At 44.1% G+C, this 52758-nt stretch overlaps 1 protein-coding gene across 7 annotated transcripts; it reads right to left on the bottom strand.

Annotated features, from left to right (window-relative positions):
• Positions 1–1009: 1009 nt before the first annotated feature.
• Positions 1010–30139, bottom strand: FOXN2 (forkhead box N2). Of its 7 annotated transcripts, XM_085218835.1 has the most exons (9): positions 30009–30063; positions 29045–29093; positions 28455–28665; positions 18096–18646; positions 14752–14876; positions 10865–10929; positions 6018–6086; positions 5056–5572; positions 1010–4541 (listed from the first exon to the last, which is right to left on the bottom strand). In XM_085218835.1, exons 4-9 carry the CDS (start codon positions 18630–18632, stop codon positions 4514–4516), a joined length of 1341 nt encoding a protein of 446 aa, XP_085074961.1. In that variant the 5' UTR covers positions 18633–18646; positions 28455–28665; positions 29045–29093; positions 30009–30063; the 3' UTR covers positions 1010–4513. The 7 variants fall into 7 exon arrangements, with proteins under 7 accessions (XP_085074961.1, XP_085074962.1, XP_085074965.1 ...); XM_085218836.1 differs by lacking the exon at positions 28455–28665 and having other exon boundaries at positions 30009–30092; XM_085218839.1 differs by lacking the exons at positions 28455–28665; positions 29045–29093 and having other exon boundaries at positions 10865–10926; positions 30009–30139.
• Positions 30140–52758: the final 22619 nt, after the last annotated feature.

Consider the following 52758-nt stretch of genomic DNA (forward strand, 5'->3'; position numbering starts at 1 on the left):
GAGGAAAATGCTTTCTGACATTTAACAACAGTACTGTGAATAAAAATTGGATGTCATTAATACGTGATTCTTAGCTGCGATTTTGTCCAAGAAAAGTAATTTCTCTATGAACTACACTGAAGTGAATAATTACACAGTTCTTCTCCCACCTCCTGATTGCTCTGCTTCCCAGGCACTGGGAGGAGTTCATGCACATGTGCTCATCCAAGCAGCAGATCTGTCCCACTGGCAGGGTGCAAGCTGAGACAGGTGGAAGAGGGATGGGAGCATTTTGCTCCTGCTGCTGGAGGAGGGTGCTGCCACTGGTATGCCTTCCATAAGGCCTTATGGATAAAGATGTAACAGGCCCTGTCGATCACGGCTTAAGGAAATACTGAAAGAGCATGAAGTGAGAGCTATGAAGCTTTATCCAGGGATATGCTCTTACAATTATCCATCCTATTCTGAGTTGCTGATCTCTGAGTGCTATACAAGCAGCTTAACAGCAGCAATACAGATAAAGAACAAAATAATCATAGATAATCATCAGAAAAATCAACTGAGTTTTTTTTTTTTATCCAAAAAGCAAAATAGCAAGGTGAGATGTCTCACACGAGGACAGAAGGTGTGCAGTAGTATTCCAGCAGTTTCCAAGATGTCAGAACATTCCTTGAGTTTCATTAATTCCAGCATTAATAGGATATACTTCAAATATTACAGCCAGTTATGGATGAACTTGCCTGAAAACAAATCCTGCTATGTGTTACCATACAGATCACTTCCACGTGCATGCAACATTCTTAACCAAGCAGATACCTACAGCCAATTACATTTGCTTTTGTTTTTCCAAACAAACCCACTCTTGTGGAGCAGATTTAAAGGAAAGCAGGGGGCTCTCCGAGCACCCTTTGGGACTGATACCACCATCTGTAGATAAAGAGAGAACGCAGCACTTTGTTTGCAATGCCATTTATTTTATAAAAGCCCCTTTGATCACCTGAATGAAAAATGTGGGCAGAAAAGTCACAAATGTTATAAAACAAAGTTTATTCTGCAATATTTTGTCATAATGAATTGCATCTCTTTGGTAAAAATAAACTTTATAAACATTTTAATTAACAGAGATTAGCATACAAAAAACTAAACTTCTGTAAATATTCTTTAAAACGGGTAAAGGACTAAAGTGGAGGAAAAAGGGTTAGAATTGGTCACCTACAGGCAAAATTATCCTAACCAAACCCAAGGACGCTGCTTATGCTACATCAGAAACAAGCTAGAGGGAACATTTTAAAAACAACTCTGGTTCATTTGATCAGAAAGCATTCTTACAATTCACTTTTAAATAAATAATAGTTACAATGAATTGGCAATTATAAAATGTTTTATATCACTATATGGCAGCAACATAATACTTTTAATTATGCACTTTTTAGTTTGAAGAAACGTACATTTATAAAACAGACTTGGTAATGGCACTGGCAGTTAGTTGTGAAGAATGTGCTTTAACATAGAATGGCAGGTGCAACATTTAAAATATTCTATGTCTTCTTTCCAATAAATATTTTGACTACACTGTTATTAACACGTGTGAGTGTAGTTTGCTTTAACCAAAGCTTTTCCTTTTCAGCCTAATGAGAAGCTGCAAACTAGGCAACCTCCAGTTTAAAATTGGATTTTAAAATGTTTGAGGCAACTTTCAGAAAAGCAATTTAGTATCTGGGTCTGAAAAACCAGCACAGGTTTGTACAGTATCCACATCACAATTTACCCAAAGCAGAGCAGCCTCCCTTCCACACCAGTCCTGTGCACTTCTCCACTGTGTCTAAAGAAATGAAGGTGGTTCATTTATACTTTTGTTGCCTTTTAACTGCTGTTAAAGTATATTTGAGTCAACCATTGGCATGAACATTTTACATATGTCACTAAAGAAAACCAACCCACCAACAGTCAAAATAACTTTTAATTATACTCCATTTATACTATATACACCAGGGTCTTTAACTCAGGTGGCAAACAAACCCAAACCCCATTCTAGCTATGGAAGCGAAAGGAACCGCAACTATTCTGACCTTCAGTTCTCTCCTGCTGAAAGCTGTGAGGATGCAGCTTTCACTGTTAGCTGCTCACCAGCATAGGTTTATTGCTTGTTGCATATGTTCATTAAATGCACTGATAGCTTCCCAGTCCCACACCTTCAGTAACACGATCACCTGCTTCAGGGTTAGCCATGGCACAGCCACACTCCTAGTAAGTATTAACCTCCTCAGGTTTTATCCAAGGCCAAAAGAAGCTCAGAATCAAACCTAGCTATGAAGCTGATATTGGCACGGTTTCCCAAGTGACTGGACATTGATCCAGCTTTCCTTGGAAGCCAGAGAAGAGTTGCAACCAACTCCAGCACGAGCCATATGGCACCCTTCTTCAACAGCAGCCCACTGAAGTCATGGCACCGAGCAAAACTCCTGACTGCTAACAGCACCTCTCTGTAGGTGAATCCTCATTTTCTGCATTGATGCAGACTCTGCCTTTGCAGTATTCAGTCAAAACGCAAAAGCAAACTATGAGCAAAAAGTAGTTCCGCTGAGCATTCACATCTGCACTTACAAAAAAATCCTAAGAACCACTGCATTTATCTGTAACTTTCTTTCAAATAGTGAGTTTTTCCCTACTATTCATCAGTAACATCTAATACCAGATCTCATTGGCTAATGCACCACTTGTGATATCCAGAAGACATACACACCTGTACAAACATTGTCCTGTTACAGGTGTAGACTAATGGTGTTAACATGAAGTAGGAATGCAGCAGAGTTCTTCCCTTTCAAGAAATAAAACAATTCATTCTTAAAACTGAAGTGTTTGGGGAAAAAAAAAAAATGGAAAAAAAGGAAAAGACATTTTCTAGTGTTTGTGCTTTAAAAAGAAAATTGGCTTTGTATTCCAAAACATGCTACAAAAGAACCTCAGATATTTCAGGCTTGATCCTACAGCCATGAAATCAGTGGGAGCACCACTATTGTCTTCAAGAGGCACTGAACCAGGCCCTTAGAGCAACAGACCCTCAGCAGCACGGCTGTACTCATATTTAAAGTAGATGTTTATGGCAGTACTCATGAAAAGATTGACAAATAAGAAAAAACACTGATCTCTAAAAGGCCTCCAAAGAGCCAGAAAAACATTCCGCTAGGGAAGGTTACTTTTTGGCTGAACCCAGCACTGTCTTCAACAACCAAAGCAGTGGATGCTGGTTTCCTACTTCTAATTCTTACTCAGCTTTGCCCAAGAACTGCTGGAAACAACAGCTCAACGTGTTAGCTAAAAACTTTATGGCACATTGCACTGCCCTTCAGAAACAGGAAAGATGACCACTTATATTGTCTAAGATTCTGAAACATACTTAAGGCATCCTTATTGTTACAGCACAGTTAAAACCCACTCTAACAGCACTGAGTACCCATTTTTGAACAGAAAACCTTTTTTCTTTAAAAAAAAAAAAAAACAATAAAAGATCAGAAACCACCACTTAGATAAACTAAAGAGGAAAAAACTCACCATACCACTAATTATTTTTTCTTTTTGGCCAAAAGATGTGTGGGAACTCTAGAGATTCTTTTATTGCAAAAATGAATTGTGAAGGAATTCCTTCCCAAAACAGACATCCAAGGGGCAAAGGCTTGCCTTTCTTGTTAGATGCACTGTATGTGGCAGGCCTAAAGGATTCACAGAACAGAAGGCACGCTGATCTGGGAAACAGAGAGTATGGACAGCCAAAAAACACAAATTGCTTTTCTGTGTTCAGTAATTCAAAAGGAAGCTATTTGGCTTTGTTTCAGGTTGGGGATGAAATTTCTCTTTTCAGCGGTCATTCATGACCTAACCACCTAAAACCTCTACCTTACTTCCAATTTAACAGCATGAGCTGCTGTTCTTTATTCTCTGAGTCTCTCTCTTCCACTGGGGAGCAAGGCAGCAGATGTGGCAGTGGGACAGCAGCAGAACTTCTGCTAATGCTCTCAGACACGTGGTCTGATTATCGGGTGGTGGTACGTGGAGCCTGGAGTTGGACTCAGTGATCCCTATTTTTCCCTTCCATCTCAAGATATTCCACAGTTATACGATTCCACTACATATTCAACAGTGGCAGTGATGAGAGGACATCAAGCTTGGCAAATGGCAGCGTTCACTGTTGGCTACACCCAAGATGTGTGCACAAAGATGTGTAACAAAGCGACCCCTATCCTCTGCCCCCCAAGACATTATGTCTTAAGATGGAAAAAACAACAACAACAACACAACAACCAACAGGTTCAGGAACCTGACCTGCAGATAGCAGGTTGGCAGTGGGAGTATAAGCAGGAAAGAAAAATAAAGCAGAGGGTGGCACCCACCTCAGCTACCCCTTGTCCACTCTGCCTGGGAGGGCTGTACTCCTTCCCTCTGCCCAGAGTACTTACAGCTTGCTGAGAGCACCTCCTGCAGTGGTGCAATTTTCAGACGCTGTACTGGATGGGCTGAAAACTGCAGCCACTGGGAGCTACCTCTGCAGCATTTCCACTGAAGAGCTGTTAGAAGAGCAGAGAGAGAGCACATGGGAGGAGGTAATTCAGGCCAGAAGATTTCTTTTTTTTTTTTTCCTTCTTTCCTTTTCTTTTTTCTCCTCCTTTTTAAATCTTTACATGGAAGTCAGAGCCCTTAGACAGGGCAAAATTCACCTCTGCAGATGGGGCCAGCAGGTGTCAACATGAACCATAACATGCATCTGAGCAAATATAACTCTGGAAAAAAAAAAAAACCCTATTTAAAAGAAAAAAAAAGAAAAGGAAAAAAGTGATCATTAAGAAGTATGCTTTCAGGTTTTCACAAGTCATGCATCTCTTCTAATCTGAGAAGTTTATTTTTTTTTTTTTCTTTTTAGGCAGTGATTTAAAAATAAATGGCTAAATTACAGTTAGTGCCAAAAATAAAAAAGCAATGAGTCCTTTTATGGCTTTGATCTCCCTTGTGAAGGGTAAAAGTAGAAGAGTATTGCCACAATTAAAAAAAATATATGTATATATTCAACATTGACAAACATACTATTTTTTCCTTTGCTTGTGACTGTGGGTCTTTGCAGTACTTATTAAGGAACCCAAGCACGTTTGGATGCCAGCAAGATGGAGCAGAGACCCCGCTGCTTCTTTCAGCTCCTCATCAATTTCTTGACACAACTCCTTCAGTGCTCTGTTGCTAGGCTGACTTTTCTCAGAGGTATCTACACAAGGTTGTGATGCATAGCCACTGTCTCCAAGAGGATCGTCTTCATAGTCAACGTCTGTATCCACTTCACTGTGAAATCCTTCACTGCCATCACTTCCAGCATGGCTGTTCTTGGAGATAAATTCATACACCTCATCAACAGAGGACAAGGAAGACACACTGGACCTAGATGCACAACGCTGCGAACCCATGCTGCTAGCACTGTAATTATGATCCTCCTTCGGATCAATATTGGTGGCTGCAGAATCATTTTCTTGCAAATTTATGGAACTGGAAGGATTAAATGCACTGCCATAACTCCTCTTCTTAGGTGTCTTCAGAGACTGAGGTTTCTCACCTATTAAAAATGAATTCCATCAATAAGCATATACTCAATGAGATCACTTTCGAAAAAACCCACGCTTTGGCTGCTGACTGCAAAGAATAAGCTGGAAGCTAGCACTAGCACTTAAGAGCTAGAATTTCTTGTGCACATTTCCTGCCATCCACAGAAGACAATCGTCTTCAACTAATCACAGATAAAAGATGGAGACACAGAGAAGTAGCTAAGAATCTTTTTAGCATCTAGCACAGAAAGGGCAAGGGAAGAACTTTGCACACAAAAAAAAAAAAAAAGGAGAAAAGAGAAAGTGGTTCTATAAAACTGATGCTAGCAGAAAGAATGATCAAAACAGATTTGCTTCTTGACTCCTCTTACTACTGGTGAGATCCACCACTGCAACTTTAAAGAAAACATTTAGCTGCAGGGTAAAGGAAAAACCAGTAAAATGGCTTATGCTTACAGTCTAGCATCCCTTGTTCAATTGAAGTATTCAACAGCATCATCGCAGTAGCAGCATCAATATCAGATTCTGCAAAGGAAAAGCAGCAAAATGTTACAACTTGGGTAAGACTGACAAAATTAGGTCTCTAGAACACACGAAGAATATATATATCTGCAGACATTAGTCTACTATGAAGAACAGCAGAAAAATGTGTAAGGATTCAGATCCAGCATGATTCTAATACGGTAAAAAAAATTAAGGCATAAATGATCCAAAGTGGCACTGTATGAGTCACGTGGCTACAGAATGGCCATGTATCTCAAGAACAATAACCCTACTAATGCTAAACTCTTGCTGAATTCTTACTTAACTGAATTCATATAACCACATCTGAAGCCAAGAAACAGCAACTTTAATCAGATGCTCATGATGATGATATTACAAATAAAAGCCACTTGTTGATAAAGAAAGATAACACATAAGGCAAAACAAGGCACCTAGTCAGCTTCATACTCTCATCCTATGAATGAACGCACAAGACTGAAGAGTGCTGTTAAACACAACACTAATTCAGCATGCATTTTCTGTTTCCTATTACCTCAGCACAAAGTGCCCTCTTTGCAGGATTTTTCACATTACAAACATGTAAAATGGAGCAAATAGAGAAGACAAAAGGGGAAAAAGAACAGAACTGCTCCATCTGGAAGGTATAGAGATATGCATAAGAAATAGGCAATTGAGAAAGATTCAGATGAACAGCAGTGATTTAGTTATGGTGACAAACTACTTGTAAAATGCTGTCCTTTGCTGCACTGAGTGGATTAGAAGCAGAGAAATGGGGCTGGAAGACAAGTGCTGGAAAATGCCAGCATTAAGTGGAATGGTCTCTGCATCCTGCTCAGCTACTGCTGAGAAAGGAGCAGCTGAAGTGAAACATCAGCAATCCCATTTGCAGTCCATCTCCCACTTCACTACATGCATTAGCTGTGTTACCGAACTTCAGTGGGACTGAATATTGGGAGGGAGACTGCAGAATTGCCAATTTGATTTCCTTACCTTACACAGCTTTTGATAGCCTCACTCCAGTCAATGGGAAATTTGAATAGCACCACGTTGGCGTTTATCAACATGGGAAGTGAATGAGCTGCTGCCTCCAAAACAGGTTGTAAGACGTACACCTTTCCCATTATTTTCTAGCATTTTTAAATCAATATACTTAAAGGCCTTGTTCCACTGCACTTGCAAGATGTTTTCATTCTCTGCTTTAGCAGTAACAGAGCAACTGAACTGACAAGTCATAATTCGCCATTTACAGCACAACTGACAAAAAGAAATAAAACCTTCAACAGTTAGTTTCTTTCACTTTCCATAATCAGCAAGTGAAATAGTCTGACTCCTTACTTGCCATAGACTCCTTCTAACAAACAGTGCTAGTACAGAAACACCACCCTGATACACTGACAAGTAACGGGAGGAACTAATGAAACACTACAACCTCCCTGGTCATGCTGACCACACTATACATTCTGCATGCTAGCACCCCCAAAGAAAAAGGAAGGAGTTGTGCAGCAACTTCATTTATCTTGAAGAATTACCAGTGCTTCTCGTCACCATTATTATGTTCTGGCTTCCCTGGCAATTGCTCTCCTTGAGCAATTATTTCCCAAATCTGTCTTAGGACTCACCAGCAAAATCACTGAGAGAGATCTCTTATACACTGTGTAGAGCCCTGAGCACCCTGGGTCTGCTCAAGAAAAAAAAATTCCTCCTTCAGTACTGCATGAAAGCAAGCAGGGGACATCCACCAGCTCTCTGCAACAGAAAAGGGTGCTTCCTTACCACCACAGCACAGCCAGAACCCCTACATCAACGTGTGGTCACTGTCACTGTGGGACAGGCTCTGCCTTTAAAGCCTTGGCTCTGCTGCCCAAGCAGTGCTTCTGGTTTATGGCTGAAGACTAAAAGCGGCCTCTCACCTCAACAGGGCTGGGTGTCCTGCTGCTGCAGCCCTGCTTTGCTGATGGCATTATCCTTCTGAAAGAGCTCTAACAACACCACAACAACAAATTAACCAATGCACACTTTTTCTTGGAATCAGCTGTTTAACATTTGAGCATGATTCACCTCCCAGCACTTTATTTTTGATGAGGACAAACCATCAGCAGATTAATCTTTATTACTGAGGTACAAGACCTGCTTCTAAAGAAATGTGGTGATATCCCAGTATGCTGCCTAGCTCCTTTCTGGTACGAAGGCCCAATGCAATGCTGTAAAACAAGGAAAACTGTACAAGCACATATGGGAAAATGAAGTAATCATCTTCTGCTCAGCAGCTGTTGCTACTTCTATTTGCATTTGTCTACCAATGAAAAACAGATTTCCATCTTAAATTCACCCCTTTTTTTTTTTTTTTTTTAAATCTGATTCTGGTGTGCTGTTTTTTCTCATGGAAAGTGAAAGCGGGAGAAAAGCATGGCCAAGTCCTCAAAGCCTTTAAAATCTGTAAGAGTAGGTAGATACCAGTGGGCTGGGGAAGTGGATACCAGGAAGACAGCAACACTGCATTCAGCAAGAATTCCCTGAAAATAAACAGTAAAACAACCCAAGGGATGCAGAGGTGAGCACAGCAGCTAGTTACAGATGTAAGTTACACACAGCCCTGAGTTCTGCTTCAAACCATATTTCAGCAGGAAGCTGCTCCTCCTAGAGCTTCAGCAAGGCACCTTCACCTGCAGGTGTCCACACTAAAAGACAACTCGTTCCTTCTTAGGAGCAGCTTCCCTTTGGTTTTCTCTGTGCTGCAGAAGTGGCTACATGGATATCCCCTACTTAGCTTGTATCTTGCTGCTGGTGTGGCTGTGACAAAGGGTGCAATTCTGCAGCTGCCAAGAATGACTGTACTGAACAATGCTACATCAGGTCTCAGTGCTGCCTACTGCACAGGCAACCAAGAGAGGTGGGCATGTTGTGGAACATCCTTCAGACATCTGCAGTCACGTGCACTTAATGTGGTAGACAGGGAAATGGATTGTACATGGAGTTCTAGCTATGGCCAGAAGAGATCATAGAATCATCATAGGATCTGTTTAGCTTGGAGAAAGTCTTCAAAAATCACCAAGCCCAACCATCAGCCTAACCTACTGAGTCCCATCACTAAACTATGTCCCTTTATGCCGTGTCCTCACATCTATTAAACACCTCCACAGACAGACTCCTGCACTTTACTTGGGCAGCCTGTTCCAATACTCGACTATCCTTTAGGTAAAAACTATCCTTTAGGTAAAGAAATTATTTCTAACGTTCAACCTAAACCTCCCCTGGCACAGCTTGAGGCCATTGCCTCAATCCTATCACTTGCCACTTGAGAGAAGAGACTGATCCCCACCTTGCCATAACCTCCTTTCAGGCAGCTGTAGAGAGCAATGAGGCCTCCCCTCAACCTTCTCTTCTCCAGACTAAACTGCTCCAATTCCCTCAGCCACTCCTACACGTTTTGTTTTCCAGTTCCCTCACCAGCTTGGTTGCTTTTTTCTGAATGTGCAACCCAGTGTCTTGAACTGAGAGGCCCAAACTGAACACAGTACTCTAAGGTGGGGCCTCACCAATTAAGTACAGAGCAAAGGTCACTTCCCTCATCCTGCTGGCCATAGTATTCCTGATGCAGGCCAGGAACCACTGGCCTTCTTGCCCACCTGGGCACACTGCTGGCTCATGTTCAGTCAGCCACTAACCAGCATCCCCAGGTCCCTTTCTGTTTGCCAGGGTGCTCTTCTTTGAGCCTACACTCAATCCCCTCAACCAAATTGCTGATAAAAATATTAAACAAAACTAGCTCTAAGCCAGAGCCCTGGGGAATGCTGGTGGTGACTAGCCACCAAACGGGCTGAGTTCCATTCAGCATGATTCTGCTGAGCCCAGCCATCCAGACAGATCGCTCCTCCACAGTCATATCCCCAGCACAACTCAGTCCAATCCAATCTTCCTTTCCCAAGCTTTGGTGACAGTGGCTAAAATAATAACTAGACAATGTAAACTCTTTCAGTTGTGAATGCAACTGAAAGTTTTTTCTTATACCTACTGCATGACTTGTGCAGTTGCAAACACACAGGGATAAACTTGGTTACAGAGTACCACAGATACTGTGAACTACATGTCAAGTCAGTTTGTTAAACCCATCCTGTTCTTTTCTTCTGAGGGCTAAAGGGAACATTTTGTATTTTTTAACGTGATGCCTTAACTAAACAGATATCATAAATCTATTCTGTTCACCAGCAAATTTAGATATTTCTACACAGCTACACTGGCAACAATATCAACTTGTGCTTAACTTTTTTTAGCAAATGGGTGAAGTGCCGTCTGTGCAGCACTCTTCTGACTCGTTCCTCATTCCCTTCTAATTACTGCCCAGCCACCTATTCCAAACACCCAACTTTTAGGCACTACTGTGGCTACATACCACATACAACAAAAATTTGCTGCCTTTCTGTCTCAGTTTGTGGTAACCAATAAAAACCTCAAACTGACTAGACAGTCCCCAGTGTAGAGATGCAGAGCTTTCAAACTGGTTTTCTACAGAACTACTCAGTCTTAAAGTAGGTCATATTTGATGTGTCTGCTAAATGCTTTGCTGGAAAATAACAAGACTTCTTTTATAATTTGAAACCAATCTTATAGATTTATGCTTAATACACACGTCACTAATATAATAAGCATGCATTCTACTAAATGTTTTGTGTTTTTTTTGTAACCTAGCAGACCCTCCAGAAAAGGCCTATGTAAAAAATAAATCAAAATCACCTGAGGTTTAGAATATGGTTGTGACTAGCAAAACTAGCACAGCAGAAGGAAAGAAAACTCATAGTTACCTTTGAGAGATCGGCCATTATTCTGCTTAAGTACTGAAGATAAGTAGTGAGGAGAAGATGACCTACTGGAAAGAAATTCAACAAGTCAAACAAAACCTCAATTAACCAAATAATGCATACAAAGTGTATTAGACATAATATTATTATCATAGAACAATTAGAACACCCAAAAGACACCACAGTTTGACTAATAAACCAAACAGCAGCAATTTCTATTGCCTCAGTGGAGTACTGGACACATTGATTATTGCACATTGTTTATATAACACAGTGAACCATCAGCAGCATTTGGGAAACACCACACACAGAGGAGAAGCCTCGCTGGCAATGCAGACTTCACTTACTAAAATAGATGTATCTTTGCTTGATCCTACATCTGAGCAAAATAGTAGCTGATGCAGAGACACTTGGAATCTGGGAGAAGCAGCACTGGTAAGAACCAGTTGTGTTTGTTTCTTTTTCAAATGGTGGAAGATTAGCAAAAATAAAAGATGCTTTGTGCAAAAAGCTGGGGAAGGACAAGAGCTATCTGCTGATTTCCAAGTCATCTGAGGCTGGGCTGCTCCATGGATGACATCTGCATTTTGCATTATCTTAGCAGCTTCCATCTGGCAAAGTACCAGTTAATACACTGCAGAATGCAAGTTGTGCTATACACCCAGCCCTGATTATTCTGTTCATTATAAGTGCACTGTCAAACAAATAAATATAACAGTAACAATGTACAACTTTTAAAAAGGCATGAACCACAGCAATAAACATTTTTAAAATTCTTTTACCTGTACAGTAATTGGGCAATAAAGAGATGAGTCCAATCTGGAAAAGCTACCTCACAAGATTAATAGAATAATTTTATCATTAAAGTATGTTTACATTTCATACTTATCTTTGCTAGGCAGCTTTATTTTTTAAAATTAGCCAGATATCTCCTCCTCTCCACTTCCCCTCCCCCCAACACAAAGCTGCTAAGTATTTAATCGTATAGATTTTTAATTATTGGTCTAGATCATTAAATAAAACCAAACCAACTGCACCAATTATTCAAATATCCTTTTCAAACTAGAATATTCCTTCTTTAAGCTGAATTGTGCTGCACCACCCTGCAGTCAGCTGCTATGGGGGATGCCCCTTAGTGCTGCCACTGCCCAGATTTGTCATCACCACCGTGCCCAATCTCAGTTTGTCAGTGGTGATGGCTCCAAAGGTTGGTGCAGTGCAGACTGCTAATGACAAGGAGAAAGTGCACAAACTGAAAGCAAGGTGACTTGAAACACATCATCTGAGCCAAATAAGCAGTTCTTGCTGCGCTGCAGCTTGCCTGGCACTGGAAACCAAAGTTCCTGAAAAGGACAGCAATATTTAGCATCTCCCAGTGAAGTAGCCACAGGAAGAAAGATTCAGCATAGCCGAGTGCAAACACACACAAAAGCCAAGTTCGCTGTCTGATACGTTTTCTTGTGGGGGTGACGGAGTGCAAAGGGAACAGATCCAAAAACAGAATAAAAAAAAAAAAACACAGGGTGAGCAGTGGACTCAGCCTTAACATGGGTCACTCCACAGTCTGCAGGTAAAGTGCACAAATAGATGCTAAACTTCTTCATCCTTTCATTCAAGCCCAGATCCTTCAAGATGCACTTAGGTCTTTCCCATAGTAAATGAATGCTTAGTATTAAGATAACCTATGCACATGCACAAGGCATTCGTGAGATGATGGCTGTGGAGACTGCTAGAAACAGGTGCTAGGAACAGAATGCAGCCAGGCAACCTGCACCAACCTGCTGAACAACCTGCACAGAAATAAAACGCGTCACTGAAGCTTGCATTGTAGTAGGTGATGAGCATCAGTTTGCTAGACACAAATTACAGCTTTGGAAAGCTTCTGATCAAAGCGACACTTTAAACTGTATTTTAAAATGCTGTTGAATTATAGGTGTATTCCCCATGAACACAGTAAAAAAAAAAAAAATTACAAACAGAAGCTCTCCCACTGAGAAATTCAGGTATTGCCCTGGAGTTAAGTTTGGATGGTTCACTCCAGCTCTGCCCAGCAGTACCTCTGGGCTTCCTCTTTCCCTTTACACACAAGGCAGTGCCTTGTGGCCCTTCCTCAGAATTAAGCCACAGTTTAAATCTCAATTTAAGAATTTTTAAGCATGGAAGGGAGAAGAAAAATACATATATTTTTCTGCCTATGAGTGAAAGTCTTAGAAATGTATTTTTAGTAGTAATTTTTAAAAAAGCTATAATTAGGGAGAAGTTGAGCATCTTAAACTGCTGTTCCTATCTTACTATTCTTATACATACAAGCACTATAGAACTCTTCATATTTTGAAGTCAGTGGGAGTTTTGCCACGTGCCTGTATTTCCTTGTAATTGCAACTGTCGGCAAGTGTGACTAATCCTTCAGTGAAGGCAACCAGTTACCAAAACCAGCAGCTTCAAACTGAAGTCTTGGTCCTGCAGGCACTTCAGAATACTTCCCTACACTGAACTTGACTGCACTGTATTTATACAAACGAAATTAATCATGTTAAGGCTTGTATCATCAGACTTACTTGAAGAACTTGGAGACACTGAAAACGTAACTGGACAAGGCTCTGAAGAACCTGCCCTGGCCTGGGTCTGACTCCTTCCCCTGCCCCTTTGGCTGGGCAGACAACACCCTGAGGTCCCGTCCCAACTGCACCACTCCTACAGCTACAGCTTGCACAGGGTGTGAGATCCCAAGGTCAATGCCCTGTGAGACTCTTAGAAAGTTCTGCTAAATATTCAGTATCGGTTTCACAGACTGTGTCTGCAATCCCAGTTCCTCCTGGTTGTTAAGGAAACTCCTTGCAGTAAGACAAGGCATAGGGCAACGTACAGACATCATAATTACCTCTTATCTCACCCCAATTGTTTGCCAATCTAGGTAATCCAGCCACATGCCTACCTAACTCCTGATCCCATCAGCAGCTGTGCATTCCTAGCTACTTTCCATCCTCCTACTCTCTGTGCCACCTCTAAGTGCTCACTCTGACTGATGTTCCTCTTCCTATACCAGGAACACACTGTGATGTTTACTTGAAACTCTCCAAAATGTATTGCCTAATCTTAAAATGTATCAGAAGAGGAAGCCTCATTGAGCGTCCTTTGAGGTGGAATCTGCTAATAGGAAAGACTGTTCTTCTCATCCCCACCACAAAATGTATCTAACAGCCTCAGAGAAAAATGCTTCTCTCTTAGACCAGCTTTTCCAGGCACTTCAGACCATAGAGAAGTTGACTGTTCTTAACAGCAGCATATGATATATACATTTTATATCCAAATGCAGTGATTTACGAGAGAACGCATGCTCCCTTTCCAGCAAGCATCACCAGATACATCCCAGATGGTCCTGGTGACCTGTGCTCAAAGCAGGATTTTGCTGCAGTTAGGGCCACTGCCTGCTCTCCAAAGAAATGGCACTCATGAGCACCCCATCAGTCCAGACTCACGTCACCTCTTAGAAACCAGTGAGAAAAGCAGTGGCTGTTTGCAAAGCCCCAAAACAAAGGCAGCATAAGCCTCAGCACTAATTTTCGCCTGGGTTATTCCAGCCAGGACCCCTAACAAGACACAATAAGAAGGGGAAAAAAAAGAAAGAGGTAGAAGAAAGAAGAGAGAATATTTAAGAGAAAGCACTTCTTCAGATCATTACACTGACCCCAGATCTACTATCTGGGAAGCCTGAGCTTGTGACCTCTCTGATCCTGTCCAGCCAGTCTTCCTGGCCTGTCTACACAGCTCAAAGTCCACTCAAATTCTTTTGCTAATGGACGTCAGTCACCAACAACTGCTCAGGTATTTCCTGTGGTAGGTAGGTGAACATAACTGCATGTTGCACTCGTATGAGAAGATTCACCTACCTTGGTGGTGATGCCGGTGGAGTGTAGAATGCAAGTGCTGAAGGAAATGGCTGCTTTTTCAGTGCTTGAACGAGATTAGGCTTATATTCTGGATCGACACACCACAAGGAACCTTTTCCATTCACCTGCAAAAAAGAAGTACAAAAAAGATGCTACAGAATTGGTAATGCACATGGCAGAAGGGAGGGGTAGCTCAGCGCCTGGATAGGACTATAGTTCTATGGGATTGAGAGATGTGTACCTACTCTGTTATCCTCCACTCTTGCAGTACCCCAGGGCTAGTGGCACACACAAGAAAACAATGTGCTCCAACTAAAATGTGTGAAACTATTAAAAGATAGAAGTGGTCCTGTCCAGCCACAGAGAAAAGTCTCAAAGCAAACCTCAAAGTTCGGTGGAACACCTCCTGCAAGCCCACAGAGGCCACCAGGCCATCTTCAGCCAGTGATGAGGTGGAATACAATTTTACAGATGGATACTCCATGACTTCAAAAGACCCATAAGGCATACAAGTTTGAGGTCCTACATTAGTCACTGGACTTCTCAGAAAGAGTGGAAATATTTTGCTACTAATGGTGAAAGGAAATCAAATCAGGGAGAGTTTCTGCTTGAAAAATAAAGAGAGATACTGCTCTGTAATTTTAGTTGAAGCCACTGTTCTTCGATGTCTCACAGCACCTCTCAGTTATTTATTTTTTTAGCCTGAAACTTCCTTACATCAATTTCTTTGTGCTAAAAATGAGCACAGCCTGAAAAGCGCAAGATAGGTATCAACAAGCCTACCCTTAATGAAGCAGCTAACCCCTGCTCCATGGCAGCTGACGGGAGGCTGTAGCTGGCTGGGCACTAACAGCGGGATCCTCTCAGCTGGCTCCATTCATCTCTTCTGCGCCAGACTAATGCTCTCATCAATTCCTGCATCTCTCCTGGAGCTCAGCACTTGCCCTGGCCAGCACGGAGGCTCACTGGTTGTCCCCCATAAGAGGCCCAAACCCAGCTTTTGTTTCCTTTCAGAGCTTTGAGGCTCTTTCATTCACAAAGTTCTGGGAACTCCCCCCACCCACAAACCACTGCTCCACACTCTTTTATCTATTACCTTAGGCGAGCACTTCTACTTCTGGGTTAGTATGAAAACATATAGCTGTGCACCATTATCTACCCTCAAAGTTGTCAGAAGGCCAGCGATGCTTGGTGAGGATGCAGCTCCTGCTTCCTCACAACTTGACCCCCTCTGGTGGCAATTAATAAAAAATAAATATTGAAAATCCCAAAACCCACAACCACGTAATAGTTTAGCAAAGAGCAGTTGCCTGACACATCTCATAGCAGCTACTTGCCCTTCATCACTCTTCACCTCACTAAATTATATAACTGCCAGCATGCAAAAGCACACAACTTTTCAAATAAGTGTCAGTAAGGGCAGAGGAAGAAATTTTCATCCCCTCCTTCTACAAAGCCCAAAGCCATATGTACTGCCACTGCTCCAAATTAGAGGGCTCACAGGGGAACAGAAACACGCCCCTGGTTAACCAAACAGGCTGCAACCTAGGGCCCCACATCCCTTGCTTGCTGCCCTTTAACAACACAACTTTCCATATTGACTCTACCACTTTCCCTGTTAGGAGGGGGGAAAAAAAAAAAAAAACAGAAAAATAACAACAAAAAACAGAATACATTTACATGAATGTAACCTTTGACTTCCCTTCACCTACTCAGAACCCAGTAGATTCGCTAAGGAAGGAAAGGAGTGGGCAGTTCCTGTTGCCCTGATGCCAAAACATTTGGTGCAAATCCTATGCTCTCCATGAGGCTTCCAGATCTGGAGCAGATGAGCTGTAATACGCAGATCCACAAAGCAGCAAGCTGTAGACCAGTTTCCAAGACTTCTCTTCCCTACCCTCACTCTTCTTCTGAGCTTCACATCTCTTCTCCCAGACAAGGGTGCCCACTCATTTAAAGTAGGCATATTGAGAACCAGCATCCAGCCCTGCAGTACAACCCAGCCCTTCCTGACATCTGCTGAGCTCCAGGCTGTGCATCAAGGACCTCCATCTCCATTGAAATGTCAGACATGCACTACGTACACTTCTGATAACAAGCCTGCTACCACTTGTGCTGAAGTCCAACCACGTGGTTTCAGGTTTTGTTTACTGACTTTGGGGTGAGAGCAAGTGTTGTTTCACTTTGTTTTGGAAGCCAGAGCAGACTCTTTGAGAAACACGATGGGAAATGAGAGAAGGAGGATGGAAGTAAGCAGTAAAATCATTTGAGCCAGTAAGCCATCTATACAGAAGTATCCTAGACTTTAAGAAGTGGATCTTTACACGCAGCTTGCCTCGAGAAGGCTTTTTCAGAGAGACATGCAGAGTTATAACAATACTGTTATTGCAGAGGTTAAAACACTAATGCAAGAATTAAGAAGGTTTTTTGAATGCTAGAGCTGTGCTAAGAGACCACAAGTGAAAAGTCAGTTTCATATTCAAGGCAACTTTCAGTTAGTTTGACCCATTTTTTTTCCTGATAAGATTCCCTACCACTGTGATGCCCCACGTTCTACAGCAGGTATGTCTCCCAGTTACTTTTGTTCCTGCTGGCAGAGCCCGTGTGCATCTTCACAAAGGTGTGGAGGTGGGAAGGGGACAATAAGTATCCTCAGGCTCCCCCAGCTTGGCACCTCACACCAACAGCAACATCATCTCTACTGCCATGCACACAGCAATACACTCACTGTAGGTACAAACTGCAGTGTCACCTGCCAGGCTGGTAGCCCTGCCAAACTCACAGGGAGGGGCAGAGCTCCAACAACAGTCATCTGTAACAGGTTCCCTAATGATATATCCTTCCTAGCCATGAGGGTGCCCTTTGCCAATTCCAAACCCCACATGTGACACTTCCAAAAATTAGCATTGGCAAGAACTTAAATAATTGCCCTCAAACAAATTAGTTCCTTTAGAGGAAGAAAGAGAAAAAAAAAAATACCAGAAAACAAAGAATCACACCACAAGACACCCTGAAATAGATGTCTAATATCTTTGGCTGAGTACTATAGCCTAGCAAAATCCTAAGTGGAAACAAAGCCCTTTACAATTGGTTCGTAAAGAATGTATTGCAGGTGGCTCTAACCAGCTCAGTACTACACACAAACACAGGATCAATTAAGGCACTTAGACACTTGTCAGAAGTGCCATTTCCAAAATATCAACAGTTGTGAATAACGTGTTAAAGGACTTCAAAACACAACTGCTTCACACGTGGTGAGGGGAAGAAGCCCTTGAGAACAACAGGGTCTTCTTAACTCCCTTGTGAATTACAAACTTTATTCAACTCCCTCCCCAAGGCCTCACCTTGCCATGGCTTCTCTCCACCTTCCGGAAACATTTATTCAAGGAGAGGTTGTGTCGGACAGAGTTCTTCCATCCTGTTGGTGCTGTGGCAAAATAGGGGAAGCGTTCCAGGATCCAGCTGTAGATTTCTTTGACTGGGAGGCTCTTGTTGGGAGAATGCTCAATAGCCATATAGATGAGGAGGCTGAAAGAATAAGGAGGCTTGGAAGTAGAAGATTTTTTTTCTGGATTCTGGTAGCAGGAGGGTGAGAAGGATGGCACGCTGTCACCCTCAATGTCATATAAAGGGCTAACAATTGGAAGACCCTCACTTCCAAGGCTGAAGTTTGTTAGAAGATTAGTGCTTTCATGCAGCCAGTTCAAGTTTGTGAGCTCATCGTCTGCTGAATCGCTGTCCACTACAGTGGCCTTAGGTCTCCCAGCATCTCCTGCATCGGGTAGGCTTCCCATCCTGTGTGACTGTCTTAGCCCCGCAGCTTTTTCCGCTCCTGGAGTTTTAGCTTTCTTATCCGGAGTCATTCCAGTGACTGGACCCATTTAGTTTGATTGGTCTGCAACAAAGGAGACAAATCAATGCAAAACTTCAAAATCATGTTGAGTGGCAGCATGCCAAGCCAAAAAAGCTCCAGGGACCATGACACCGTATCATCCTTGTACTGTGGTCACTGAGGAGAGCTGGGCCCAGCACAGCTCCTCCAGTAACCTCATAATGGCCTTTTAACTTCCCCATGGCTACAGCACACAGTAAACAAGTGGAAATTGCTCTACTTCTCTTGAAAAGTCAATTGAGATACGGAAATAATAGAGATGACATCAACATCTGAAAAAGACTTCATCAGGTAGGACCTAAAGCATACTCTTCTCACATTAAGTCTTTAATGATACTCATTATATCGTAAATTAATCCTATTTGGAAGTGCTTGCTTTTGGTTCCTAAAGAGGAAAAAATAAGTCACAAAACTTAAGTAGCGTAAAGTGAATTCATGATCTTGGTGCAAATGGAGTCTTTACAACCCCCTGCAAGTCACAAGCACTCCCTCCCACTAGGGAGGTTGAAACAGGCCAGCCAGCAAACTGTTAGCTTAACAGCTGCTTTTTCTGCTGATGTAGTCACGTTAGAGCCTTGCTGCACCTAAACTTCGGCCAACATAGCTGTGTCAGAAGCACAGCCCAACAAAACCACTTTACAGATGTAGCCTGCTATAAATGCAAGGCTATCCACTCCAGATGCAAGTCCACCAGAAAAGCTGATGATCACATGAACTGTAAGAAGTAAAATACATAAAAATCTGATTGACTTCCCTGTCCCTGTACACGAGCTATCATTCTGGCTTCATGTTCTAACTCCTACTACAATGGCTCAGTTGTAAACCAGACAGCAGATGAGGACGGTTATCTCATCAGACAGTGTAATACAATTTACTGGATGGCTTTTTTTGGAGCAGTTTTTGTAGTATTTGCTATAAACACATGGCTTCGTGCACTCGTGCCTTGGCAGAGACAGCAGAGACAAGGACCTGCTCCACCTTTGTATAAGGGCAAACCATTTAAATTAAGTCTACTGCAACTAAGATTTTAGACAGAAATTATCAGGTAACACAGAATTCACTCCTTCCCCAGAGAACGCATCAAGCAATTTCTTCTCTTCATCTGCTTGTACTTTTTCTTGTCAACTATTGCAAAGCTCCCCTTGTAAATCCCAGGCCCCTCTTCTCAAAGGATTGTGCAGCCTGGAGCAGCTGAAGACCCCGACTCACACAGGCAATCTGCCCAGCACACAGTGGACCAGTTTCTCCACCTTCTCCAGCAAACAAAAGCAGTTACTTACCTGCACCAGTACTGGAAATCATCCCCAAATTTTCAATCTATGTGCAAGGACAGGCATGATTAACTATTGGCTCAGCCATTAACTAAATTAAAGGAAAGCAAACCGCTCGTATAGCTGGTCAAAAGTAATTCTGCTCTGCCTACAAATTACTTCTCCCCCAAAACTATCAGAGCAGATTTACATTGGCAGTTGATGAATGTTGGCTTTAAAACAGAGCCATTTATATTGTTGATAATTAATATTCTACATATAATCCTTTGCAAACAATATATTTAGAGTATATTAACATATATTATTTAATGTTAATGTATATAATAACATATAAATATAAAAATGATGATATGCCATGTTTTTCTTAGTAGATGCATTACAGAAAGTGCGTTATATTATCTCCAAAGTGCTTGTTTACCACCTTATACATCTTCTACACAAACACATCAGCAGATGTTACATACTTTTTAGAAGGTTATAAAGGCCATTATTAGACTATTATGGTCTGATCAATATTGGTGGAGAGGAAAATCAGTTCCCTAACTACTGCAGTCTTAAAGGTGGCCTCAAATGTAAGGATTGTATGACTGCTGCTGGGAGCAGGAAGAGCTCTGGGGACAGGATCGACCCTGGGGGAGTATCACAGGACAGCAGTCCAGCAAAGAGCATGGAAGAAGCCCTGCAGAGCAGATGCTGTAACAGAACTGTATACAATTGGACCTCAGTGTTTTCCCTCACGTTTCTCTCTGCTGTCAGCTAGGAAGCAAACAAGGTCAGAGGCAGCCAGTAGGACTTGCTCTCCACCATGCTCCCACCCAAGCTGAATTAGCAGTACCAATATAAAACAGGAGAGGCCACTTACCAGCCTCTCCAGTTGGCAAACCAAATACTCAGAAACTCGCTGCTATTCCCATGGTGACAGCCCCAGCCCTGCCAGGGCTAGAACCTCCAGCCTTCCAAATGCAGGAATAGCACTTCGATTGCATCTCTGAAAACATGAAGCAGTGCACACTGACTGTGCTTCACAGTAATATAACATGCTGCCATTAACATCAGCACTTGCAACAGAATTCAGAAATACTAATGGCATCACATATCCAAATCCCAACCAACTCAAGCATCTATCTCCAATGAGCACCTCAAAAACCAAGTACTGCAATGGAGAAGGCTGTAGATGTATTCACGTAGGACAGAAGCTCCAACGTACCAGGAAGACATTCAGTGTCACGAGACACTGCTCATAGTGCTGTTGCTGCTGAATAAACCACTTCACACCACTCAATAATCACCAGTTCATCAGAAACCAATGAGTTGCTAGCTGATGTGAGATCATATTATGTACAAATATTATGAGACAAAATTTTAGCCATGCACATACAGATTGAGTGCTTGTAGCAAATCTGGAGGCTGAGCACTGGCACCTGCAGCCTCTAACCACCACTGCAGGTCGCACACAGAACAAGCAGGGAGGTTGCCCATTTCTTTTTGAGCAATGTATTCAGCTGGAAAATCCTCAGCAAGCCCAATGCCAAGTTCAATCCGTCTCTTCTAAACACAGAGAACATCTCTCTGCATGGCTCAGCACTCCCTGTGTGTCATTCATGGTGTTCATTCTCCACATCAGACCTGGATTCTGCTTCCACCTGGAAGCACAGCATCACCTGGTTTGAGATTGCTGCTATTCTGGAGAGACAGGACATACATTTCTTATTTATCATAAGAGACAAGAAAAAAATAAAAACAAATATCAACATTTCTCTCTCTATAAAAAAAAAATGGTGGCTTTTGCAGTCTTCTTTTGAACTCACTAAAGAACTCAGTTTGTGAAAGGCTTTGGGGGCTGAAAGATACTCAGTGTAGCAGATTACTCTGTGGTTATGCCAGGTTTGTACGTCTCCATACATATACATATTCCAGCTATTACTTCATTTTGATGAAAAACACTGAGCCCTGCTATGTTCTCTACCACAGAAATTAATACTTGTGAACGTTATAAGAACAAAAGTTCTTCAATTTCTGGCATACAGCATGTGCATGTACTCATACAAGCAGCAAACCACAACACGTTATGGCCATAAGCAAAGTCACAGCATTTATTGTGTGATCCCCAGGCAAGCTGACACCACTCAATTCCTCTTTCCTCCTGTTCCCCTTTCCTCTCCCATTCTTGTGTCCAAGCATAAGATCCTGCCCCATGACACCTCCAACATGCCAGAGCTTCACCGAGCAGGTGAGACAGAGAAAATCTTCCAAATACACCCCTTAGGACAGTTTTCTGCTCTTTTACCAAGTGCCTAACACAAGGCACAGTTTTGCTGGCAGTCTCAGATTCAGCTGCCCTATGTGACATGGACCCTTCCTGAACCAGCAGTGTTGCAGGTAACAATGCACAGTCATTGTTTTAACTCTGTAACCACCACAGACAATGCATGGCCCGACTTCCAACACGAGAAAAAGCATCCACTCTTTTGTTAAACAAACCAACCAACCAACCTTTTCTGCATAGCATTGTGTGCACAGGGCTGCTACTTAACTCTTCTTCACTTTCCAGCTAATGTACAGCAGCCTGAGATGAAAGCTGCCATACAGCACCCTTGTTTCTGCAGGACCTGCCAAGCAACTGAGTGACCTCAATAGCTATTTGGGAAGACCTGGAACCTGCTAACAGCGTAGTAATTTCTCTCAAAAGTTAAAAATAGACCATGCACTGTCTAAGGGGCAGTGCATGGCTTTAATCCAGGAGGTTTTTAATGGTATCGCACTGCCATCACATGAGGGCAGCTCTGTCACCAATATTCTCAGGGTGTGCAGCCTTAGTTACAGCAGTGGAGTATTTGTGCAGTCAGCACACACGTCTGTACCCACGTACACAGGCTCTGGGACAGTATTTAAAACATCCATATGTACTTCTGCATACCAGCAGCTATACTGGTATCAAACTGTTCTATTGATTTTTTTTTTTGGTATTTCCTTGCATTTATGGGAGATGCATCTACACCAGGGACTGTCCTGACTTAAACATCAATGTGTATACTCTGTCATTAAAACAGGACAAGTAGCACATGCATGGCTGCCACCACTCACTCAAGTTTGCAATAAGCTTTCAAACCAGCACACACACAGCAAAGGACCAATGGCAAGTGTTTTGTGCATCAAAGGGAGAAGTAACAGAGCTTCTCTCACAGCTGGTGAAAACCCATTGAGAAAAAGCTGGAAGTGCTGAAGGTACAACACCCACATGGCTGCAAGCATCCAGAGCCCAGCACTGGACCGCTTTCCCTGCACTGAACCTTCTCTGCTCTCCTTTGTCTCAGGCTGCCCCCACAACACCATCCACAGGCTGCACAGGCTGGGGCTCAGATTCAAATCCCCACAGCACTGCAAACGGCCTATATTTGATTACGAGGCCGCGTGATGTCACGTATCCAAGACAACTAAAGCACCACAGTCTCCTGAGGACAAAACCACCTCTTGGTCACAGATCTGAGCAACCTGGCAGGCAACCGATCCCTTGTCTCCAGACCAGGCTGCCATGCTCACCAGCAACACGGGGCACAAGCACCCCCTGCCTCGCAAACCATGACAGAGGAATAATTGTTCAAAGTGGTTATCAGCTTAAAGCCAGCCTGCCACACAGAGAGCCAGGGAGCTTCAGCATTTCTTCGTCATCCTGCTCAAAGGAAATGGGGTTTCCAGGAGTAATATTTCCAAGCTTCTCCCCTTTTAATGTCAATATTCTCCCACAGCATTTCACCTAATTAGGCAGAGAAAAACAAAAACAAAACAAACACAAAACAAACAAAACCTTGATTTTCCAATATCAGGAAGAGCTACAAAAAATACTCTGCACAATTTAAGAACGGAAGGGAAATAAAACATTATCATAGCCCAGGGAAGGGAAGGAAAAAGGGGAAGAGATTTCATCTGACATCTAACAGAGTGATGGAATGGCTTGGGTTGGAAGGGACCCTGAAGATCATTTACTTCCAACTCCAAATTGTGTGGAAAAAAAAGTCAGTTAACCAAACAGACGTACATACACACACGGGAGCGAGTATAAGTGCTTTTAATAAAAATGACATATAAACTGAGACAGGCCCAGGTAGCTGGGCCCTGTAGGCCTCGCTGGGCCCAGAGCCATTGGGTCACGTCCTTAAGTACTGCCAGCAGTGGGCTGGGAATCGCAGGGCTGCCCCAAAGGCTGCAGCCAGCCTGGGACCTGGCTCCTTGCGCCTCAAGTTTAACACGTGCACATGAAAACAGTCTAACAGGGAAACTGGGAAGTGGAAAACAGAAATAAGAGGGAAATCTACACCATTTTAGAAAGCCATGGTGTCAATGAAGGAGAAAAAACATTGGTTTTGATTAAGAAAAACTCTTCGCAGTTAACAGCAAATGGCTTATCTTGCAAAAACAAAAGGTACCAGCCATGTACCAAATTCTGTACATTGTTGAATGAACTGAAAATGCAAATAAAGAAGCGAGCCATTCACAAATGAGTCATTTGAACAAATGCCTGGTGAAGACTGCCTGATGCTAATTTCCTTTCCAGGATAACTGTTACACATGTTTCTCTACCATCCCCTTGAAACAGAAGCGAATATCCTTATAGCTACATTTCAGCTGGTGTCAGTAACAATTTCCCAACACTTGAAACATAATACTCCATTTTCCATGCAGCTTGTTAGCCTTCTTCAGCCTTAAAGCACCAGAACATCTACTTTCCAACTGAAAACCACCAATTGAAACCTTACCTGAAGCAACTCTTATGTAAAATTTAATTTAAAGGCAACATCAGCTCCTAACACAAAGCAGCCTCCACGTTACAGCTTAGCTATTGCCAAGCTTTCACTAATTGCTGTTTTCCAGTTACTGCTTCCCAAGTTCAAGTTTTCCTCTTACCATTTAAGGTCTGGCTAAACTCTGAGAGGGCTTTTCAGGAATTCTTGCTGCCCAGCAAGGACAGGAACTACTGCACCAATGCTTCATTTTCTTTTAAGCCATATCCTGAAAGCTCCATAAGCAGGAAACTACTAAAAAGGCAACAAAACTCAGCAGTCACTAGCATTGATATACCTTGAGACATGCCAAAGGGATGAATAACACCTGCCTCCATCCTCAGAAACACTCAGGCACTGCTCACAATGCTCCTGTCATCCCCAAGCAGACACAGAGAACCCAAGGCAAAGCAGAGGACAGTTATCCTGTCCTCACACTGCCCATCTCCCCAGCTATTCCAGTAACAATAACACAACATCCACCAAACATGCTACTGGCCATCTCTCTCTGAACTTAGCTGTTTCATTTGTTTTAAAATTATGCCAGAATAACCCCTCTGCTCACGACAGTTGTGGCACAGAATTATTTTTTCTTCCATATGACAACCACACACTGGAACAACTGGGCCAACCATTTCTCTTCTATAGAAAAGTCATCCACTCTATCACACAGAACCCTGCATGCTGGGGTGATGGCACACCTCCAGTGAAATGCTATGGATGATGTAAGCTTCTTTGTTCGTAATGGAAAGGCACCTGTGGTAATAAGGCGAGGCTATGGAAACACTAGGTGACATTAAACACTTCTCACATAGCACGGTCAAAAGTCCAAAAGCAAACTGGCTCGTACTTTGACTAGTCAACATCCCCCAAACAAACCATGTTTTCTGATAGCTGGATAGGTCAGTTTGTCTTATCAGCATGTGGATGAGGGCTGCTGCCTCGTCACAAGCCTCCCAGCTTGCAGCGGGGGTCTGTGCAAGTTTCCCAGTCAATGGGCAATCTTCGTGGACAGTAATTATCCTTTAAGCAACCACATGCTTGCCCCAGATATAAGCACAATGCAGAGGAGCAACAGATTGCTTGAAAAAAAGGAAGCAAACAATCACATTAACAGAGAAACTAAAAGTAGCTACAAAGTGCAAGACTGGAATGCGCTAAAAATGATTTGATAAAAGAAACAAAGCCTGAGCATGATATCAAGACATGCTGCTCCTGGAGACAGCCTTGGGAATACACTGAATAACATCTTGCAAAGTTCACAAAACAAAGAGAAAGAAAAGCAACTGCAATTGACATGATATACACAGGTGGGATGCTCAGACGGTGGAAAAGAAACCAAATAATACAAAGACAGTAGAAGTGCCTGAGTGCCTCCAATCCAGCCCTTAATGGATGGAAAACAGCCACTCCAGTAGAGTTAAAGCTGCCCAGAGATGCTGCTGAGAGGCACATCGAGCTGTGCCAGTTGGTAGCTCTGGTGTGGACAGCTCGGTTCAATGCCAATAAAGAGATGGAGCGCATTGCTTTTCCCCTGCCTACTACAAAGGGCATGGTGGGAAAGGGGTGATTTCTGCAGCAGCAGCTGAATGAGTAAATGAGTTCCGAAGGTGCCCTAACCTCTGAAGAGAAAGAAGATAAGTTGAACTTATGAACATATCAGAAAGAAGCAGAAATCCACATCACTGAGTTTTTGTACGTACTACCTTACACACACAAAAATTGCAAAAGCTTTTCTTAAAATGAATCTGGCACCAAGTAATATCCTGTAACAGAGACATTTCCCCCTAAACACAGCAGCCAGCCCTTCCAGCCACCTCCAGGCCCTCAGCAGCTCTTTTCCAGAGCATGCTCCAAGGCTTATGCTTTGGAGGCCATAACATTTTACAGGAAGAAGACAAAGCAACAGAGGTCATAAGGATACTATCCAGCATCAGGCAGTGCTTCCTCAAGTAATTTATTACTAAGGCACAGGCAAGCTGACTTGAACTGTCTTTTGCAAGTGCCCTGGAGTATCGCTATGTGCTTTTACACAGCACAGTAAGAGAAAGTTGGTTTATCACTGCTCAGTGTGCATGTGGAACAGCACAATATAACAGGGAATGAATAAGTAAATGTGTATGAAAAGGTCCATCCAGAGACAGCAGAGCATCACCTCAGACATTTCTTGTTTTACTTGTGGCTGTCTCCTCTGGAGTCAAGAAAGCTGCCAGAGCTGGAAAAAGACACATACATAGCGCACATGAAGCCTAAGACAGAAATCAGTCCTTTAATCTATTATAGAGGGAGCTGGATGAGGTGTGCAGTTTGCAAGTGCACACTTGTTGAAAGACAAAGCAGCATGTTTCCATGAGTCACGGAAGCACCACTGACAGCAGGATTTCTGCACAGGAAGTTGCACAACACCATCTAATTGTCTACAGACACACGAGGTAGACTCAACAACTGCCCCAGCCCCTACCTACTTCCTTCCATAAAATAAAAGGGTTACAACTAGCACTGTGACATCTCATGCACAAGCATATGCAGAATGCATCTGCATGGAGAGAAACAACCAAAAGAAAACTCAAGGAGCCAAATGGAATAAAACTGGTAGAATCTACACCTTTGCCAGAAGGTAAATGGAGGCGTGTCCTGCTCCATCCTTGCAGCTGACAGACTCTACTCAGGAGACAAAAAGGCCTAAGGACTACTCATCACTGAGAAACAGCCTGGGAAGGATGGCTGTATTGACACAGCTCGTTTTACACCTTGGTGTTGCAGTACAAATATCTCCATGAAGAACACAGCATAAAAGATGCACAGTGGCACACTGTCACCTCTTCCAACACCTGGTTCTGTCACCTCACAGGTTGTGATCCAGTTGGGGGAAACCCTATGACAACAGCATAACAACTGCTGATGTTTTTATGGGAATCAACATTCCATGCAAGAACTGCTTCACTTTCTAATCAGTTTGAACTAAATCCCTTGCACTCCTTCTTCTACTGTGCTAGTGCACTTTCCTGTACCTGTTAAGTTGCTTACCGGGCTGGCACATTCCTACACTGGCAGCTGCTGGCAATGCTGGCACCTTTTGTCCCATACTCCCAGAGGCAATGGGAAGGCTGTTCAAGAAGAAAACTCCTGGCAGATGGAGCTCTTGAATCAGCACTCTACTTAGTTGGTGTCTTTTTTGGGATAAAATAGCTTTTGGGCTGAGCAATCCCTACAGAGCTTTGTCAGTACAGCCTAGCCTGCAGCACATAAGGGGGTTCCAATTTCATTCTCTGGTCTAGATCCTGGCAACAAAGACATCAGCCAGGCTTTGTCCTGAGTACAGGGAGCCACACATCTCCAGTTCTAAATTGCTCTGCTCTCAAATGCAGCACTGCAGCTGGAAGGAACGCAGCATCCTCACCATACTCTGCAAGCAGAAAGGTGATGGACAGCATCAGAGCTCAAGCAAATCAACAAAACCAATCCAAACTAATAAAAAAATTAAGATCTAAAGAGCACAGAAAAGTCCTATATATCTTTTAGGTAAGTCAAACATTTGGTGTGAGAATTACCTCTGCCCTTCTTGTACAAAAGCCAAGACACAGCTCAATAGCTGCCAAAAAGGACTTGGGGGATGCTGGTGGACGGCAATATGGACATGAGCCAGCAATGAGCCCTCACAGCCCAGAAAGCCAACTGGATCCTGGGCTCCATCAAAAGCAGCGCAGCCAGCAGAGTGAGGGAGGTGATCTTGACCCTCTGCTCTGTGCTGTGAGACCTCACCTGGAGTGTCAAACCCAGATGTGGATTTGTGGAGTCCTCAGTATAGGAGAGATGCGGACCTGATGGAATATGTCCAGAAGAGGGCCACAAAAATGATCCATGGGACGGAACGCCTCCCCTACGAAGACAGGCTGAGAGCTGGGGCTGTGCAGCCTGGAGAAGAGAAGGCTGCAAGGTGACCTGTGAGCGGCCTTCCAGTACCTAGAGGGGGCTATAAGAAAGAAGGGGACAAACTCCTTAGCAGGGTCTGTTGTGAGAGGACAAGGGGAATGGTTTCAAACTAAAAGAGGGGGAGGATTTAGGCAAGATATAAAGAAGATCTTTTTCACTAAGAGTAGTGAGACACTGGCACAGGTTGCCCGGAGAGGTGGTGGATGCCCATCCTTGGAGACATTCAAGGTCAGGCTGGATGGGGCTCTGAACATCTGATCTAACTGGAGGTGTCCCTGTTCATTGCAGAGCAGTTGGACTAGATGGCCTTTAAGGGTCCTGTTCAACTCCCATGGTGCTGTGGCACACTGCTACTCAGCTACGCACATCAACTGAAACTCTGTGCCACTCATTGCTACTGCACATCTTTCAGCCCCAACCTGCCGCGTCCAGCTGTCTGCCACAGAGGTGGGAAAGGTCAGAGGGCACCTGCAAAAAAAAAACAACTAAATAAACACAACACAAAGCAGAAAAACAGAAACAAACCAAAGCAATACGTAAAACTACCACAACTCTATTCCAAACTTGGTGGCATAAGGCCACAGCAGCTTCATTTATTTCTAACAGATTCATCTTCACACTCAACTCCTAGGAGGAAGCAAGAGCCCAAACCAAACAAACGACCAGAAGTTGACTTCAGTGAGTCACACGGCGGTACATGACAGCCCAACCGCTCCTCAAGTCCATTCAAACACGAGTCCACCGGAACGCGATTCGCAGCACGTATCGCAGGTCAGGCACCAACCTCTCCAAAAAGTTATTCCCACAGCATTCAACTAAAACGTGAGCCCGCGTTTTCACCCTCCACGTGTCGCACGAGAGCTTCACTCCCGCCCAGCCAGCGAGGCAGGGGCGTTCGCCGGGCCCGACCGCTCCGCCGCGGCCGCGTCCGACACGCCGTGAAGCCGCGCTCGCTCAGCACGGCCGCCACGAGCCCTCGCCGGGGGAGGCGGAGAGCGGCGGGGGCGGGGCCGCCCGGTGCCGGGCCGCGCTTCCTGCCGCACGCCGCCGGCCGCCCCGGGGGCGCCATTTCGGGACGGCGGGAGGCGCGCGGGGCCCGGAGCCGGCACCCCGCAGCGCCGTCGGGCTTTGTGCGCTCGGCGCCGCCCGGCACGGCCGCGTGGCCGCGGCACGTTCCCCCGTCACGCGATAGCCGCGGGGCGCCCGCCCTCCCCGCACTGCCACCCCTGCGCCGCGCGCCGCTTCCCGGTTAAAACCTTTCGGATCCTCCAAAAATAATATTAAGAAGGGGGACGAAAAAAAAAACCAAAAAACCAATCACTACAAAACAGAGAAGGATGGGGAGGAGACGCTCCTGCCTGCCCGCCCGCCCCGCTCACTCACCGCGGTCATGAAGCCGTGCTGCCGGGAGCGCGGGCACAATATGGCAGCGGGGGGATGTGTCAGGGAGCAGCAGCTGCGGCGGCGGCGCCTCCCTCCCCGCCTCCCCATGGCAACCGGCCGCCCGCCCGCCTCTCGCCCCGCCCCGCCCCGCCCCGCCCCGCCTCGCTGCCTCCCGCCCCGCAGCGCCCTGCCGGTGGCGGCCGGGAACCGGGAGCCGGGGCGGATCGACCGGAGAGAGGCACGGCCGCTTGGCACGAGTTTTCTGCCCGGCTTCGTTTCCTAAAGAAAAAAAACAGTAAATGAACGTCCTCCACACGGCACGCAGCGAAGTTAGAAACGTGGATCTTTGCAGTTTTACTTCCCTTTCCTCTTCCCTCGCATCCCTAGTTGCCCAACTGTGCGCTTTTGCCTCTTTTTTGCCTATTTCTTTTTATCCTGAAGACCACAGCGTGGGACTTTCCTTCTCCACAGTTTAAAACCACTTCTTTTTTTGTTTGTTTGTTTCCTTATGTCAACTGCACAAAGAAAAGGGCTGCAGCACCCGCACGCTGCCATGTTTGCTCTGCCATGTCCTGCATTGTGCACGCCCGTGCCTCCTGCTCTCAGCTCTGCAAGGCTGTTTGCTCAGCAGAGCCCACAGGGCTGTGTGCGCTCCTGGCTTTACAACATAACGATAGGAGCTGGGAACTCATTCACAGGCAGCAGGAACAAGTTTTGCTGCAAAAAGTTTGTTCAGCTTCTGCGAGGCTGCCCTGCCTGCTGAAGGACACGGCCTTCGCTCGCCCCTGATGCATTGCAGCAATTTCTTTTTGTGAGGGAGGATGGGGAAGTGTGAGTGTTTCAAGGAAATTCCCCCACCAGGCATTTGCTGGAATCATATCTCTGTTTATCATAGAACTGTGGGATGGTTTGGGTTGGAAGGAACCCTAAAGCTCCCCCAAGCCCCAACCCCTGCTATGAGCAGGACTGCCCCCCACCAGCTCAGGCTGCCCAGAGCCCATCCAACCTGACCTTGGGCACCTCCAAGGATGGACCACCGCAGCTCTGGGCAGCAATGCCAGGGCCTCACCAACCTCTGAGTGAAGAATTTCTTCCTAACGTCTAATCTAAACCTCCCCTCTTCTAAGTTTAAAGCCCTTCACCCTCGACCTATCACTATCTGTACCCAACTTATTGTGTAAAATTTGGTCTCCCTCCTGATTGTAAGCTCCCTTCAAGTACTGGAAGGCCACAGTGAGATCTCCCCGGAGCCTTCTCTTCTCCAGGCTGAATAAGCCCAGCTCCCTCAGCCTGTCTTCATAGGAGAGGTGCTCCAGCCCTCTGAGCATCTTCATGCTCTCCTCCATTTTGGACCCTCTCCAAAATCTCCATATTTTGCATGTGCTGCCACGTCCCTACCCAACATCATGTGGAATACGAGGCCGATGCATCTTTAAAAGTTCAGCAGAGCAAGTAGGCTCAGACAGAAGTGCCGGTTGGCCACCTGAAAGGGAAACTTCCATGTGTTTTGCAAGAAAGCACCACTGTTAGCCACTGAAAATGGCTGAGGATTCTTACCTTTCTGCTTGGTGTCACCACTGAGTTTCATCCCTTCTTCACTACGAGTTTGCCTGCTACGTCCTGTGGGCAATTTATGAGAGCAAGAGGGAGCAGATGGTGGAGGGCCAGGAGCGGCAGCACTGGACAGAGCCAAGGCCACCTGTGATGCCCTGCCACTCATCTGCTCAGCCATGAGGAGCTGCAGCATGGAGGCTGACCCACCAGCCTGCTTTGTGCAACATCCTTGAAAGCAGTTTATTCTGAAATTTAGGACTGAAGCGATTGAATCTTCTTTGCTGCAATTTGCCTTGTTCCACTGTCATGGTCTCCCTCTCGCTTCCCCAGTATTGTCACAAGGACTCCAGAGCCTCTTGGTATTCTACTGCATGCTGGCAAGAATGAGAGCTGCTGAAGAAAACCTACAGCAAAGCAGCAACCAAGAAAGCCTAAGCTCCTCTGATAGACATAACAAGGAAGCAGATGTTCAAAATAAAGGGGAGACGTGGGCTATGGTGCCTTCACACAGCTCCCCAGGATGTTCATACTGCTTCCTGCAGAGCTCCAGAGGTGGCTGCAGGAGGCACAGGGAAGGTGGAGAGGAGGGAGATGCTGAGGAAGTGGCAGGAGGTGCCCTTCACCCCACCTCCTTCTGCTGTTACCCGCTCAGAGCTCAAGCAGACTGAGCAAAGGCTGCTGCTGCTGCTGCCCTGCTCCAGGCCTGTCCCTGAAGGCACTGCCCACTCAAGGATAATCACACCTGCTGTGCCAGGGCTACTCGTCACCAGGTGTCCCCTTCCAGGCTCCTGTTCCATTTCTGCTCTCTTGGGAGAAGGACACGGCAGAGACTCTCTATGGGCCTATCAGCCATATCTGATGAAGCACCTCCTTCCCAAATGGAGCAGAGTGGAGACCTCAGGAGGGCCAGGGTGCAGCCAGCACCATGCTGATCTGCTGGCAAAGTGCAAAGACCTGGCAGAAGGCCCAGAAAGAGATATCAGAATAAAATGAAAGCATAAATGAGACTGCTAAAATGGCTTTCCTTCCTGGGATAGTGGCAAACTATTCACCGCTTGGACCCTGAGTTTTATAGCACAACAATGCTGCTGTTGATTTCTGTTACCAGCAAGAACCTGCAGGACTGATGCTTTCCATGAGACACAGCAAGTCCTGAGGTTGGGCTGGGCTGCAGAAGGGCAGGGACACTCCACGTTGTGAAGCTGGCTCTCATTTTGGTACAGATTGGCTCTGGAGCCAGGTCTGTGCGGCTGCTGTGCAGTCTGTCAGCTGAGGAGCAAGGAGAAGAAGATGTCAGTGTGCAGGAATACTTACAGCCTGAGAGGTTGGAGAGCAGGGAAGGGTAAGCAGAGAATTTGCACAGGAGCAAGAGTTTGAATGGCATGGACATGTTACAGTAAGACTGGCACAGAGCCAGCAAGCCCATGACACCATGCTAGGATTTTGGCAACACATGTGAACTCTCAACCTCAGTTTACAGTGTCTCCTCACCTGGCATCACCAAACCATTGTCCCTTTAGTCCCACTAACCTACAGCCGTACATCACTGTGTAATGCACTAACACATAAGGAACAGCACTGCCTCCTCCAAAGCAATGAAAGAGTGCTGTTCTCAGAATCTGGCTGACCTTTGTTTCTGCCCAGGGATTTACATCTCTGCTTGCCATTAGAGAAATGCTACTCTAGCTCTGCTTGGATACCTGATTCTTCCAGGACTTCTGCTTGCTAGGAGCATCTCAGATTTGCATCGACAACTTGTTTGAAGTGATGACTTCAAAGGGACTTCCTGCTTCTTCGGGTTGGTCTGCCTGCCTAAACAGCTCCCACACGGTAACTTTCTGCTTGTGTCAGTGCACATCTGCTACATCTGATCTCTTTCCTCACTCTGGGCAAAGTCACAAGGGATGCTGTAGAATGCATTACCTTTACCATTTCTATACCTGACACCTCGGCTCTCCCTCGGCTCTTGCTATGACCTAAATTGGACTCAGTGCTAAGATTCGTGTTCCAGACTGGTTGTAGCTACATTCAGACAAGTCAGAACTGAATGTTTCTTCTTCCCTTAAAAATCCCCTCTAAGATCAAGGGGGGGATCCCCAAACACCTCCCAAACACACCCTTCACCACACACTACCTCTAAAGAGTAGACCCAGAGCTCAGACAAGAAAATATCTACAAAGGAAGTCATAGTGGCAATATCATTCTGAAAGTAAATAACACTATACTGGTGGTTTACAAACTTATGAAGTGTGATACAACCACACTGACAGAAAAGGTGTCCAGAGCTGATTTCTGCTTGTATTATCCCTGCTGCACCGCATGCTGCATTTCTAAGAACCTATGTGCATGTTTTGGATGACCACTGAAACACTGAGACTCTGAACATTGGATATCTAAAACTGCCTGGAGCCAGCAAGTTATCTATGTTAGAAAGACCTCGACATTCTTGATATGAGAGTGGGAATATCAATTATATTTGTATTTATTTTTTTGGAATGCTATCTCAGAAAATTACAGAAGCCCAAACCTGCTTGAGATGGTTTGCCAAAACAGAATAGTGTATATTTTGCCAGTTCAGCTATGTCACTTAAAGGTACATTTCCCAGACTTCTAAATGATATAGCTAGAAATGCAGACCCAAAATCAGCCTGGTTTCAAAACATGTGCAGAAGAACCTCCTCAAGAATGGGTAAATCAAACAGGAGTAAAGCAAATGTGGTCTCCCTTAGCATTTGTGCTATGCATTTTGCTGAGCCATCTATATATACTTAAGCAGGAGGAAGCTTATCTGTGGGCTTTCTATTCTTAACAATGAATAAGAAATAAAACCAGCACTTTTGCTATTGGAGAGAATCTTGCATTTTTAAGAGATAACTTACCTCCTTCTCTTCATGGGTAATAGAAATACCTTACAGAAAATAATAGCAATTTCCTAAATAAGACCAAGTCAATTGTTTCTGTTGTGCACAAACAAAAAGATTCATGCATTTTAGTAGATAGCCCACTATGTAATCTACCAGGCTGAATTACCCAGAGATACTTTGTTTTGAAAGGAGTGCAGAAATCCTGCAGGTTTAATTGCCAATAAATCAGCATGACCTCCACTCCCTGACATTTTTTTTTTTTCCCCACAATGATCTTTTCAAGCAGAAAATGAAGAGACTGATTTTTACAGTGTGTGCATACTGCCTTTAGTGAGATAAGAGCAACGGCACACATGCAGGTTCCTCCATTAAAAGCTATGCCAGATAATGAAGGACTCAATCAATGGTCTGTTCTGTTTGCTTTCTGTTTATTTTCACCTTGTATTATGGTGCTCTCTTCTAGTCACAATTAGGGGAGCACTTGCTTGTTTAACAATTGGCTTTCAACTTGTTGTGTTTGTGTACCCTGCACTACTTGAAATGAATTTGTGGTTTGTTTTTATACTGGATTTGGATTTGAATTTGAATATCTGACTAAACGTTCTGCTGCTTAAAGAGATCTTAAGGATTTTTAATGGGAAGTGTTTTGTTTTGATTTTAGTACGAAACGTTCATTCTCTGTCACAAAGATTTCATGGACTTACACAGTTATTCAAAATAAGAAGTATGAATTGAAGACCAATGGGGGAAAAAAAGAAAGGAAAGAAGAGAAGAAAGAAAGCTACCCCTAGCCTTACTGCACATTGTTTTACTTCTATATAAGGTTTTACTTAGCCAATCTTTAACCTAAATACCTTCAAGCATTCATAAGCGCTTTAGCTTCAAAAACAGTGTCTGAGGCAGCCGGTTCTTACAAGCTCCTCTAAAAGATAGGTAGGTTGATAAAGGGAGGGACCGAGAGGGGAACAGCATCATTAGCACAGTGGTGGGCTGGGGTTCAGCATCTCTGCAATAATCCCCAAAGAAATTTGCTTTCATTCAGCTATCATGTTTTTGGCTGAATTAGGGACATAACAGAAGAGCTGTTGCTTTGCTTTCAGACATCTTTGGGCTTCCCTTGGATAGGTCAGTGAGCCTGAGGTGATGCCCTCCCAGCAGTCAGTCCAAGATCAAGAGGAAGCTTCAAACTTTCCACAGCAGTTGCAGGGAAGACAGCTTGAAGAGATGCTCTCAGATGGTCACCTTTCCCACTGAAGGAGTGGGATTATGGATAAGGTAAACAGGACTGCAAATACCTGACACGTTTTACACGAGGCTCTCTGTGCAACTCTTTCATGTCAATTATTGTCAATATTGTCAATTGTATCAACAAATTTCATTTCAAATCAGAAGGCTGTAATACAGTTATGCTCTCACTGGTATCAAACAACCCAGGCAGTCCAGGTTAGCAGTTCCAGGGGCTTTATGTAATGATAAGAGCTCTTAAAAGAGCAGTACTGAATTCCTGGTCCTCTCATTCCAGGCCACGCATGGATAGAGATGTATTACTAAATACAGTTTTGCAGCCTGTTTGCAAGAAAATTACCATTGCTCTGAGTTTCACGCACAAAGTAACTTGAAATTTTCCTCATGCAAGAGAAATCGAGGTGTGTTGTCCTTGTACAAGGCAGATAGCAATGGCTGATTTCATACCAGCAAAACAATTTTTGATGATCTTTTCAAGCATGCTGAAGAAAACCACCCTCACATAGATAGTATTCCAGCACCAAGATGGAAAATTCACATCCTGTTCCAGTCAAGAACTTTAAACAGATCCCATGTCTGAAAATATTAGAAAAATATTTGTCAAAGAAGTTGTGTCTAGTTGTTGTACTGTCTTTGACAACCCAAACCACTTTTTCTCTAAACATTTTTGCTTTGTTTTGTTTTTTACTAACAAACTCGAAATCCTTATCACCACGTGTCTGGGGGCTGGCAGGTCTCCTGCTGATTGTTTCTTAGCGGCTGATGTGTAGAAATTAAATGAAGGCATACCAAGTAGATAAAAGTAACAGCTTGTGACCTTGCCATCATTCAGGGATAAAAGTCATGGGAGAAAAGGGTAACTGAAAGTCATCTTTATTCTCTAAACAAAAAATAATTCACTCCTTCATTGACTGGGTAGGATGTGCAGGGCTGAAGGATCAACTGCATTGAAACTCCCAGCTGTGGAATTAAACTTGTTCTCTTCAGTACCCTAGCACTGGATCTAATCTTGTGAGTAAGAGAAGGAGATGGATGAGGCCTTGGAAAATCAGTCTGGACTCAGATGTCCTGTTGATTACTGCCTTATTTGGAGAGAAGAAAGACTATTCAGCACCATCTGGTGCATTTATCTGTTGCATTCAGATCGGTGCTGTCCAGTTGATTAAGAGCAGCATAATGATCACGCAGCATTTTGTTCAGTTGATATATTCATGTACTCACTGTGGCCAGCAAACCTTATGCCATTAATGGCCGTGGTTGAGTGCAGGAAGCCTTTTTTTTCTGAAGCCAATCCCAGGCACGTCACAAAACCCATCAATCAGGGGTAATCGAGGTTTTAATCCATTTCACTATTAAAGCACCAACAGCTTGTTCTCTGACATTAAACTGTTGATCATGGATCTACTGGGTGTCTGAGGTACTTGTGCTAATAATGACCAGTCACATCCTTTATGTGACTGGTAGGGTAGACCTCTACACAGGCTAACATATCCAGCTGGGGAATGGCCCTTGGAGTGCTTGAGAGGCTTCTCCAGCTATTCAGCTGAGTAGTTTGTCACCTGGCACAACTTGTGCAGAGCTAGTTGGTCCCCATGCATCTTAGACACATGCAGCATAGTGCCTTGTAGACACATATCACCATGGCATCCAAGTCTGAGCAGTGGATGGAAGGATGTTTCAAGGTGTGGGTGGGAATTTACAACCCATTAAAAGCAGCTACTGTGGTGGGTGTGCTGAATGTGGAAAGGACACCAAGCAATTCTGTGAGGTGTCGTGTATCTGTACACAAATGTGCAGGAAGGGTCCTGATCACTACCCAAGTCTGGTTTTAGTTAAGTACCAAATTATAGAAGAATAATCTCACTCTGAACACTTACTGAAACTCTAAAAAAAAATACTTCGAAGTTTGTACGACAATGAAGTGACACTTTGAAAGAGAGGTTCTTTGGAGCCTTGGACATCGAAACCAAGCTTGGCTTTGGCCATGCACATTGTTGTTATCTCATTCCACTCCTGTTGGTCCACCCTCCTCCAGCTTCTGCATCTGCAGCCTCTTGTCTTCCATCCATTTTCCCTCCCACAGTTTCTCCAGCCTTATTCCACATTCAGCAATATGGGAACAATTTCAGACTGTCACATCATTCTTTTTCTTACTCCTCCCTCCTAGGTTATTATTGTTGGCTTTCACAAAAAGTTGGCGAAAAGGCAAAGATGGCCCTTCAGCCCTGTGATTTGTTCACTGAGCATAGAGTATACTGAAAACACAACAGAGAGAAAGAATAGAAAATTTTATGAGATTCAGTTATGTGCCTGTCATCACCCTAAATTGGCTAATTGGAGCTGTTCTGTCCAAGGGTTATACCACAGAGTTCATTAAAACATCAGAAATCAGTGATGTATATTCTCTGTTATGCATATATACTACTATTTTTACTTTTCAAAAATGATGTTTTGTTGTTGTATGAAACTTCCTGGGAAAGATTTTCTCTATCTCCCACTAGAATCAAAGTTTGAGACGATCTAAGGTGGAACTAATACTCCTCTGATATTGCTGCATCCACATATTACAATTTGCTAAAATGACCATAGTCAGAACACTTATCACTGAACATTATACTTAACAATCAATTTCTGCATTTGCATGTAGAACTGGTTACAGTTCAGCAGCAGTTTACAAATTTCTCATCCCTGACAGATTTTGAGTGTGCCACTCAAAATACCCTATACATTTGGGAACATCTGTGCTCATGTTCAGGTTAAATAACTGGGGATACAATAAGGTGAAGAACAGCAATGAGAAATAGCTAGGCTCAATCACAGTAATTCTTATCCAAGTGAATTTTCCAGGACTTTGTTGGGCATCTTTCTTAGTTTAGGATTTGGCCTCAGAATAATTTTCCTTCAAATAGTCAGTGGCAATGTCTGTAATTGGATGCATTAATTCAAAAGCAGCTTCTGCACAGGTACTCATCATGTGCAGTAAGAACTGCTTCTGCCATGAGGGGACTTTCCCTAACCCTTGCAAGAAGGGATAAGGGTCAAGAACGGAGTTCAGGCTCCAGCACAGTTGTTTCCAGTTGTTTAGAACCTGGGCTCCCAGGTTGTTTTTTTTTCCATGGAGATGCTCTAAAACCCACCAGTGCTCATCTGTAGAGAGGCAACCACCACTATGTTCCCACTCAGCAGAGCACTTGTGCTCTAGCAAATCTGATCATAAGCCTGTGTGCTCTGCCTGCTCAGAGCACTTCTGCTGCTTCCCATGGCCACTTTCTGTTATATTGTTCTTATTCTTTTCAAAGTAACTCCAGACTTACAGCAGCATAGCTTAGATCAAAATCAGTCTCTGGCTCATATTCCAGCTATTCTCTTCCATAGATCATTGTACTTTATAATCATGGATGTTTTATGTTGCTATTATTTCAAAAGTTAGTTAGAAATCAACAGCATTTGATATGAGCTCCAATGTCAGGTGTCAGCATTCTGACTGAAAGGCAGTGCACCTTTTTACTACACACGTTAATGTAGGTTAGTGACCTTCTTGGAGATACTGGACAGACACATCTGTGTAACAGCTGGCAGGAATCTCTGTCTGGACCTGATTCCAGCTGTTCAGAGGACTTGTAAGTTCAGGCATGTTGACAGCCTTTTCCATAGCTGAAATTCCATCTATTCCAATTCAATATATACATAAAAGACATTACGTCAACAAAATTCCACTGTTCCTGTTCCCCCAAAGAGAGCATGAGGTCTCCAATCACCACAGCTGCCTTGGCCATTCTTCAGCCAAAATCTGGAGGTAAACAACAAAAGCCTGCAGCCCACATGGATATAAATTACAAGTACCATGGGAGGCATCAGGGAGTCCAAAACCAGCCTGGGGGCCTCAGTGTTCCAGATGCTGAGGCTCCCCAGACAGCCCTGTTACAGGTGTGGAAGGCATCCTTTACCCAGAACATCCATCAGAGCTCCCCCCAGGCCAAGTCTTTCCCAAGCAATACAAGTTTCAGTTAATTAATTCTTATGATGAACAAAAACTGCATTGAATACTCTATGAAAAAGCCTCAACAAGTGGCACAAATAAGAACTGATCTATTGGCATCTATGAGGCTATATGAAAACACACATTTGTTTTCCCTCCTTTGGTGCAATTTGGATTTTGGAGTTGCAGTGGGTTGGGGTAAAGCATAGGAACTGCTACTCTTTATTTAGGGGTTCATTATCTTATTGGGGGAGCCAATATACCCAAAGTTACTATACCCAAATTTTGAATCACCAATATGGAAATCCTTCAAAACCAATCATTAATAGACCACTTCACATTGTCGAGGATCCACATGATGGGGAAGAAGTGTTGCCCAAAAATTCTGCTTTCAAATAAAGAGAAGTTAGGATGAACTGTCTAAGAGATGGATGTGGGTGGCCAAGCAGCATGGGGCTGGTGGATGTGTCTCCACACAGTGGGTTATGCCCAAACAGGGATGTCTGGCCATCAGATGTGGAGCAGCTGGGGATGGGAACAAGAATGGAGATGCATGGGCATCCTGGACTTGTTGGCAGCCAACAACAAAAGCAAGGCATGCTTCTTAGGGTTTTGGGCTCATTTTTCAGTCCCGAGAGGAAGGAGGCTGTGACAGGAAAGTAGGAATTACTCTTCTGGCTTGATCTCAATGTCCACTCCATTCAGCAACCATACTCCTGATGCAGACTAGTATTGGATGCTTCCCAGAGTGTAGAAAGAGCTGCATTTCTTTTTCCAAGTCCAGGCTTCCAGGAGGACATTAAAGAGCTTTTTCAACTTTATTCTCATTCAATTTAACATTGACAATAGCAATGCTGGGTATTCTTGATAGTGCCTGCTCCCTTTTGGAAGGCAGTGGCAATAGTACTGCCTGAGACAGGAAAGCGGAACTGGAAATGATTCGTGGGACTAAAATCCGTAGAATAGAGGTGAATTGTTGGCCAAACCAGTGTTCTCCCACATGGGCTGGTAGAGATAGCTTGGAGTTTTGCAGGGAGGAAAAAACGCCTGTGTGAGAAACTGGAAGACCCCCAAAGGGCTTTGCTAAGCCTTCTTAAACTTCCCGATCACATCGCCGTGTTTATACCACCAGTGTTATTTATTGGCTGTGTGCTCGACAAGCAGTTACCATGAGGAATGCTAATTCAAGGAGGCAGCAAATTTCAGGCAGAGAAGCAATGCATTTTTCAGTTACTATTACTTGCAGCTTCACCTAGGCACAGTGACCTGCATATGTGGAGACTCATTCAGTAAACGGTTCTCTGCTTATACACTTGTTTGATTGTTTCAAATACATAAGTGAAATCAGTTTAATTTTCTACTAATTGTGCTGTTTTCATAAGCCAATCAATAACCTCACACCTCCTCATGATAGCTTGCTTTCTGATTTTTCTATTTGCTTTATTTGAGGCAAGAAGGGCCTACTTTCTTCAACCCCACGACCAGTTTTACAAATAAACATATAGCTACCTCTTGGTAAGAATAGAGCCAACTAGCTAAGGCGTTCAGTGCTACTGAAGCATTCTGCTAGGAACATTTTTATCACCATATCAAATGCTTCTGACTCTCAAATCAGGTGTAGATGTATTCATTGTTTTTTCACAGCTTCCTAAAAGCAAACATCACAGCAGTCAGGGCTTGGAGCTGCTGGGAGCCAGTGACTGTTTAAAGTTGGCTCCCATTTGGAGAAGCAAGAGGTAAATTTGCCAGTCAAATGAGAGAGAATGAAAGCCAGTGCAAAGCCCTCAACTATCCTTCATCACACCTTAAACTGAGATGAAGTTTTCAGAGTAGATTGATAAAGGCACAGAAAAATCAATCCACGTTACACCATAAGAGCCCATTGTCACCTGTGAAAATACGTGATGCGGTGTTTCACAAAATTGCAGCTATACATGACAACAAATTCCTCCATGTTAGATAAACATTGTACTGGCATTTGCTGCAACCTACCTGTAAAAGCATTTTCTGAATTTTCAAATCATTCAACCCTCCCGGCTGGGCTAGAAGGAACTGTACAAGTCATCATTGTGCTACAAAACTGTATGTCAGGCTGGGTATTAGGAAAAGTGTATTCTCTGAAAGAGTGGTGATGCAGTGGCACAGGCTGCCCAAGGAGGTGGTAGAGCCACTGGCCCTGAAGTGTTCAAGAGCTGTGGAGATGTGACACTGAGGGATAGGGGTTAGTAGGTAATATTGGTGGGGATGTGTTGGACATGATCTTAGAGGTCTTTTCCAGCCTTAATGATTCTATGATTCTATGTGAGTGACGTTCTATCGTACGTAAATGACAATTTCCTTAAAACTAATTATGGCAATGATCCTAAATTGGTAGAAACTGTGGCAGAAGTTCAAAAACAGATTTAACCACTGGAGTTGTCCCTAAAGTTTTCCCTATACTGTTGCTAATTACATAAAAATATAAATTCAATTATTTATTTGTGACCCCCCAAAACTCTCCATTTTGGTTAAGAATGATATCCATCCATTACCATAACACTCCTGCGTATCTCAGCACTGATCTGGGGGCAGTCAGAGCCTCCAGCTCATCCTTCAGGCCAAGCTCTAACGGTAGTGTCAGCCGCACATCTGTCTCCAAGCTCCCTTTTTTTTTTTCTCCTTGCACAGGTGACAAAAGTAAATACAGAGCCCAGAGAAGTGGCTGTAGTAAAAGGAAGGATGGTTGGGCAGAACTGCTTGCATGCAGCAAATCAGGTGCAACATCAATAGTATCAGTGTACATCAAAAACTGACTTCAACCCACAGCACTGTGAAGTCTGGCAGCATCGCTCCACCACCACCCCCTCAGCACATCAGCAGCATTTTGAATGCAAGAGTGAAATGACAGGGTGGTTTGCAAGGGAAGGTGAGGCTTACCTTGGTAGGGTCAGCTGGCTGCCTCATCTTCAGGGATGTTACTTAGACAAATTCAAAACACAACTGAAGGGCACATAGAAACTTTGCTACTCAACTCAGTGGAAAATACAATTTGTCTTTATTGGAAATTAGCTCCATTGTCATACCTGGAGAACGTTGGGCTGATGCACATCTCACAGATTTGACACTTAGAGCTGTTTTCTGGCTATGCTTTATAAACTTGCTCTAAATATTTCACTAGCTGGGTGTTACTGAAGCGATGCCACAAATTCATAAATTATGGTCTGATTCTTGGATGGCCCTGTGTGGAGCCAGGAGTTGGACTCAATGATCCTTATTAGTCCCTTCCAACTTGAGATATTTTATGATTCTATTGCAGCAGAGGCATCATACTCAGTTATGTTTCTTAGGAATTTCCCCGCTATCTTTTCCTGTGTGCTGTTCAGCACCATGCTCGCTGTCGGCATGTCATGTGTTAGAAATAACAGAAAGAGTAAGCTTTTCCTGTGAGCATTAAAACAAACCAAGAGAAATTAATTGAGGACCATCTGAAGCACTTGAGAAACACTAGATCCTTTAAAGTTAATTCTACAGGCATTTGTTAGGATACAAGTGAATGTAGACAGCACATCTACAATAACTGCAGTCTTATATTCCCAGTGGTGACTGTTACAGAGAAACACTTGCATGGAAATACAGATGTGATAATTGGCTTGAACACTACGAAGTACAGGACGTGAGAAACTGCTGCTGCTAGAGAAGTTTTTCCTGGTTTTCCCATAACACAAAAGAAATTCAATCAGTGTAATTCGCAAAGATGTTCTGAAGTGAGTTATGCCACACAATCAAACAAGCCAAATCAGTGATTTAAAGTGGTCTTCATATCCATCTCAAACAGGTTTAAAATTTTGAGTGGTGATGCATGGAACAGAGTTGCCAGGAAGACATGTAGATAACTCATGGAAAGTCCACTGCCTTTATTTTTTCAGTCACATCCTGCAGCCTGACCTAGGTGGATCTGCCCTTGTATTTGCAGCAGGGCAGACCTTCTATTGCAGCACTGCTACCCCTCATTTAGCAAGGATGATGGGTCTGGTCCCATTCGTGGTCAGCACACGCCTCCAGGTGCTGCTCTCATTCCTGCATTGACTTTGAGGTTGGTTTGATGTAGGATTTCCCTTCCAATAGCTTTTTTGCTCCCCCTTCATACTGTGGTTGGGGTTCACAAACTTCTCCAGCCATCTGCAGTTGCAGACAGCAGCCCTTTAATGCAACAACAGTAATGGAATGCCCCCAAAGAGGCAAACAAAATGGCTTCCTAGTCAAAAAAGGTGATGGTAGGGGTTATTCTCAGGGATCTTTTTCATCACTCATTGCCTACAGAGACAAACAAACGCTGCTGGGTTCAGATGGGTAAGTCCTATGCTTCATCCACGTGCTTGATTAAGACCACTGCTGGATTTTCTCTGCTCAATGAGAGAAAGTTTGTAAGAAGAGACTGTATCTTTTATTAATGCAGCTGCCCATGCAGGAATAAAGTTATCCATTGCTTCAGGGACAAAAGTCCTTTTCCTGGTCATGAAACTTCACAGCAAAATGCTTGAAGCACAGTCCTATTTAGGGTGCAAACACAAAAAAATCAAGCTGTGTGCATTTTGCAACAGGGCAGCAGTGCCCAGCCTGAGGCTTCTGCCCAAGGGACTCGCATGCTTGCCCTCCACCACTCCAGCTCCTGAAACCAGAACACAAGGGCCAGCTTCTTAATAACATGCTGCTCTTGGAGGAAACTTGACTACACCTTATCCATTACCACTGCAAATGGAGTGCCACGTTTTAGTAATTCAGGAAAAAGAAGGTTTGCCTTGTCTTCTAAATTAACTGAAGAAACAGGATGTGCTAGTTATATACCCAAAATAGAATGCCAGGGCTGGGAATTTTCCACAAAGATGCCCCTGTGGGATCTCAGGGACACAGCAACAGTCCCACTTCATGAGCACAAGTAGCACATGGCTAAAGCAGGGTACGTGCACCGAGTTTTCCTAGACTTGTAGCCAGCACCAACAGAGTTCCACAGCAGATGTTTAATGGCATGTACTACAATGCCTAAAATGCATTAATGACCAAAGAAAGCTTTCTTCTAAATTCTGACCATTGCCAATTTCCTCATGTCTAGTTTACATATCACTGATGTAGATAGGGATGCTTTCATTGCTCCTGCAGATGACCCAGCACTTGCTCAGCTTCTGCACGCACAGCCTCATTGCAGCAAGCCTCGTGCAGAAATACTTCCCTCACCATCATGAAGTCGTAGTTTTCATTGCGCCACAGGATGCTCTGTAGGGGAGGTGAGTACATAAAGAGAGGCAGGGAGAGCTTTTTGAACAGGTTTTTCTCTCAGACGAATGTACAAGTGCTACGTGCCACAGTCTCAACTGAAAGGCTCGTTCAGATCTCAGCATCTCCCCATCAGTTGAGGGCCACAGCAGGAGCTGGCACCGCAGGGTTGCACTGAGGGACACTAGAGCAGGAAAGAGCTTGACCTGCCTCTTACATCTGCAATGCAAACACTCTTTGCCTGACACGCAATGGGAAGTGGGGCTGCTGTGACCTGCATGATCAAACACTACGAGAGCACAGTGCAAAATATTAGGAAGCCACTCAGGGATGCAGATATTCACCTCTGGTGTGAAAGCAGACTGCACCAGTCCTCTCTGCCTGTGCAGATAGCACTGCCAAGACATCGAGGAAAACATTATCTCTCCATAGCAATAAACAGCATTTTATTTCACTTCATTTTTAGCTTGGTTCCTCCTCTTCCTGCCCACATCTGAGCCCTTCAGCTGAAGGCAAAGGTCCAAGAACAATAGTGTTCCGAGCCAAGGACTAAGCTCACAGTTGGAAAGCCAGAGTCCAGAGATGACAGGCTGCTCTATTTACCAACACAGTGCACATAAAAACAAACCAAACCAAAATAACCTACTGCCATGTTTTGGCTTCGTATAGCAAGGAAAGCAAGCCTCACTCGCACTCAGCTCTGATGTGCTACCACCAGGAATACCCTGAGAAGTCGGATGAATTATATATAAAAACACTGAAACCCTTGTGTGTACATTCTTGGTATAAATTCGAACCTCAAATGGGAATGTGATTTGAATTTAAACACTTAAAGCTGTGGCCTTAACAGTAGACACTTTTGTATATTCATGCTTCTGCCACTGTCCTCAGTCTCCCATGGTCCTGAATGATGTGTTGTTCAAAAACAATTGGCTTCTTGTGTGCAGAAGAGCAGCTTGGCCCTCTCCCCTCCATTGTCTTTTATGTCCAGTGAGGAAAAAGGGTGTGATGAAAAAAGAGACAGATTTCAATCAAAAGCACTACATTGATAAGCATTTAATAACAGCCTCCCTTGTGATCAGATGAAATCTAATGCATTATATTTCACTGGCAGAAGTGACAACTTCAAAGAACTGCCTGTACAGATGACTACCTATGTCACTTCAGATAGCAGCAATTCCCAGCTCTCCTATTGCTGGCGCAGACCCTGCCACAGACACCTCATTTTAAGGACACGAATTTGTAGAGTTAATTGAGTAACACTGCAGTGGTGTTTAGCAGCCACAATCAATGCTGAAAACAAAATTCTTTCCTAAACACACTCAACAGAAGTAACAGCAGAGAACTAAACTGGAACAGGCAGGTGCTGTGATGAGCACAGTGCTCTTGGGCTGTCTTTTAACCACTCCAGCAGATTTTTGTGCTTGGAGGTTTAAGGGTTGGATAACCCTCCACCAGACCCCAGCCTATGTACTGAGACCTCTTTGCCATCTCTGATATCTCTTTATGCCAATGGGAAGGAACAGAGGGACACGTCATAGTATTCCCTTAGGTTGCCAGAATGAAACACAGTGAGACGCTGTGTAGCTGTAACGGGTAACTACAGGCTTCTTACTCTCCTTGAGAAATAAAACCACCAGCTAACAGTGATGGCAGCCACCTTGTATTTTTTTCCCTTGGCCCTCCCTCAGTTTGCTGGAAAGCATCATCACTCAACACCAACTGTCCATGTCAGGACACTTCTTGGTGATAAGCCCCTGTCACCACTTCCCTTATATAGAGACAGTCCAGTCCAGAGTGCTCACTGCTGCTGAATCTCTCCTCCTCCAGACATCCACCTGCTAAGTGCTGCAGACAGGAAAGCAGCATCCCACTGCACCCATTAGTACATCTGTAAAGCACTGGCTAAGCTGTGTGTACACAGGCTGACGTCCTGTGAGCAGTGAGAGCACAGCAGGCTTGCTGCACGCATAATAAAGAGTGTGTGTCTGCACTGGAATCAAGGTTCTCAGAAATTCAGGAGATTACCAGTAAAATGTTGGAGGGTGGAAGATTACAGCTAGAAGTGACGTTCCAAAGCACCTCAAGTGGCTGCAAGAGGCTTAACACTTCAGAAGTGATATATTAGTTGAAAATAAAGGAAGAAAAGCAATGCAACTGGAGAAACTGCAAGCTCGGAGAGCTCTGGTAGAAGCACAGACATTCAAAATGCAAGGCTGTGCTGCCTCTCGTAATGCACAGGGCCTGGACACAAGCTGGTGTCCCTTCACCTGCCTTTAGCCACCCAGTAACACAAGAGCCATCTACACTGATGAAACCTTTGCCTAAAAACCCATTACGTACTCACTGCTAGTCCTGTCACTCTCAGTCATCTCTCCCATTCTCTTCCCAGGCCAGGCCTGCTCTGAGGAGATGAGATCTGCTCCCATTTATCACAGTGAGCCACAGCGCAGCCAGGACCCACCTCAGCAAAGCACAGAAAGGCCTGGGATCAGTACTGTCACACAGCAACCAGTACAGCAATTTTTGGAGCAAAAGACTGAAAAGCTGGCAGGAAAATCAGGACTTGTATAGACAGTTTGTCAAATTCACGTTTGCAGTTGTCCCACCATTGGTCATCCTCACACGCAGCATTTCACCTGCATGCACCCAAAGCGCCCTTTGTGAGCACAGCAGTTTGAACATTGTATATTTCGTTGGATAACGTGGCCATGCAGAAGGACAAATCCATTTTACAAAAGACAAACTATGCTTTGCAGATGGGATTTAAGTTCAAAAAGTCACAAAGCAAGGCTTGACAAACTGTTAATGGGAAGCAGGGTCCCATTTTCCTCACCATCTCCCCTCACCCTGTGCTGCACTATCCCCAGCAGCAGCTCACCTCAGCCAGGAATGAGCAGAGATGCCCTGAACCACAGCTCCTGCATACGAAGAGTCCAGCAGGACCACTGCAATTGACCTCACAGATGTTTTACCACACTCCTGTTCCCCATCTGCTTTGAGCAGCAGCACCAATCTCCCTTCACTAAGGTCAAAACGAGCACACACAGGCAGATGAATACTGCTTGCCTGTGCTTCAATACAGTTAGATTTGCTGAGTTATGCCTGGGTTGGTACTCAGCAGCTGCGCCAGTCTCACTGTGCTTATGGCAGGCAGCCATCCCCCAAAAGGCAGACAAGAGAGGCAGCAGCAAGGCCAAGTGGAGCAGTGCCAAGGCAGCCCTGTGAAGCTGTGGGATGCAAAGGGACGAACACTCGTCCGGCAGGAAGAGGCACAGCACCGTGCCATGCTCCGAGTGTTAGCCCTGGCTCTTCAGTGGTATGTAAGCTGCTGGGCTCGTATGAAGACAGCTGTCGTCATCCCATATGGAAAACAGATGCAGCTTTCTAAATATGCATCAGTCAGGATTGTTACACTCGATATTACAGGGGACACTAAACACCTAGTGCTGTATAGAATAACGTACTGCAAAACAAGATATATTCATCCCTTTGGGCCGTATCACTGTATTCATTCTGACAGCAGCTAGCATTCTCACACAAGGTATTTTTACTGTATCTATACGAATACACCCATTTCATGGAACAGTAGCACACCTTGTTACAAAGCCTACCTTCCCACTTCATCTATAACCATACATTTCAGCAGCTCCTATGCAATGACAAAACAATTCCACTCAAAAAGCATTTATCTATTTATTATATTTAGCCTTTCCCCCCCCCCCCCCCCCAAAGCAGCAGGAGGTCTTCCCCAAGCTTGAAAAAAACAAAACAAAACAAAAAAAACACCTGAAGAAATATATGGAATAAGTGTGCTCTAATTGTAAAGTAGATAGAATCACAGAATTGTAGAGGTTGGAAGAAAGTTGTGGAGATCACTGACTCCAACCCTCTGCTAAAGCAGCTCCCTACAGCAGGTCACACATGTAGCTTCCAGACAGATCTTGAGTATCTCCAGAGAAGGAAACTCCACAACCTCTCTGGGCAGCCTGTTCCAGTGCTGTCGCTCTCACAGTAAAATTCTTTCACATCTTCGCATGCGACTTCCCATGTTTTGTTTGTGCCTGTTGCCCCCCCTTGTCAGTTTTGATATAGTTCAGATGGGAAGCAAACAAGTCTGCCTATAAGAAGTTCAGACACCTCAAAGTTCTGATTAATTTTTCATTGTGAATGCATCTCCTTTAGAGCATGCAGTTCTTTCCAAACCAACCCAGCCCCCAACACTCTATATTTCTTTCTTTTCTTCTAAGGATTTGTTCATCAAAAAATCCAGAATAATTTAGATGTATTAAAAGTGACACAAAAGTTTCAGGGCCTCAGGAAGAATGACAGTGAGGACGGCTGGAAGAAGCTTGAGAAAACTTGAAAGAAATCGGTACAAGGATCCTCACTCACCTCAATGGGAAGAAAACTAATACCTTCTGAACAATAAGCTAAGGAAGATAAGATACTTCACACATGCCTGTGTCTTTAGCATGGACTGCAGGTGGAAAGCAACATAGGTTAGGTCTCTTATTATGACATTCGCTTTAGCTGAGCAGCTATGCTCAGGTTATGGGCCCAGCTCTCAAGCCTGTCCAGATCCCTCTGGATGGCATCCCTTCCCTCTGTGCAGCTATGAGAGGTGGGCCCATGCCAATCTCACAAAGTTCAGCAAGGCCATGTGCAAGGTCCTGCACCTGGGCTGGGGCAATCCCAAGCACAAGTACAAGTTGGGTAGAGAGTGGCTGGAGAGCAGCCCCAAGAAGAAGGATTTGGGGGTGTCAGTTGATGAAAGACTCAACACAAGCCATGAATGTGCAATTGCTGCCCAGAAAGCCAACTGTGTCCTGGGCTGCATCAAGAGAAGCATGATCAGCAGGTTGAGGTGAGACCCCACCTGGAGTTTTGTGTCCAGTTCTGGAGCCCCAACACAAAAAGGGCATGGAGCTGTTGGATTGAGTCCAGAGAAGGGCCACAAAGATGATCAGAGGGCTGATCCTCCCCTATGAGGACAGACTGAGAGAGCTGGGGCTCTTCAGCTTGGAGAAGGTTCGGGGGAGATCTTATAGCAGCCTTTCAATACCGATAGGAAAGCTGAGGAGGAAGTTTTTATAAGGACAGGTAGTGAGAGAGCAAGGAGAAATGGTTTTGCACTGGAAGAGGGTAGAATTAGGTGAGATATTAGGAAGAAATTATTTACTCTGAGGGTGGTGGGACACTGGAACAGGTTGCCCTGAGAGGATGTTCCCTCCCTGGAAGATTCATGGCCAAACTGGATGGGGCAGAGAGCACCCTGGTCTAGAAGGAGATGACCCTGCCTGTAGCAGGGGGTTGGAACTAGATGACCTTAGAGGTCCCTTCTAACCCAAGCCATTCTGTGATTCTATTTCTCATGGACTGAGGCTGCTGTGGAGATTTTCATGCAGAGGGAAGACTGTAAGGCCAAGTGTACCTGCCCACATTTTTCAAGATGTTCATCTGCTTTTTTTACGAGTATTTATGCAGCCTGCTACCATCATGTTTTCCGAGATCCTAAAAACATTTAAGGTATTGCAGTAGTGTACTGTCTTTTTGTGTTTCACTGCTGAAGGAGCAGAGAGATTAGATCCATGCCCACAAGTTTTGTTTTTTCCATCTTCAAGGCAAAGTGGAGGATTAACGCTACTATAAGCTGAGTGTTACCAAAGCAGCTCTCAAAATAAACCCCACGAGACAAACTAACCGCAACACAAAGCAATACACAATAATGTATGCAACAATTTTCCCAGCTCTTGAACTGGTTGGGAATTTACTGCCTCACTTTGGGATATGGACCACACAGCTCAAATGAAGCAGTAATGGAGCATTAACTGAATTAGTCCTTGAAAGTGCTTTGTAGGCTAGAGTTATATGTTTTCATTCAGGATGATGGGATCACTTTCCTACAGTAATTAGTGGAACAGCTGACATTAACTCCATCAGTGACCTGCTTGTTACCACCACTGAGAGCTGAAATTAGATTAGCAGCCCCCTACAGGTGTGGTGTGCAATATGGGAGTTAAAAGCACTAGAAATGCCCTGCCGACTCAAAACAAACCGAACTGCAGAGGGATTACATAGCATTTGGATCGGCCACATACAGTGAGGATTTCAGGGAGATCGTGTAGCTTCAGGGAAGGGAAGCAAACTGTAGATACCACAAACAGTCCTTGCCAGGGATGGAAATATCCATCAGCAGTTCCTCATCAAACCCACCATAATCACAGGCTGTATATATATATGCCAGCTTTTCAAAAGCACCAGATGAAGAGTATAAGTTACATTGGAGGCTTAAGTGCAAGGGGAGTTGTTGTTAAAACTTACCTTAGGGGAACACCAGAAGAACTGGCATCTCTCATAATTACACTATATATCTGACAGTATTTGGTGGTTTAAGGAGATGACACAGGAATCCTAGTTTTACTCTGAAAGATCAGTTCTTAGCACTCAGGGTTGCAGAATAAAGCTTGAAAGTGTGACCCAAATGTATCCAAAGAACTTATTAAAAAGGCAAACAAACAAACAACAAAAAAAAAATCAAGACAACTCTAACTTCTTAAAAGCAACCCAATTCCTCAGCTCTTCTCAAGATGCTGCTGCAATCTAGCAAAATTTATAACACTTCACTACTTCCATTCTGTTTTCAGCTTTTTTCCTTTCCCCCCTCTCTTGTGCCGTAGGATGTGGTAAACCATAATCTGTAAATATTCATGTAACTCTCATGTCACCCTAGAACTCAGACTGCTCTCAGAAGTAACTGACTTCTTTTCTTGCCTCAAGAGTGATCTATTCTACTAGAATAGAATCCTGGGCTGCACCTCGAGCAGTGTGGGCTGCAGGAAGAGGGAGGTGATCCCGCCCCAAAATTTCTACTCATAGGCCTTTCATCAGCAAGCAATGGAAAGAAGAGATCAACTCAGTTCAAAGGTAACAGTGCTATTAAAGTCAGGAAACTAAGCCTAGCTCCATTAAGGAACTTTGGCAAGACAAATGGTAATGAACAAAGCCAAGAAGCCAGTATCTGGTGCTTCCTCAGCTGTACTGTTGTTCTTCACACACTCTTTCAGGCTCAAGTTTTTCCAGAAGGTTCACCAACAGCGGGTGTCTGCTTTAACAGGCCTAAGAAACAGGACTATACACCAGAGGCTGAATGCTAGGCTTGATTTTAATCACAGTTATTCTAGCAATACCTTTCTCCCTTCATTCTGCCTCCTGTTATGTTTCCCATGCTCTAGAAGATGAAAGATACCACCACTCAGAAAAAGTGAGGCCATAGTTCACTCAGCGTGGATTTTGATGTTCTGAACACACTACCACTACCTTGATACAACTCCCTGCAGCGTAAAAAGTCCTCAAAGATAGAAAAAAGGCTGCCCACCATCTCCAGGAAAAACACTGTCAAGTACCATAGCTCTGAAACTCCGAAACATCATGGTCACTGATACAGTATTTTCAGACAAAGCCACTACTAGTTCTTACTTGTATAAAGTCAAAACAGGTGAGTTTGCCAATTTTGAACTCAGTTGCTTCTGCACACAATAGGTTGACTGGAAACTGGCTTTCCTTCTGCATTATTTGACAAAGCAACACAGCTGCTTAGAGATGTGTTAATAGCAGACAGCATACAGGTCACCTCTCTACAAAGCCTCCAATGAACAACATTCTGTTTGTTTAGACTTACATTTGTGATTTGTGTGTGTGTGTCATTTCCCTTAAGGCAACTACACAGGTTAGATCCTAAGCTAACATTACCATACGTTGGAAGCAGTGAGGGAAAGCCAAAAATGGCAGCTGCAAACCAAAATTCTGCATTCTTGAGATACAAGTGTTTGATTCATATTCAAAATAACAATATAAA

Source organism: Meleagris gallopavo, chromosome 2 (assembly GCF_905368555.1).
Source record: "Meleagris gallopavo chromosome 2, MGAL_WU_HG_1.1, whole genome shotgun sequence".
Taxonomy (NCBI): Eukaryota; Metazoa; Chordata; class Aves; order Galliformes; family Phasianidae; genus Meleagris; species Meleagris gallopavo.

Coding starts and splice junctions, on each gene's coding strand:
- FOXN2 (XM_085218834.1), bottom strand. CDS start 18,632: ATGGGTCCAGTCACTGGAATGACTCCGGATAAGAAAGCTAAAACTCCA. Junction 14,877..18,095: donor TGGAGAGAAGCCATGGCAAG/GTGAGGCCTTGG, acceptor TCTTTTTTGCAG/GTGAATGGAAAAGGTTCCTT. Junction 10,930..14,751: donor CCACCGGCATCACCACCAAG/GTAGGTGAATCT, acceptor ATTTCTTTCCAG/TAGGTCATCTTCTCCTCACT.